This window comes from Quercus robur, chromosome 2 (genome assembly GCF_932294415.1).
Source record: "Quercus robur chromosome 2, dhQueRobu3.1, whole genome shotgun sequence".
In the NCBI taxonomy this organism is placed as follows: domain Eukaryota; kingdom Viridiplantae; phylum Streptophyta; class Magnoliopsida; order Fagales; family Fagaceae; genus Quercus; species Quercus robur.
This window is the reverse complement of record NC_065535.1, coordinates 80,570,376-80,642,464: the sequence shown is the minus strand read 5'-3', so window position 1 is coordinate 80,642,464 and position 72,089 is coordinate 80,570,376. Positions and strand designations below refer to the sequence as shown.

Here is a 72,089-nt window from a genome sequence, read left to right as displayed (position 1 = left end):
AGATTTGTGTAAGGCCCCATTCTTTTTTATTTATTTATTTTTTTATAATTTATAATTTATAATTTTTTATTTGGGGGGCGTTTGGGTTGGTTGGGTTTGCCTTTGTGTCTGTAAAAGACTAAAAGTGTAGAATATCACTAGAACAACTAGTAATATAACAGCAATGGAGGCTCTTTTGGGGTTGTACATAAGGACACGACACAGGTCACCCTGCCAAAAAGGATAATATGAAGAAAAATTCTGCAATATGTGATTAATAAGCATAGGGACAACATTTTTCACAATTTTTTTTTAATGATTACTAACATGGCTTGTTGTGATTGGTACATAATAATAGTGGTGATTAGCTATGAACCCAAGTGAAAGTGATGTTACTCCAATCACAATAGATAATGTCAACTCTCATCTAATTTCTAATCACAATATTCAACTAATCATCTAATCACAATGTCAACTCCAATCACAATATTCAACTAATCATTTAATTTCTAATATTTCATATGTGAAAACTCTATAACGGAGAAAGAAAGCAACATTTCATTAGTTAATCTAGAGAACTCCACTGATGAACTCAGTCTAAGTATCCGTTTGGATACAACGTCTGTGTCCACATTTTGCGTTTTGGTTTTTTTTTTTTTTTTTAAGAAACGTGTTTCTGTATTTTTCAGTGGGTCCGTGCATTGTTCACAGGACCCACAAACCTTTTTTTTTCCACCAAAACTTTCATTAAAAATGGGTCTCACGGCACTATTTACACATTTAAAAATTATTTTGTTACAGTGAAACAGTATCCAAACACACCCTAAATATGAAAATAGGATGATATGAGCACTGATACTTTTCAACAGCCAAATTGCTGAGTTCAAAATTTTGACCGTTGCATGATTGAATAAGCAAATGTATTGATGCTTCTGGATGCATGACCAATGACAATTTTCAACAGCCAAATTGCTAAGTTAATTTTTTTTTTTTTCAGATATTATTTAATTGAAATTTAGACTTTTTAACTATGCTAGATGATCTTTAGATGGCAAATCAATGAGAAATTCAAATGAAGAGGTCAGCACGTAACAAGCCAATGTGGAAGAAGCCCCAATAATTCAAGAAAATAACACAATTTGAATATATATTCTCCATACTGAAAATGAACTACACATCACAAGTGAACAGGCTCAAGTGAATAATAGACCTGTGAAGTGTGAACAGCAAAGTTGATAGAGAAACAAAAAGATTTTATATAGAGAAACACTTATCTGAAGATAAGTGTATGCCAGCCGGAAAAGGCTGGCTTCATGGGGCTAGTGATGTGGCATAGCACTGCCATCTCAGCCAAAGAAAAAATGGGGGAAAATAGAGACGTATCCATGTCATTCTATTGCCATATAAAATAGAATAATAGATTGTAGATGATCAGTATCTACAGGAAAGCATTATTGTCAATATTCAACCACCACCCAGGTTCCATCTCAGAAACAATAATTAGATTAAACACGCATGCCCTCTAGTTTCAAATTGAGAAGAGTCGCAAATCAAGGTCAAATTTTTTGTTCAAGGAAACATCATCTGTCTCTTTGTGAATATGACAAGGCTGGCTAGAAACCAAGATCAGGCATTTTCTAGTTAATTTCTGAAACCTGATATAGTTGGTTCAAGTCATTACTTATAGTTGGTTTAGCTCAAGGCATTTTCTAGGAACTCATGATATATAAATCTAGATGATGACAGCAAACAGGCAAACAGAAAGTGACTAAAAACTCAATACATGTTTTGGAGCCATCATGTCAACATCTTTGTTTTTTAAGGTTGAGTCCCTTATGACGAAGTAGAGGCATTCTGTTTGAAACAAGGACTGGATTAGCATTCTATATCATGAACCCAAGTTTTTATTTTATTTAATTTTTTATAAATAAAAGAATAATGGTAAGGCAAATGTAGGGCCAACACCTCGCTCTGGCTGCAAAGACTAGAGCAGCAGAGCAGCCATGGCATCCCCCAAAATTTTTGTTAATGTGCACCTATCGCACTATCGTGCACCACAGTTTTGTAATAGAAACCTCACTCGTGGAATACCATGCCACCCCTTCCTCAAGAGGGAAGTGCTCAGCCTTAGGCGCTTAAACCAAGATATTGTAATATTTATGTAAAGATTAACCGTAGTTCTTGTCATAGAGCTCAAATGAGTTGTGGGAAAGAATAACTAAGGTAACTCACTGTTCAAAACTTTTTCCAACAACAAAAAATATGTTAAAGTTATCAGGAAAAAGGTTTAATTTTGGCCCAATTTTCCTAGGGTAGGTATCTTTTAATTCTGTAATATCCTGGTAATAGGAAAGAAAAGCATATCAATTACTCGATGACAGATAGATATGCTAGCAATAAAATATCAGCAAAATGAACTTTTTGCAAAACCACAGCTTAACTACAACAATTGCATCTGTTTTCAGCTTGCAACACAAATCCCTGTAGCTCCAGTTAATTGTAATTTAAATATGGTAGATATCTATTGACAAAATTTGCCCCAACTACTTTATAATTCATTCATGGTTGTCGGCTGATGACAAAGGCCCCATTATAAGTCTCACAACTTCCTAAATAGACTGAACTAATTGGGAGCAGGAAATATGACCTAGTAACCATAAATTAGAACAAAGGTGGTATTCAAAACCCAGGTTATGGGAGGTACTAAGCAATTCTAGGATATGAAATGAGGTGTCCAAAACCTATGAGTTTATGCTTGATGAAGACCTCATACCCCCACCCTGACTTCACCAAGAAAAAAGAAAAAGAAAAAAACTAGATCATAAGGACCATGTATAATAGAAGCAGCAAAGAACAGAAATCTTCAATAATCCTGATGATATGGGGGAACCAAATAGGTATTATAGGGAAAAATAACTAATTAGCAGATATAGAATTTGGAACTTTACACTTTGTCTAAACCATTGCCTTTAAGTTGATGAAATTTTCTCATCATTCCTACCCTCACTCTTCTTCACCCTTGTTACTGTATAGAAGCACAACACTGTTTGTAGAATCAGCATCCTCCTCAATTGCCTCTACCTGCCTTCATTTTATCCATTCTCTTATACTTCCTGGATAATTTAAACACACTCCCCATAAAACATTTCTATGGGAGGAGAATTGATCCAAGTCAACATTAATACAGAAATGTAACCAAAAAACATTTTATATTAAAAAAATTTATTCCAGTAAGGATAAGATTTCCTAATGCACTTATAAAATTGAATTTGGGAGGCCATAGAGTCACCACAAGCAACTCAATTTGCATCTCCTGCAAGGGGCTCCATCTTGACAAGGATCAACCCCTATAATATCTGCTAAAAAAACTGAAGCTTCAATAAGCAACAGTGACATTAGGAGCTTTCATTAATTATCCAACACCTTCCCCACCCCCCCCCCCCCTCCCCCCCCCCAACCCAAAAAAAGAAGAAGAGAGGCACGGAAAAAAGAAAAAGAATTTAAATATCAAACTGCTGCTTCTAAGAACCATACATGCTAGTTTTGAAGTATCTATGGTTTTGTAACTTAAGGAAAACTATCGCTAAAATTTCAAATCTCTGAACATCCGCATTCATAGATGAGTGAATATTAAGAAATAACAATATTCAAAACATCATTTATCAATCTTAACGCAAAAAAAAAGTTAAACTCTTCATAAATGAGAAGTCGTGTAATTCTGAAAGTGGTAATGGGCTTCATGAAATTTCAAATGAAAAATATTAATCAAAGGGCGTTGAACTCATGTTACACGTATATAACTTTTTGAGATGTTAAACTACTTAATCATTTTCAATTAGATCAATATTTTACCAATTACCAAGTTTACCGTTGGATTATATATTTTTCATATGCTTATCATGCATATAAAGTTTCAAGTCATTCCGCTATCATTTACTGTCCAATTCAAAACTCACTTGTTCAGTAGATTTTATTTATTTATTTATTTATTTTTGTATTTATAGAAATCCACAATTTTAGGATCTTTTTTAGTTAATTAGCTTGATATTTGGCAAGATACATATGTGGAGGTTATTTAATCTAATTGTGGACTTGCTAAAATATTGATTCTATGAGAAATGATTAAATGGCATAATAATGTAAAAGAGTTACACTTAAGGAGGGAAAAATGGCTATTCACCCTTTATTTTTAAACTATTTAGCCAAACAACCATTTTTTTTTAAGTATCTAGCAAAATACCCTTGTTTTGGAACTCGATATTGCTGATGTCGAGTTTTGCCTGAAACTTGACATTAGCGATGTCGAATTCTGTGTATTTTTAAGTATAACTCGACATTAGCAATTTTGAGTTCTATGCAAAATTTTCAAAAAAAAGAAAAGAAAAGTGTAGGAGCCTTTTTTGTGTATTGTGCATTGGGCTGGGTTGCCTCCTGCGGTAATGGGCCCGAATGTTTCTGAGTAAGGGAGTTGAGACCGGTCCAACTGTAACTCAACTTGGGCCGGTTTGTGCACAAACTATGCCTCGTCTGCTAAGAGTAGGCTTACGGCAAGCAGAACTGTTGCAGATGAGTTACGGTAGACAGATATAATAATAATAACAAAACAGAGTACTCTGACTATTTAATAAAAATGACCAAGTAATCCCTACTTATAAAACATGATTACAGTCGTGATAATGTCATTTACAGAGAAAGTAAAGGAGAAAGAAAATAATATGAACTAATCTAGAACGGGCATAAAGTCAAATTTTAAGTTTGGTCCGCAGAAGCAAAACCAAAGAGGGGAAAACACCTCCTCTCAATGCAAATAATCTCCCAGGAAAAAATCCTGTCGTGGGGATTAATGGCTTCGAGGGAGTCGGACTTGAATGGTTAATGCCCAAAAGGAATCATTGTTATGTTTTGGAAGAGAGCAGGATTTGAAGGGGGAGAGAGGGAAATCGACCTACTGGTGCATGCCCATTGTGTTATCTCTCTATTTCCTCAAGTTCCTTTCTTCTTTCCTCTGTTTTCTCTCTTATCTTTTTCTTTTCTTTCTCTTGTTTTCTTTTACTCTGCTTTCTTTCACTCCGTGAATACCCTCTGTTTTTCGATCCTCTTTTCAGGGCACGGCAAGGGTCCTTTTATAGTGCTTGTCGTGGCCAGTTTTTTACCACTTTGCCCCTTAACCGCCTTTATCTGGTCTGGGCGTACTTGCCGACTACCAAAGAGTTCGTCTGTATGACATTCACCCTTGCCAGACAAAGGCAGGTTTGTTTCATTCGTCAGTCCACCGTAGCACTCTTTCTTGCCACGACATAAATGCTTTCTCTCTCTTTCCCTTAAGGCATGCACCTAACGGTTCCCCTTTCAATCTTGCCTCTTTTGGGTGGTCTGTCATCCCAGTAGGACGTACCTCCCAAAAGGGCTTGGGCAGAAGCCGCAAAATAGGTCTTTTCCCCTCTCCTCACCACCAAACCATACCCCTTTTACCTCTTACCTCTAGCCTATGACCCCACCACGTCCCATATTAGCTAGGTACAGGCTGATGGTGCCTGGGCCTCGCGCGTGCTTTCCTTTCAGATATGTCCAAAAATCTACCTGCTGCTTATGCGTTTGCCGTGATCTGAAGGCTCGCCGTCCGTGTTTTTTAACCTCTTATGTGGGCTTTTCTTTGTTTTCCTGCTTCATTCAAGAGCTGGACTTTGTCTAATGATGGGCCTTACATTTCTTTGGCCCACTCTTGGTTTTCTTTATTTCTTGCAATGTTGTATTATTATTCCTGCCGTAATAACTTAATCCTGCTGGGTCTCTTTTGGGCCAGCCGTTTATTCCTTCTCTCAGTGGCTTGACATGACCACTGTTTTGCTTTTACTTATGGGCTCCTATGTCCCATTGGGCTTTCCTTTGGGCATCCACGACTCGTTTGCTTTCTTTGGGCTTCCTCGGCTCATTTGCTAATTCCATACTCCCATGGGTTTTTTACTAACTTTATTGGGCTTCTCTGATCCAATAACCTTATTCTCATCCTTGGGGTTTATGGGCCTGCCATAAACCCCTTACTTTCTTAATTTACATTACACTGGGCCTGCGGCGGCCCTTTCTCACTTTTCTACCTCATACACTGCCCATGAGATGCTATTTCTTTCTTTTCGGGCTTCTTTGAGCCCACTTGCCTCTTCAAGACCCATTTGTTTATTTCTTGGGCCTGTGATTCATTATTCCTACCGCTTGGGCCTAATGGCTTTTTGCTATCTATTTTGTCAATTTCTTGTTGCCCTCATTATTGGGCTTTCTTTCTTTCTGCTTGGGCTCTCACAAATGGCCCTCAACAAAAAGAAAAATGGAAAAATATGCAAGGAATTCAACATTGCTAATGTCAAGTTCCACTTGGAACTCAATATCAGCAATTTCGAGTTCCAAAAACAGGGGTGTTTTGCTAGATACTTTGAAAAAAGAGCTGTTTGGCTGAATAGTTCAAAAATAAAGGGTAAATAGCCATTTTCTCCCACTTTAGGTAATTTGAACCAAACCTATAAAGATTTATGCATTTCCAATTGTCCACAAAGGATAGACAAACTAATGCAAGGAGCACCAAAAAGTATTGCAGAATTTATTGTTTTAGATTTCCTTTGAGATACTTGATTTAATTTTTGAATTAGTTTTCTTTTGAATTTTGAATTTAATGTTGCTAAGGGTTTTATGGGGTTTGATTATGGCCTGATTAGATATTTCCGAATTGATGTAATCCCTGTTAAAATAGTGGCTCTTGTAATTGTGAAGGACATTACAATTTGAACAAGAAATTTTGTGATTAAAGAATGTTTTCTCTTGTTTGGTGTTGATGCCAAAGACCCTTAGGTGGTGATGTCTAGGGTTTTCAAATAGATTTTAGATGGTGAGTCTTATGATTTGTTTGGTTTATCTTCTTTTCCTTTATCTCTATTTTCCTACCACTATCCTGCATCACAACACACACATTCTCAGATGAAAGTCCAACAAGGTTCACTTGAATATTATGAACAAACGGCTTAAAAGTTGAGGTCTTAATAAAGGAATAGTCATCACACACACACACAGCAAAATTGTTTCCATTGTTCAGTTTTTGTAGCATAATAATCATCAAAGTGGAGCCTTTTGCTCCCTTTGATGGTGCATAAACCTCTCTCTTCCACCAAGTAAAAGCTCCTATAAAACAAAAGTTTTCTTTATTGGGGGCAGAAACATAAGTTACAATAATTTGATATCATGAACAGTTGCATCTTATGTTAATATGTTACCTCTTGTTCTCACACAAGTTTTGCTAATGCAATCCTCTTCCTTCTCAACCTATAGAACTCAGTTTCTCCTGTACAAATATATCTATAGCTGATCCGTGAACCTATCTAAAGTTAAACCCCACCAAGATCACCTCAATTTCAACTTTCTTATATCAAATAAAATAAATATAAATTCACTGAAAAAAAAAATACTGCAAAAGAACAGTATGATACACACACACACACACAATCATTCATCCTAATCAATAGGCATATTTGCAATATGCACTTTGAACTACAAACTTTTGCAATTAACATCCTAATTCTATGTTAATTTGCAATGTCCACCTCAACATCTAAATTACCGTAAAACATTAATATATTAGTGGGCAATCATCCACCCTAAACTATGAGGGCATTGAGAATGTGCAACCTAAACAATCAGTGCATTTGCAATGTGAACCCTAAACTATAAGAGCATTTACAATTTGCTCCACTATTTGAACTCTAATTTGGATGGTGAGTGGATACTGCAAATTATTCTCAAATTATGGTGTTAATTGCAACAATTTGAAATTTAAAGGTGCACAATGCAAAAACCCTTATAGTTTAGGATGATATTTGCAATTAACCCTGTATGTGTGTGTAACACCAGCTATCATATTGTAGAATTCCCCTTTTTCTTTTATACACTTAGAGCCCGAGACCACAGTAACAGAGTGAAACAACAAAGCCATAACAAAATCGATGCGGCAATTTGTAAGTAATCAAACAACATTGACATCTGTTGTAATTGCTGGTTTCCAGCTTGTGGTTCAATAAAATTAGCTTGATTATCAAAAAAAAAAAAAAACATTGATACACTAGTACACCAGGAGACTCTCTCTCTAAGCTTGAAGTTGCTTACACAGTTGCATTTACTATCATAAATACTATTCTATGTGATACTGAAGTTTAAAACTCTAAATCAAATGTAACAAACAGTAACCAAAGAAACACAATAAGCAGACACTACAGCAAGGTATTTTGAATACTACAATGTAACATATACAAAGTCTATGAACAACAAGTCATGTCTTGGCAGAATATCAAAATCAAGATTGAACAGGGAAATTTGAATCAAGCAGGAGGTGGCAATAATAACATAGACTTCAACTTATTCAAGCCTGAGAGACTGAAAAGGCAACAGGAAAAAATAAAAGCTAATTAAATTTAAGAAGACAAAAACTGGTACCATTTTTTTTGGGTGTAAAGATTAGCGGGACTCCGATTTAAGAACCCGGTGCGGAGTGGGAAGGTCGAAATCGAAAAGGCAATTCGGGATTGTATAGAATTTAAAAAGAAAAACAGAAAAGAAAAAAGAAATAGAGAAAAAAGTTGTGGGAAAATAGAGAGAGTTTTGCGAGAGAGAGAGAGTGAGGTGAGCAACGAACAGTGAGAGAAGGGTGATCATGGGCTGGGCCGCTATCATCAGGTTAATGATGTTAAACATTCAGGCCCCAGCCCGACAGTGCCTCGAGTATTTAACTGGAGCCCAGCCCATAAGTAAGAATATTCCTGAACACGCTCAATTGACATTTTTTAGTATTTTTAGTTAAAACATTTAGGATTTCTCTCCCATTATAATAATATAAGCATTGAATTTATCTATATATAAAAAAAATCGCCATAAAGTTTGTGATAAATATAAGCATACAATACAATGAAATCCCTATTTGTCCTTAGTTATCTTATTTTTGTAGGATAGTTCTTCGTTAAGCGACAATGTTCCTAATTTATCTTTTGCTTGTTAGTGAAGTCAATATTGTGCTCTTGAGTTATGTGATTCCCCCGATTTACCAAAACTTGGGAATGTTTTTTTTTTATTATTTATTTTATTTTTATGGGAATACTATGTAATTTATATGGAACGAAATGCAATAATTATATCTTTGAAAAATAACTTGTTCTAAAAAATAAGTACTCTTATTCAAGAAATAAGAATTTTATTGTATTTGTTGTATTTACCATAAGCCTCAAGAGGAGATTGTCTTTTTATTAAACTTTAATAGTCACTAATGTTTGCTTATATCTTAAGAGAGATTGGTCTGATTAAAAAAAAAAAAAAACTATAACATAAATATACACACACATATTAACAAATATTAATCCAATAACTATTTGGGGCAATAAATTCTATGCCTTGATACGGACAATGGCATTTGAGATAACTGGCACATTCATTCCCAGAGGTGGGGAGAGTGAACTTGAACCTAAGGGCGAAAAAAAACTTTTCTAAGCCTTGCACCTTTGTTCTTACATTCCCGGCCAAATTAATCAATTGTACTATTCCATCCAGCAAATGTCATAAAAAATTATTATAGTTTTTTTTTTTTCTTCAACAGGTTTGGTTTTTTTTTTTTCAATAGCAGTTTAAGGCTCTACAGGAAATGATAGAAATTAGAAAGCTATACAATTTCTAGCCATAAGACTTGTAATCTACGATAAGCCTTTAATCAAGTGGGCTAGGTGGTGGTGGTGGTGACCATTCAGAGCCAATCCGTTGGACCTATTGGGCTTTGGGGAATGTTTTGCAACATATGAACCCATCATTATCAACGCTTGCTACTGCTGTTTCAAAACTATTCCAATCCTGCCAGGCCCATAATATAAAGTGGAAAAGATCTCTCAATTCTCAAATCCTGTCCAACAGATGGGAAGGGGTCTATTTGGTTAAAGATTTTTAGTATCGTTATTTAAGTGTTGTGAAAATACGCGTGAATTAAAAAGTGTTATAAAAATACATATTGTGGTGTTTAAATATTGAAAACTATTGTTTAAACACTCCTACCAAACACCTCCAAGACTTTCACAGTTAACGTTGCTCTCTGTCTTTGGCAAAACTTATGCTAGAGACTAGAGAGTTTTGTTAAAAAAAACAAGAAGCCATTTTATTCCTTGTCAAATCACAAATAAAGTTTATTTTCATTACTACAAGGGAAAAAAATTACGTTGGTTATACTCTTATTAATTATTAAGATATTTTATTTTAGATTAAACTCTATTAATCATAAGGGATTGACCTAGTATGAGATTTATGAGATCCTGAGTTTGAAATCTTCCAAAAGGATTTCTCTTTATAATTACTAAGTGTGTATAAGACAAGAAGACTACACACACTTGAGGAACTAGTCACATGACTTATTAATTGTTATTATCGTGTTTACTCCAGTACAACTCTATAAACTAACTCCCCTAAGTTTTTCTTCTAAAAAAAAAACTTACCTGAGTTTGAAGAAATTTAAAATCTACTCAAGTGAAATTTTATTAGGTTGTGTTTGGAAACTTGTATTTGGATTTGGATTTGGATTTGGATTTTAAATCAATAGATTTGAATTGCCTTGATTTCAAATCCATTGATTTTAGATATCATTTCAAATTCAAGGGTTTAAAATTTTTTGAGGATTTCGTCAAATAAAAAATTTTGATTTTTTAAAACTATCAAAACAAGATATTTGGATTTTAATTGCTCAAATCCAAATCCATATGCCCAAATCTTGCTATCCAAATGAACCATAAATGATTCACTAATTGTTAAGTTTTATTTTTATCTTCTTCTTCTTATTTATTTATTTATGGGACTAATTATTAAGTTTTAGGTGACACTACATCCAACAATTTACTCTATTAAAACTCTATTATCTAAGTTTTAAGAAATTTTAAATCTACTTCAATAAATGAAAGTTGAAACTTTAGGATTGAGATCCACTGGGTGTGAGAGAGAAGTTAAAAAATAAAGTGAAAAAGTAAAATGGTAAAAATTTTAAGGTTAATTTTTTATATATTCAAGGATTGAGAAATTAAAATCGACTTTTGAAACTTTTAATCCCAACTTTTGATTTGCTATTGCATGGTGCAATAGCCCTTTCTATTGCACCGGATCTCAATCCGAAGCTCTATTAAAGGTTTAAGTGACTCACTAATTATTGGGTTTTAAGTGACACTATATCCAAGTCCAAGATAATGGAAAGAGTTTGGCTTCAAACATCAATAAAAAGATGACATTTGGATTTGTTATGTGCATTTACTAATCAAATGAATTATGTACATTGCACAAAATAGAGTATATGTCATTTTTTATTGGTAGTTGGAGTTCAAAGCCCCAAACATATTTGGAGCTCAACCTTTCTCCTGAGATAAATTATAAGCTAATATTTTCTATATATTTATGTCTTCATGTCTTACTAACTTAGTAACTTCCCCCTCAAAAAAAAAAAAAAAACAACCCATAGTAACTTAAAAAAAAAAACTTTTTGTTAAGTAGAAATTTTACTAGTGTTTACATTTAATTATAGTTTTTTTTTTTTATAAGACATTTAATTATATAGTACATTCATCTATTGTTATTAAATTATGTCTAATAAAAATTTTGGCCTGCCCTTTTTTTTTTTTTTTTTTTTGGGAAGGGGAGGATATCCTTCCATTTAGGCATTTATCAATGTTATGTTAAAATCCCTATGACTATACTTCTTTATGATGAAACGCAAATACGGTTTGGCTTCTTCCCCTGTATCCAGAAATACCATAGTGCTTTGGTCATTCTTGAAATGGTCTATTTTACAGGCCATTCTCTGGTTTTAAGTCAAGGCTTATGCACCAAATTGATGTCCTTTATTCCTTTTCCTCTTATTAGGATATAGATTAGCTCTAGACTTTTTTCAGGCCCATGCATGTTAGTATATGAATTTTTAGCATAGCCATTAATATTACTTGCGTAGGTATTCTGATACAAACTTATAATGGATTTGCTTTATATCAGGCCAAAATTTCCCTATAATGATGATCACACAAACAATTATCTTTATCTACTATTTGTACTTGCATATTTTGGTGGGTTCTAGTTTTTTAATTCTGTCCTGTCATTTGAACTGAATCAACCACCAAAAATAACATTAACAACCTGTAAGGCATAATCTGTATCACACATTTTGGCTTTATTCAGCTAAGACGTAAAATTAAAGGAAATAACATTTGAATCTCCTTTCAATGCTTTCATTACTTCTTTGGTTGAATCAGGAAAAAACAACAATTTCTTATTAATCGAGCTTGAATCACATTACGGAAAACAACAAACTTATTCGTTGAATGTGAATGAATAATCACTAATACCACTTGCAATAATTTCACTACTGAACCTCTTTTGAGTGACGGAATTATATGCTTACCTAACAAATTGATTTGTAATCATATCATATGTATAATGTCCTTTGTTTCTATCGAGTGAACACGTTTCGAATAGCAGATGTTGGCCTGTTTGTTTGACTGCGAATGGTTTTCTCATCTAAAGCATTGCATCTCTTTGTCCAATAAATTGTGCTACATCAATTTCATAATTTACATCTTGATGATAAAAGGCCCCATTAGAAGAATATTTTCTATGATTTTCTATCTGAATAGATTTTCATACCGAGTGACACTTTGAGATAATTCAAACAAATAAAAAAATGTCATGCCTTCTAAATTTCTTTTGTAATTTAAAGTCTAGACATTTTGTGTCAATTTCACATATTCTACTTAGGGTAAATTGGCAGTGCACCTGGTCTTTTCCCTTTTGCATCCCATAATTAAATTGATCTGCGGACTTTCCAAGTTGTTGTCTCAATTATGCATGAACAGCCATACAAATGCCTTGATTGTCTTTGAAAAAATGTGCTTGAAACATATTCGCCAATTTTGCCCAATAGAATTAGAGGTAAGGCTGTACACCATGACAAGACTTGCCAGTTATTGAGTTTTGGAAAACACCTAAGTTATAACATCCATGGTTAGAGCATTTGTACGTACACATTTTTTTTTGTTTGTTTGTTTATTTTAGCATAAAACCCTATTTTTTTTTTCTATTTTATATACTCATTTTTCATAACAACCTATGTTAGATTATCTATTTTATACCTCATTTAATTAAAATGTCAATTTCTTTTAATTGTTCATATTTTTTCACACACAACAATCACTGTCTACTCTTTTCCTTCATCCTTAGATACGTAAAAAAAAAAAAAGAAAGTAAAATAAATGGTTTTAGTGTAAATTTACACGATTACTATAGTAGATTTGTAAATTTACATAATTATACACTGATTAATGTGAGTTATTTTTAGGCAAAATTATACACATTTTTCTATTGTATATCTATTAATGTGAGTACTCTTAAAAAATTAACACCCTGAGTGGTAAATTTACTTATATGCTCCGTAGTTGTGTCATCATCATCATTAGAAAAAAAAATTTACTTATATGCTCCATAGTTGTGTCATCATCATCACCAGAAAAGTGACAAAATTAAGTATTTTATAACATCTGGGGAAGGCCTTATTATTTATCAATACCTTCTGGATATAGTTTCCTATACATATGTCACATTGTCCCACATAATTTAGGACCATACATTTGCTGTACCACATCAATTAGCTAGTCCCATGGCTAAATCTCATTTTGAAATTGTTGTCCATTTGATCTTGCGCGTGTCCAAAAGGCAAATCCATCCCTGTTGGATAAAAGTCACACCTATTTTGATTGTGATGGTAAGGTGGTCTCAATTCAAAACTTTTTTTGATTGGTGTGGAAATAAATTAGGTTCAAGATCATTTTACCATACATTTACGAAAATTTGTGGCCCATACACTACTCCTTCAAAATGGAGGAAACTGTCTATCCTTGGGCACCTGCCTCTTATTAGTGAGGCATAACTGGTGGTTTGCCATAGATTGTGTTTGTCTTTCAACAAAATTATTCCATATTTCCATGCTCCTTCCTATTCGAGGAACCTCTAATCTTAATAGATTTTTTTTTTTTTTTTTTTATAAGATAGAATTTCTATTCTAGCATAATCTAAGTATATATGTGTATGAAACTCCCTCCTAAAAACTTAAATCCCAGCTCTTACCCTCTACACCTTACAAACACTTATACTTGTGAAGGGTGCGTGGTGGTAATCTTGATAGATTTATTGGTAAATCATTTGATTTATTTCAACACTAATATGGATTTTTTTAATTATTATTATTATTATTTTTATCACTTGTGTTGCATACAATTTGTGCTGAAGTGACCTTTCCTTTTAGTTTTACGCATAAAACAAGGCCAATAATTGTCATCCTTCTCTCTAATATCATACAGATGGGTTTTGGGCATATTTCATTTTATTTTTATTTCGCTTTTTTTGGGGGGACAAAAGGATTGGCCAGGCTAGACCTTTAAAACAGATGGCGATTAAGGTGAATTTGGACTTTATTTGGTGATTAAATAAAAAGTTTTGGAGGTTAAATGAATAAAAAGTATGAGAATGAGATGAGATCCCCTTTTCACCCAATTTGTTCAATGGACTTTTTAATATCTACGCTAGCCCAGACTTTTGGAGCCCAGAGCCAGAACAATTTCAGCATCTTGCAGTAAAATAAAATGATGGAAAAAAAAAAAATTGCCACATGCACAATGGAAATAGCTATATATAGACGAGTACTAAAATACACCTTGATAGTTTTATTAAAAGGAATAAAAAGAGAAGCCCCCGTGACAAAACTTTATGTAGTATTTTTTTACTAGTACATGATCCCCAAATTCTATGATACAACATTGAAGCCATTGCTATGTTTATGATAGAAGGAGAGGTTCCTTTCTTTTTTACAAATAACATGGCCCATACACATCACAATCCGAAACTACATACATTTACCTTAAACAACAAAAGATTGTAATGGGGCGTTATTATGTTGCTTCGAATTTTGAAGTGAAAATCGACATGCGTCGATTGCAGCATCTATAGACAAGAAGATGTTTTTCTTTCCAAAGGTGTCTACGAATTTTGATGTTATCATCTTCTCCATGACTTTAGTCCTCGGGTTTATTATTGCCATCTGGAAAACATGAAATAAGCATCCAATTTAGACAATAGTTCCTCGTTTTTTTTTTTTTTTTTTTTTTTTTGTGGGGGGTGGGGGGTTTATTTCATAATAATCATTTTACCTTAATATCTTTTGCTTCCAACGTTTTATGTACTTCGATTAAGGTCTCGATGCCGGTCATGTCGATGGAAGTCACTCCTATAGAAACAGATGAATTGTTTTGGTCAAGATTGATTGAATAATGGATATATGATTGTTTTTCTTCTTCTTCTTTTTAATTATAATTTTATAATTTTAAGTTCTTTCTAACTCAAAATTATATTGAGAACCTAAAATCATCCTTACCAGTCAAATCTAGAAACACATTCTCAAGGATATCTCCCTTAGACACGATATTAGCCTGCTCCTCCCGAATCCACCTTAAAATCCTATTCAAAGTACAAGTAAAACTGTTATGATATTAACTACAATATGGCCTCTTTTTTTTTCCCTTCTTTTTCTATTACTTTAGGGACTAATATAGAATTTAAAATAATATACAGTTACCTTTCTCTGATATAGGTGCAGTTGGCAAAGTAAATAGGGGAACCAAGTTGTAGAACAAGGATGCCCGGGACATTTGTTGAACCTGGGTACTGTTCAAAGTCACGGTACAAGATTGAGTTTGGTACTTTTCCAAGCTTGCAAGTAGCAGGCCTTGCCACATATAGGAGTGCTCTGATTATACCAAGTCCAACCTGAAGAGAAAATTCATACAAAAAGTCAAGTAAGAATTATAAAAAAAATAATTGATTAAATTATACTTTTATTTTTATTTTGGTTTCTGATACTTAATTTTTATTTTTTTATTTTCATCCTCAATGTTTATCATTATTTATCAATATATATAGTCATTCTATACATCTCCGTGAATGATGTGGTTATTAGGATTAGGTATCAATTAAATTAACTTCACTTTGAGAACTCTCCGTGAATGATGTGGTTATTAGGATTAGGTATCAATTAAATTAACTTGACTTTGAGAACTGTTGGACTAAAGTGACATAATTAATAGTTGAAGAATAAAATTAAACAGTTTGAAAATAAAATTAATAATTTAACCAAAATAATAAAAAAAATTACCGAAAGCATGAGGCCCACATCCATGCTCACAAATGAAACACCTAAGAAGGCAGCCATGCAAATGACAAAATCAAACTTGTCCACTTTGAGGAGGTGATAGGCTTCTTCGTACTTGATGAGTCCAAACATAGCCGACATGATAATGGCAGATAAAGCAACGAGAGGGGTATAACTAAAGAGAGGAGCCAAGAACAGTAGCGTGAGCCCCATGAAAATTGCCATTACTACATTTGACATGGCAGTCCTACATCCAGCATTGAAATTGACAGCAGTTTTTGAAAATGGTCCTGCATATATAATATATATATACAAAATAAATACCATTTAGTTATAAAATCACTGAATAAAATTTCAACATATTTGAAAACACAAAAATGATTGAGTGATTTATACCCGTTGTCAAGTAGCATGAAGTGACAGATCCAACAATATTCATGAAGCCAAAAGCTATCATCTCCTTATTCCCATCAATTTGTTCATTTTTCATTATGGCAAAGCTCCTTCCAATTGCTATCCCTTCCTGCATTAATTATTTTAGACAATGACTACTTCATTCATATATCTATATGTTATTACAGAAGAAGATTAAAGTACTTACAGCAAGAGCTATGAGGCCTGTTACAATCCCAGCTTTCGCCACTGTTGGCAGATATTTAGAATCAAAGTTTAACAAATGAATTGAAGAAGGATTTATTCCTTTCTTCAAGTGTCCCACCTAACATATAAAGGACAAAGGAAAAGGTAAAAAATTAAATATATTTAGAAGAAAATTATTATTATATAAAGATGGTCAATTCTTTAAGCATCATATATGATTAGGAGTTTAGGATAAAAACCCAAACTGAAAGTGTCATTTTAAAAGAGTCTCTTTGTGAAGGGTTTAAATACAACATGTTAGAGAAGCTGGATTGATATAAGGTGTAATATTATTTGGGGCATTCTTGATGCAATTGCTAAAAAAAATAAAATTGGTAAAAAATTATTGTGAGAGGGAGGGGGTTATTTGTACAATGATCTCAATCGAAGGAAGCTATCTTAATTCAAAAGTTTAAGTAAGTAAGTTAAAATGAACAAAATATTCTATTAATGGCCCACCTTTATCATTTAATCAACTTACTACTCACATGTGATGCAATTATGGGAGCCACCAACACACATGCACACTCCTCTTAACTAACATATTTAGTTTCTCAAAAAAAAAAACCAACATATTTAGATTTTGGGAAATGTTAACGAGTGCCCTTAGGGCACTAGTTAAAAATCCAGTTAAAGAAAATTTTTATGGGAAAAGAAAAAAAAAATGTTTTGACACTTTTTTTCATTTCTCATAAAAGTTATGTCAAAACTTTCCTAAAATGGATTGTTAATGAATGCCCTTAGGTCACTCGTTAGCATGACTATTAGATTTTAGATCCTTTACTTAAATATGTGTAGAGTTAATATGCTAGTCACCACCTCTGTCTGTTTAATCATGATATCATTTATTGGGGGTTTGGATTTGTGAGAATTGAAACTTTATTTTTTATTTTTTTGAGAGTGTGTGAGAATTGAAACTTAAAACCATAAGGAGTCCTTTTAACACGGGTTCAATACAATATGTTGGGATACAACTTTAACTTAAAAACTTAAGTTAGTGAGTTTTAGACTCAACTACATATATAATATTAAACACTCACGTCAAATGACTGTCTTATTACTTGAGTTAGTGAATTTTAGATTCAACGATATAATATTGAACACTCACGTCAAATGGATGACTTATTACTTAACCAACCATATTACTCACAATTTTTTTTGAGATAACTTGTGAGTTATGACTAATCTAAACATCAAGGAAAATGGTTAAATTTATTTTAAATATATCAATGATTTGTAAACATGTGTTCTCCTAACCAGATGTATATAAAATTTCTTAAAATGATCCACATATGCCTCACTGCAAAACTCATTATTGTCATCTAACAAAAGCATAAACAGCTTAAGAGGAAAATTAATAAAATAATAATAATTATTATTATAATTCACTTACAATTTGGATTCCATGATCTTCTGCGTGAGCAAAATAAGCAAAGAGACAACCTATAACTACGGTCACCAGTGGAGACATAGCTGACACCCAAAATAGCTTCGGCTTCTTTTTTGCCTAGAAATTTATGGTTGAACAATATTATGAGAGAGAGAGAGAGAGAGAGAGAGAGAGAGAGAGAGAGAGAGAGAGAGAGAGAGAGAGAGAGAGAGAGAGAGAGAGAGAGAGAGAGAGAGAGATTACCACATATCTAGTCAATTGGAGAAAAATAAGGAAAACTATACCAACAACTGCACTCTCCCATCTCCACTGTACAAAAGAAGATCAAATGTCATTATCATCGTTTGAGTATCAATGTTTATTTCTTGACCTCGATCGTTTTCTTTTTTTTAAAGGAAAATACTAAAATAATACTAATTTTATTATAAAAAATTCACAAAATGACATAACAATTGATGTTTCATTAATAGCATAATAAATACATTTAAATATTACTTTTTTTATTATATTTAAAAGTTGAAATATCAATTTATAAGACTTTAATGATAATTTTTTTTGAGAGCCAAAGCAATGAATTCATTAAGATGAACACCGATTCCTTTTGTATGATGACAGAGTTATAACATGGGATTTCCTCTAGCTATACACACTCAGCATAGAATCTATAATATTTGATATTTCTGATTATAGTTAATGGGATTACATTAATTTGCGATTCTAACAATTATAAGAAAATATTGTAATACATATTAAAGATTGTAAATAAGTATTTTTATAGAATTTTTTTTATAAAAAAACTAGAAGTGTAGTTTCTAAAATATCTTGATATATAAGAGAGTGTTCAAATATGACTTTTTATGAAATTTTATCTCCAAAAAAAAGTATTTTTCTTCTTCAAAAACAGTACCATTTGTTTTATGTGATTGTCATTTTCTGGTGACATTCATGAATCACCATATGATGTGAGTTCATTCGCATGATGGACTTAACCAAATTAATCCCGACCCTCAATCTCAGTTTGGATCAAGGAATTAAAAGCAAACAAAATTTATTTATTTATTTATTATAAGCTGGGGGTGTCTTCCAGAAATTACAAACCTCCTTTCTATTCTTGATGATTGCATGCATCACAGAAATGACGTCGGTTTTGGTGGTAAAATGGTTCATTCCGAAAAATCCCTTTAACTGTTGCAAGCAGATTATCGTAGCCGTCCCTCCCATAAAACCAGTTATCGTGGAATGCGACAAAAAGTCCACCAAAATTCCTAACCTGCACCAAAATCATCTTTCCTTTTATTAACAGCCGTCACACCAGAATACTAATCATATTGGCTTTTTTCTATTAACAAAAATAAACAACAACAACGTATACCAATAATATTTCTATCTTTTGCCGTCAACAATATCAATTTAGGAACAACTTCTATCTTTTGCCTTCAACATGATCAATTTAGATACAACTTCTTAGTGTGCATGTGCAGTACACTAATTTTTTTATTTTTTTTAAATTTTATATAGAATTGTATGCATTTATTAAAATATTATTTTAGAAAAGTTTTAATACAATTTTTATGAAAAAATTTTATATTTAAGAAAGATAATGTTGCGTATATTTTATTGATTAATATAATCATTGGGAGGATAATACTTTAATTAATTTTATCCTTTTTTGTTCCTTCCAAGAAAAAAAAAAAAAAAAAAAAACTCAATTTTTGCTATACCGGACACGAAAAACACATATCATTTGAAATAAATAATCACGAAATAAACTTTTAAATGAAAAAGGATTCTGTTCCAAAAAACAATCCATCTCTTTAATTTTCTCTCTATTATTAACTCACCTTAGAAAACCTAAAGCAGTTTGAAAGACTCCGGTGATGAACGTGGCAGTGAAAACCAACTGGAGATACAATGCCGGATTATCTGTTGATGATACCACATCATCAAGGGTTGACGATAAGAGCAATGATGCCGCTGCTACTGTTCCAACTGCAAGATGTTTCGAGCTTCCGAAAACAGCGTATAGAAGAGGTGGAACAAAGCTGGAATCTACAAAAAAAAAAAATGCCAAATCATTTATAACTTTTTACAATTTCATGAGATAAATCTTTATATATTATATATATCTTGAACGTTGTGTGTGCCAAAAAATTAAACATGGGTCTTACAGAGGCCAATGATTGGAGGAATTTCAGCAAGTTTTGCATAGCTAATTCCTTGAGGGATGGCAAGGCTTGTAATGGTGAGACCAGCCAGGATATCATATCTAAGTAAACGTAAATTGTACTTAGGAAGCCATTCAAGGATTGGGATAAAGTATTGTAGAGCTTTGGTGACACGGCGGGTTGGTTTATCGTCCTTGAATTGCCGGAAGGGATCGTCAGGGAAGAAAGTTTCTTTCAGATCCGATTTCAACGTGGTGGCAAAGTCTCTAGGGGGAGCAAAGTTTACCTGGGGTTCAGAATTGATGGAATTATCCATACCACCACAAAAGTAAGAGAGTGGGTGGGAAAGTAGAGAATGTAGGGGGGGGGCGCTTAATTAGTGTGGATAAAATGTGGAGTTTGCATACATATTTATAGGCACAAATTAATGGAAAGTGATACACGGGTGACAAAGCCTGGATAAGGAGGAGTTTGACATGCTTGAGTAACGCAGATAAAATTTTGTGCTTTGGTTTGACTTATACAATTTTTCAAACTTTTTTTTTCAAAGATAACACTTATTGAAATTATAAATTGTTAACGATAAATAATTACTTTTATATAAATCTACTATTAATACTACTTTTAATTTTTATTACTCACAACCTACAAAGTTAGTAAGCTGCGGAAAAAACCATAGTTGAGGACCTGAGGTAAGCTTTTGCCAAGTCATGCAATATTTCTTGAGAAGGAAATGAAAATCTCTTATGTTAAATGTATTAATTAATTTTCATGTACTCGTGTTGATAGGTTAAATTATACTATTCCATTTATTATATTAATTATTTATATATGATGCACTAATTATTTATATAACATAAATTTATTTATTTTTTTCTACAAAATTTATATAAGAAAAAAAAATTATTTGAAATGCTAATTGTAAATTAAAAAAAAAAAAAAATCATTGACATGGAATTTGACACTCTTCCAACAGTGTAATAGCCTAAGTTCGTGCTACGTATGTAACTTTTTTTTTAGAATATTAAGTATTTTTAACACACACACAGATGAGATAAAGTTTTAAAGAAACAGTAATGTATATCTAAAAGGACTTAACTCGTGCTACATAACTAAACATAGTAATTGTACTTTTTTTTTTCTTGAATTAATCATTTATAGTTGATGAACTAAATATTTATATAAAAAACTTATTATTATTTTTCTAAGATTTATATTAAAAAAATAGTTTCTTGTTCAAATTGAGTTGCTTTGACAGCAATTGAAATAAAGCCTAGCAAAGGGTAAAAGAAAACTATATAACACGCTGCATAGATAAAAAAAAAAAATTATTCTTAAATTAGTGAAAATAATTTTATCAATTTATTCAAGCAGTTGTTTCATATTTTAAATGATATTATTTTAATAAACTGCGCTTCCTTTTTTAATGATATACAATATAATTTAATTGATTCCCAAATATTATAACACATAATAATAATATTATAGGCATTGGATCTAAGATAAGGTTTTACAAAATGTTTAAAATATACTGCACATCTTGTAAGATATCAATTAGTTATTTTTAACTGTAATTGTAAAATGTTCAGCAGAAATGAAAAGTCCAATATATTAAAAACGCTTCACAGATCCAATACCATTCTCTAAACGTTCAATATGGCTGAAAAAGATAGCAAGCAAATATGTATCTCAAGATCACAAGAAAGAACAAAAATGGTAGTGAATTTAAAAAATGCTAGAATATTTTAAACAATGGTAGTGAATAATTGTATGCTTAAAATAATTAAACCTAGCAAGTAATTAATGCATATTCTTAATTAAATTCTAGCAATTTATGCTTCCCCACTTTTGCAAAAATAATAATAATTACACACATATATGAGTTCAAATCTATATATCTATATATATAATAATATGTGAAATTGATAGAAACTTAAATTAGAATTCCAAATTAGAGTTATTAATTTTGTGCCATGTGTTTAGATTTATGTGGGGACCACACTTAATTAATTATCCACTTAAGTTTGTATCAGATGCCTACTTAAGTTTTTTTAATTTTTGTACCAAGTGAGTTAATAAGTGCAAATTACTAAGAATCTAGTATTAATAAACTATAAATTAAAAAAAAAAAAAAAAACTAATCACATATACTCAATAAAAATCATTACACATTCTATCTTATTAAAAATTAGAAAAAAGAAGAAGATCATAATAAGTAGTATTAAATTATAATATGTGACAATTACGTTGACTTTAAATATATATATAATGACTAATTATTTATATTTTTATGATAAAAATTGTATTTAATTTAAGTGTATCCATACATATACATGTGTTACATGCTATTTTTTAAAAATGATTTGACTAATTATTTATATTTTTATAATAAAAATTGTATCTAAATTTATGTGGGAACTATATTATAATTATTCACTTAAGTTTGTGTCATGTGTCCATCTAAGTTTTTTAATCTTTATATCAAGTGAGTTAATGAGTGTAAAATATTAAGAATCTAATACTCACGAGCTATGAAATAAAAAAAGAAAAAAGAATCACATATACTAAAAAAAAATCACCAAATAACAAAAATTATCACACGTTCTATCTTACTAAAAAATTAGAAAAAAAATAATCATAAGTAGTATTAAATTTAGGTAAGAACTTTAATACGTGACTAATGACGTATGTTTACTTTTAAAAAAATAATTTGACTAAGTATCTATATTTTTATGATAAAAATTATGTTTAATCTTAAATGTAACTATATGTATGCATTAATGGATGTGTTACATGCTATTTTTTTTAAAAATAATTTGAGTAATTATTTATATTTTATAATAAAAATTATGTTTAATTTTAAATATATCCTTGCATTTGCATGGGTTACATGCTAGTTATACCTAATATACGAGTTATAACTTATAGCTTTTTTAAACCATACAATTTTAAAATATTTAATAGTTTCTCATATATATATATATATATTAAAATCTAATTAGAATTTGACTCTTCAATTTTTACACTCAATAATTTATTTGCCACAAAAATTAAAAAATTAGATGGAACACGTGGCAAAAAATTGAACTACAATTGAAATCTGATAGTTCCTTGAATATCAGTAGGTTGGTAAGTCTCGAACGCTGATGATCTTAGGGCTGGATCCTAAAAACAAACACTAAATCAGAGGAGACCGGTGGGGACCGGCCAAAAGTCCTCCAATGGTGAAGTTAGTGAACTTGGAATTCTCTGTAAGAAGGGAGTGATTTCTCAAATAAAAATGTCTGAATGCCTTACCTTCTCATCAAAAAATCCTTATATAGCATATGTGGAATGGTTATCTGTTTAATAACTGTTCCTAATGTCAAGGAGTCCGGAGAATTTGAAGGTAACTTCCATAATCACCATGGAAGTTACCTCAGTTGGACTTGCGTTCCATAGCGGTTAATGGAGAATTTGGCACTTAGTAGTTCAATCTAATGAACTCATCCATCCTTCATCAAGGACAGACGAGACTATCAAGGACATCTCGTCCTTGTCCAAATGATTCTAAGGATGGACAAGCTTCCCATGGGATCTCGTCTGTCCAAAGACGGATGAGGTCAACATGGACGCTTGGGATGATCACCTTGTTTGCCTGGTTCGCCTTAACTGGTCTTTTATTGGACGAGCCATATGGACGAGTTCAGGAGTTGATGTTTTTTGTGACAAAATCCAATTTAGAATTTAATTAGATTTAGACTCTTTGATATTTGCACCTAATAATTCACTTAATTAGCACAAAATTTTAAAAATTAGATGGGACATGTGAAGCCAAATTTGACTCAAATTTAGAATTTAATTGGATTTTCTCTTAGTTTTAGCTTTAATTTTATACATATAGATTTATACTTTCCTACTTTCTAACAATTTAAGTTCTTGTGAGGTGGGAGGGACAAGGCTGAGGTTCAAATTTTTGGGGGGAATTTTCACACATATATACAGTTAGATTAGACTAAAGTATAATTAATTTCTATCTAAAAAATATATATTTATATATATAATTGAAGTTAATTCTCCAAATATTATAACATATACGAAGTATTTTATATTTATAGGATGTAAAATAATTTTGCAAAATTTTTTAATACGTAGCACACATCTTATGAGATCCACCCGTACGTTATTATTAACAGTAATGGTAAAACAACATGTTTAAGTGAAATGAAAAATCCAATATATTAAAATTTTTTCATAGCTCCACTACTCTCGAAACGTTCAATATATATGATTCAAAAAGATTGCAAGCCAATATGTATCTCAAGAGCTCACAGGAATGAATTAATCAAAGTGAAAATTGAATTTATTTTATTTTATTTTAATTGCTTACATAATCGTTTGTCCTTTGTACTGGCGACTTTTCCTTTCTTCTAAAATAAGGAAAAACCATATATCCAAGAATTATAATATAATAAAAAGTCACATGATAGAAATTGAAGACAATATAGTATCCAAGGATTATAATATTAAACTTCTGCAAGTCCTTATATCGTGTTCCGAATATATAATACCGACACTTTTGAGTAAAAAGAATGAAAATGTGATGATGTTGTGATCTACTATTTATATTAATAACGTTTTGTAATTTTAGCAAATTTGTAATTAGTATATGAAATTCAACTCACAATTGAGGAATAATTCTCTCTTGTATAAGTTTCTAAAAAAAATCTCATGTAGATGCCAGACACATAAGATATTTTCTCTACAATTAATATATTAATAAATAAATAGATCATAAGTTAAAAACTTGTCAACACACTTTTTTTTTTTTTTTTTTTTTTTTTTGTGCTTTATTTGGCCAATGTTAATGTTAGAATATATTATATATTAGCATTATAAATATGTAGCCTATAAAATATATCAGGATATTGTCATAAATATATGTGAATCATGATTTAAAGAATAACATGGATTGTTGTGATTTTAAAATACCATGAGCTATCGTGTGATTTTAGAGTTACTACTTACCATATTAAATCTAATGTATTTATATATATATATATATATATATACTATATTAAATTTATTGTCTAATTAATACATATTTTTGTATAACAAAATGTAATCATTTGATTTTTCTCAACCCAAAAAAAAAAAAAAAATGTAATGATTTGAGACTTTCTAATAATTCTATTGTAAATGTACGCCCTCAAGCTAAACTACGTTAATTCTATTCCTTTCTCTTTTTTTTCTCCGTTTGCATGCATGTTAAATCCATTATTCCTCTCTCTTTTTCTCCATTTGCATATTGTTTTTTCTTATTATATTTTAAGAGTCAGCATCTAGCCTACAGTTGAGGGTTAGCTTTGTCTAGCTATCCTTGTAAGAACAAAGTTTCTGTCCATGGTTTATTGGTTGCTACTTGCTTTGCGGATGGTTTATGACATTTGATACTTTTTAAGACCAGAACAGAGTACAAACGACAAGATAATAAAAAACATAGGTGAATAGGGCTGTATTCATAATATTGGGAGAATCTTGGCTATTGCATTCATTCAGACATCCTTATTGTTTTATTTAAATCATCTCATATTTACTTATTTAGCAAATAATAATAATAAAGGAACAGTTTGTTAAGAGCATTAGCATTGGGGAATGCTAATACCAAATCTAAGGGAAATTTAGCATTTTAACCCCCAAAACCTCTTGCATCAGGGAATTGTAAACAGCAATATTGCAAATTTTTTTGCAATACTGCTACAGTACAATTCTAAACATAGAATTGTACTGTTCACAGTATTGCAAAAAAAAAAAAATATTTTACTCCTTTTTCCCCCGAAATTTCTCTCTCATCCCTCTCATTTGTTCTGTTCTGTTCTCTCTCTTCCTTCTCTGTTTCTCCATTTGCTCTCTCATTTCTGAAGCTTCATCGCTGAAATTTCTCACCCATCTCACACGGCCTGTCTCATCTCTCATCGCACTGTAGCTTAACCGATTCACCCTCACCCATCTCCATCACTGAAGCTTCACACGGCCTCTTTCTCATCTCTCATCGCACAGGTTCTCTCTCATCTCTCATCACACGACCTCTCTCTCATTGCACCGGTGCTAGGTTTTGGATTTTTGAGGTTGGAGGTTGGATCAGCGTGGATCAGCGAGTTGGGTTTGGATCGTTGGGTTGGGATCGGTTGATGGTGGGTCACCGCATGGTAGGCTGGTTCTTTTGGGTTTCCGATGGGTTTTTTTTTTTTTTTTTTTTTTTTTTTTTTTTTTTTTTTTTTTTTCTGGTGGGATTTTGGTGAGCAATGGGTAGTGGTGGCTTGGGTTTTTTTGGGTTTTTGTTCCGCTGGGTTTTTCTGGGTTGATCATCGGCATTTTCTGGTATTTTTGACGGCTGGGTTTTTTTTGGGTTTATCATTGGCTCCAACTGGTTTGATGGATTGTGTGTGTGTGGCTCTGTTTAAGGTTTGATGGTTTGTGTTTGTGTGTGTGTGTGTGTGTGTGTGTGTGTGTGTGTGTGTGTGTGTGTGTGTGGTGATGGGTTTGGATATGTTGATCGGTGTATAATGGGTCAATGTGTGTGTGGCTTTGTGTGTTGAACCGGTGCCAGAGGTTGAGGGAGAGAGAGGAAAAAAAAAAGACTGTTGGAAAGCCCAGGAAAACCAAAAGTTACGGTTAGAAAAAAATAATAAAGAAAGATTAAAAAATAATATTTTAATAAAAATAGAGTTTTGGAATGTTGGAAGTATTGTAAAATGGGATGGTATAATGATAAAGTAGCCTTTTAAAATGGTAAAATAGAGTAGAATTGGAATTCTCTGATGCTAATGCTCTAACAACTCGTATTTAGAGTCATAATATATAGTCCCCATTTTTCATTATTAGTTAATATAAAAATGTTATGTTTACAATATTTTCACAATAAATTTTAAGTGATAAGTCGTTAATAACTGTTATTGGTAGGCAAAAAAGTAATTTCAGCGATTTGTTCAAATTAGTACCAATAATAATTTACTATCTATGATTTTTTTTTGTAAAAATATTGTGAACGTAGTACTTCCTTTAATCAATACTACTTGGTAAATTGAATTTTGTTACCTCATCAATTATTAAATATAAATATACATATATTTAATCTATTTCATAATTAATATTACATATCACAAATATAAAGGTATATTTAGTAACTACTGTTATGTCATTTAAAATTTTCAATAGCATTTCAATCATGTACACCGTTAGATTCAGGAAATAGAGAATTTTAACCTTGAGATTGACTTTTTCTATTCAATTGAAATGGAGAGGGACTTATTTAGTGTATTTTTAGTTCCCAAATTATTTTAAATTGAGAATCTTGATTGTGAGATTAACTCTTTCTATTCAAGTGAAATGGAGAGAGACTTATTCAGTGTAGAATCAGAATCCAAATTATTATAAATTTGAATTTATTTATGATACATTAATATCTTTGGATGAAAGAAAAATTATAGTTTCTTACTTAAAAAAAATAAAAAGAATAAACTTGAATTTATTTAATAATAATTGTAGTATTAATGTATTATATGCATCTGGGACTGGGAACAAGAATTTATCCCATAAGTTTATTTGTTTAAAGCACTCATTTAATGACAGTTACAATAATCACAGTTTCCAAATTAGAGTGCAAGTCAAAAATAAAAAATAAAAAATATAGTACAAGATAAATTCCATTTTTTTTTTTTTTTGATAGTGATAAATTCCAATCAGTCTTCGTCCAGTTGTACCATGTTTGACTCCCCTCAATCATAGTCTATAAGTGAACAGTAATGAATAATTATATATATAATAAACAACAAGGCTTAACTGGGGAAAGGTCGGATCGTTTTTGTTTTTTGAGAATCAACTGGGGAAAGGATCTTCTAAATAAAAAACTGGGACAAGGAAAAAAAATACTTTATTTTGTGGTTTACGCGGTGTGAATTAAACAACCCATCTAACAAGATGACAAGATCCAGCAGACCAAAAAAGAAGATTGATTGATCCTTTTGCAAAATGATGAATGTAACCTTAATCTCATTTAAGTATGGTAACACGGTTCTCTCAAGTCCCAATCAATAAAAATAAAATAAGCTATTTCTTATTTAGTGATAATTCCAAGGAGTTCATAGAATTATTGAAATCTAAAATCATTTGATTGTACCTGATTCTCCTCTGGTTGTTCTGAAAATTTTCTTGGTAGTGGGCTGAACTGCTGAACCAAGTAAATAACTGTTTATAATAAAAATTGTTCTATGTGTAGTGACACAAAACTAAAAAAGAAGATAAAAAAAAAAAAATGTAAAATCACTATTGTCTTATATGTTAATCACGTTGATTTGTAATGGTCATATGACCAGTTGGTATTTTTGCCCTCTTCTGTGAGATTATGATCCGATAATCAAATACTCCACTTGCCCTTAGGGGGAAAAAAGAACAAAAAAAGAAACTTTTGTTGACTTAAACAACTTATTGAGAGGGACGGGAGTGAATCAGATAGAATTTCACATCCTTCTTTTGTCTTCATCAATTGCGAACTGCGTCAATCAGCTGTTCATTATAGTTATCAAAATATGATGTTACTGCCTAAGCCGCAAGCATGTAGCTTCATATTTTGATCAGAAAATAGTTTATAGCTTCAGAAAAGAACACACAAATCACTATTTAAGGATACATCTAGATTTTGTAGTGGGTGCCATCACATTGCTTGTAAAATAGGAAGTCTTTGAGAGACTCCCTATGATTTGTACAGGGTGCATATATGAATTATTATTATTTTCTTTTTTTGGGGCGTGAAAGTATATCCATTATTCCGCCGCCGGAAAGAGACCAACTAGGCAATTCGCAAGGTTATGAATCTTCTGAGGACCAACTTCTCTTTGATTCCACATGCGTCACGAATTAATGCGCCACTCGATTGGCCAATGCCACGGGTGACCTACCGACATGGATCATTTGATCCCATAGGTCGTTCGACATCGACCTTTAGGATGACCACAATTTCAATGAAAACACACTCATGGAGACTTCGAGGCTTCAGGTGCGAGATATCCGCCCACCATACCACACTCCCAAATCTTGGGTGTTGATTACCATACCACATTCCCAAATCTTGGGTGTTGACCTCGAGAATTTTGCTACCACTAACTCCATCACACTCCTATTAAGGAAAGAAGTGAAGATCATGTTTGATATACATGCATGAGTAAAGTCTCACATTGAATATGAATGATAAAAGAGAGTAGTTAATATATTATAGTTGAACCCAAATTTATAGGCTTAAGCCTTTTCAGTCATATTATGTCCCTATATGTTATATTAATTACTCAATTAAAGTCTTCCCAATGTGTTCTCTCCCTAACAAATGTTACAAGAGCTTATGGTGGTGTGTGGCAAGGTGCAGGAGTGGAGACATGGTGCATGTACTTGGAGCCCTCACAATTATAGTTCGCACAAGGTAAGCTCATAAATCCCACACAGACGGTTCTAAAAAATAAAAATCCCAACAAATGAACATTGCCAATGGTGCTAGAATATGGTGTGGTGCTAGGTTCCCATGGGCATGAAAGCTTGGTCTGAGTTCCATGGATAAGTGTGCAGGATTGATACCTAGTTCCCATGAATAGCGTACGAGGGTTTCATTGATGACATGTTAGTAAAAAAAAAAAAAAAACTCATAGGCAAGGGGGAACTAATAGGACTTTGTCAAAACCCACAAAAATGTAGAAACTCATACATGAGGGGGAGATTATTTGGTATATATATGCAAGTGAAATCCCACATTGGATAAGAATGACAAGAGTGAGTGGTTAAGTTGAGTTTATTGGTGATGGGTACAGCCGGATCACAAAAATAAAGTGCAATGGAAAATAAATGTGACACAACGATGTGATTAGGATGGGGAAAACCTTGACATAAAAAACTCCATTGAGTGATATATAGGTCACCACTCTTTGAAGAATCCACTAACAAAGATTGATGTTACAAATTACAAGTACAAAGGATATACCCAATCTTGAAGTACCTACTTATAGTAGAACCTATGATCTACTTGAACTCAGCTCCAAATCAGTTGGACAACTACTCTTTTTAGAGACCTCCTTCAATGTCCATGGATCTCCAATCTACGTGACTTCACCGTTGTAACAACTAATTGCAATACATTAACTTTGTAGTATAGCTTCACTTGAAACACCTCAATGATCTTCAATATGATGCCAAACACGATGCTTGGTATAGAACCCTTGGTGCACAAAATTTCTAGCAAAATCTCCTCCTTCTCTTTTTGAACTCACAGGTTTAACATGTGGAGGCTAGGATTCTCCTTTTGGAAGCCTTAGGATTTCTGCCTTTACAACCTTATTTAAAGTGGGGCTTGATGGACCTTTTTATAGGTATTGGGTTAAAGATTGACCCTGAATAAATTAACCAATTATCCAAGTTGATTAACTAGTTCAAATTACATGCAAGTTTAATTAAGGTACAATCAAATCACCAAACTAAATAAAGTGCAGCAAAAAATAAGTTTCACATGACAATTTGATCATGATGAGAAAAACCCTTGCAATAAATACCTTATTGGGTGAGCTTCTAGTCACCATTCTTGAAGAATATATTAATAAGGATAGAGTTTACAAGTGCAAAGAATTTTACCCTATCCTGAAGTACCTACATACAGTAGAACTTATTGATTTATAAATAAGCTTAGCTCCAATTCTCCAATTGGACTACTTCTTGCAAAAGACTTATTCTTTGCACAATCCTACAATTTGTGACTAACAATACAACAATTGTTTGATTGATTTAGCTTTTTGCAATATTCTTCAAATCACGCTTTGTTGAACTAGTAGCAGCTTGGCATAAAACCCTAGGCACATAGAATGTCATAATAGTTCCAAGTGTGAGTGAGTCTCTTTGTGTATATAATGATGGCCATAATTATAGCCGACTCAAATAAAACGTTTCAACATAACACTATTGTCGCGAATCTTGATCAGTTGGCTGGTGCTTAGTTTATGTGAGGATCAATTGATTGCGTGCAATTGAAACTAGAGCCCAGGTAGTAGATTTAGCAATATTTTAGCAGTCTCATGTGTTTTCAAACATAATCTTCAAATATACTCCTACACACTAAAAACTTACAACTCAAAATATAATTGAACAAAGTTTTGGATACGGGTTGCCAACACTTAATAATTTTGGACCTAATAGTTAATATAGCATAGTTGGTCTTAAACTCATAAACTTAAGATTTTTGGGTCAAGTGGTGTTCCTATATGTTATATTAACTACTTAATTATAGTCATTATAAGGTGTTTTCTTCCCAACAGATCATGGAAGTTAGTCAGCCCAAGGTCCCTATATAAACACTAGACCCCTTCCATTCTAAGGTATGAGTGAAAACCCTAACTCTACTACCATTTGAGTCTATTTTGGGTGAGTTCCTAACTGAAGCATCAAAGAAACTTAAGTCTACGCCACACCAGTGCCCTCCAACAATGTGTTTTCTTCTTGCAGGTTTTCCAGGGCTCTCGTTTATACAAATGGCTCACTAATTTTCCTTGTATCATCGTTAATAAAATCTAAATCTTTGAAAGACAAATACTAAAGGTAGATCTTCATATACTTTTAATAAGATTGCAATTTCTTTAGGTAAAAAAATAAAATAAAAGAGTACATGTTGATTAATATCTATTAATATTTTTGAAACCATATCAAATTTTTACACGAATATTAATGAACAAACCAATCTAATATGGTTTCAAAAATAGATATAGTAATTTTTTTTTGGAAGACAGATATAGTAAAAATTAGACCATAGAATCGACCCAAACCAAATCGAATATGATTTAGTTTGGGTCGAACCTCTTGAATAATGAAAAAGTATATAGGAATATTATGAATGCGAATATAAATCTTGTGAGGGTCCTTCTTGGACAGTACCCAGGCTTAAGTAGAAACAAGGATCTTAGGTCCTTTAACAAGGATCCTGGGCCTTTTACTTGTTGTTTGGTGGACTGAGCTTCGTTCACTGCAGTTAAATGGGGGCTGATTACGAACCAAGTTGTGCGCAAATCACATAAAGCTCCTCAAGGCAAAATGCGATTCCTTCTAAGTAATAAAGTACCATTATAAGTGTTTTAGTGTCATAAAATGACCCTTTACTTTTACGAAACAAGTAAAATAATTATTTATAATATTCACAATGAGAAAGATATTGAAATAGAGTATTTGAGGCTTATCTTTTATTGTGTAAACATTTAAAAAGTTTCTTCACTTGGTACCCCGGGCGTACTGTCGTGGTTCCTAGGGGTATAAGGCCTATAAGAACCCAGAATTGCTGATTCTCTGAACTATACAATCTTTCTCCATGCTTATTATGCAATGGAGTTTTGTCCTTTCCCTTACCTCTATGGGTCCTACATAAGAACAAACTATATAATACACATATGTTCAAATAATTGTTAGTTTCTTAGATTAGAATATACTTTTAATACATATACATATATGTAAATGAATTTCATGAGAATGATTTAGTCACGAGGATCCTAGCCTTAATTCTCACAGACTTAGTGCTTTTGCACAAGATTTGTGGGATTTGGAACTCAAGTCCAAGTGGCTTTGCTTGGGCATTGCCTTCCAAGATAGTTAGGTGAGAACGATTTTTGTGGGAGGGAGTGATATCTGATGTGTGTATGTTTTGGCATATGTTTCGTTGGAGGCTAAGTGTGTCCCAAGTCGAAGTGAGGACCCCGATAAAAAGACTCAGCTTTTGGCTGAGTAAAAGGAAAACTAGCAAGCAAGAATATATATATTGAGCAGCAAGAAACAATAAAGGAAGGCAATGTAATAAATAAATACGCGAAATAATTGTTAGAAATCATCAAATCAATATGAGATATTTCATTATTTTTCTTCATTGTGAATTACAATGAGATGTGTTACAAGGCCCAAATAAGCTCAAAAATTACAAACTTAGGTGGCTATCTAAGCCTCTGAGACTTACAAAGTTTGAATCCCTTTGAATCTAAGTACGTTCTATAGTGGCTGTTCTGGGATACCAGGCACTGTTTTCTACTTTCTTTGAGTTTTTGACAAAGTTTTCTCAATGATTCTTGTTCTGATTCCCTCTTGCTGAATCCCCTTTCAATGTTGGCTGCCTCCCCCTTTTATAGTGTCATTTTAGGGTTCAGGGTACCACTGATTCCCCTCCTTTGGCTCCCCGGGTACTAGAGCCCCTGTTATGCCAGCCATTCTGACAGCTGATTCTTTCTCTGTTTCTCATAATTTTCCTCTTTTAGTCTTGTTTTCCTAAAAGCCACTTGTTGAATTTCCATTCCGGGGTGTCCTTGGAGAGCTAACCTTCACCCTTACTTCTTTTAAGGCTTTTTACCTTTTATACTCAGCTTTTTGGCTGTCCTTCTTGCTATCATTTTTCCCAAGTGAGCGGAATCCTTTCCTGTTGGGTTGAAGGTTTTCCCAGCCACTTCGCCTTATAGCTCTTCATTCTGGGTTTCCCGAGGTACCAGCCTTTTGTTCATGAATTGTCACTCTCTAAGTTTTATGGTTCTTTGCTGCACCACTGGGTGCTTCAGAAGGACATATATGTTCTTTGTTTCTTATATTTCGTGGTACCCCTTTTGAGTTGTCTCAATCCCACTTTAGCTGTGCTACATATCCCGAGGATCCCAAGCCTCTGGTAGCCTCTGAGTATCCTAACCCAGTTCTTTTACTAGATTTTGCTGGATTTTTAATGGCCTTTTTTGTTGGAAATCTGAACATACATAGGGCCTTGATGTTGATTCTTCTTGCTGCATGAATTAGGCCTTCTTTTGTTAAGACCCATGGTCTTTCTTTACCTTTCATGGAATGAGCTTTCTTGTGAAACTTTGGTCCTCAACACATCTTGACGAGGATAAAAGGAGAGAGCCTCAGACTAACGGTGCTACGCTGCCTTCCATACATAAATAGACGGATCGATGACTGACGGATGTAGCGACGGACCCCCCAATGATTGACGGTTTCACCAAGTGACGCCCAAAAAGCTGAAGGAGATACATTGAGGCTGACGGACCAGTCATAAAAGTCAAAAGTTGACTTGTTACCCACGCTAGAGAATATTCAAAAGGACTCCTATAAGGAAAGGATCCCGGAAAATACGCCCAAAAGGACTCCTATAAGGAAAAGACTTCTACTCCAAGGAAAAGAAGGATGACCCTTACTACTATAAAAACCTTAACACCCTCGTGATCCAAGGTACGCGTAATTTTACCCTCTCTAGCACTCTAGAGCAGTGAGAATAGTTCTAACTTGACCTTCGGAGGGTATTCGGCCGGTACCACACCGGTGCTCTCTGCTAGGTTATTTCTTTTCGTTGTGCAGGTGCCATTTGCGATCGAGTGAGGAGCGTGCGACTCATTGGTGGTATTGTTTCCAGTATCATCAGTTGGCGCCGTCTGTGGGGAACGCTTTAGCACGTTCTCGCTTTCAAGACAAGAGAGTTACATGGTACTCACTCGCTCAATGGCGACCAACAACGACATTCAAGAGGAAGAAACTCCTACAACCGCGCTTGAAAGACAGGTGAGGACGCTCGCCGCCGCCGTGGAGCGCCTCACGAAGCAAAATCACGACCTAGAAGAGCAATTGAGACAGAAGAATGCAGCTCCCAACAACCAAGGAGCAGAACAGGAAGGAACCAGCGCTGACAGGAGAAACCAGGAAGGACCCCAGGCCAGCAACGCCCCGAGCAAACCTGAACGGCAGAACACGAGCATCCCCTCCCTCGCGGAAACCACTCCGCCCCTCGTTCTCGCGGAGATGCAAGCCATGAAGGAACAAATGGAGGTTATGATGAATGCTCTCAAGGGACGAGTATCGAGTGACCTGGACGACCTTGTCAACCGAACGGACTCACCGTTCACCACTACCGTCAACTCCTACCCGTTGCCAAGTAAGTTCCGCATGCCGCAGATAGACAGTTATGACGAGGTCAAGGACCCACTGGACCACCTGGAGACCTTCAAAACCCTAATGCACCTTCAAGGAGTAGCGGACGCCATCATGTGCAGGGCCTTCCCTACAACGCTAAAGGGCGCAGCAAGGATTTGGTTCAGTCGACTGGCCCCAAACTCCATCAGCACCTTCAAAGAACTCAGCGCTCAGTTTACCGCACACTTTATTGGAGGCCATCGGTACAAGAAATCTACGGCTTGCTTGATGAGTATGAAGCAGCGGGAAGACGAAACTCTAAGAGCCTACATCTCCCGCTTTAACAAAGAGGCGCTCTCGATCGACGAAGCTGACGACAAGATACTTGTCGCGGCATTTACAAATGGTTTAAAGAAGGGCAAGTTTTTGTTCTCCATATACAAAAACGACCCAAAAACCATGTCGGAAGTGCTTTATCGTGCCACAAAGTATATGAACGCTGAAGATGCACTCTTAGCTCGGGAAGAGAGGCCTAGAAAAAGAGAACGGCAGGAAGACGGTCGGCAGGACCAAAACCGAAAGAAGGCAAGAACCACGGACCGAAGGGACGAAAGACGCCCTAAGCCCCCGGGGGGAAGGTTCACAAGCTTCACTCCGCTAACAGCCCCGATAGATCAAGTCCTTATGCAGATCAAGGACGAGGAATCGCTGACGTTCCCAGGAAAGCTGAAGAGCGACCCCAACAAACGTTCCCGAGATAAGTACTGTCGATTTCACCGCGACCACGGCCACGACACAGTAGATTGTTATGACCTCAAGCAGCAAATTGAAGCCCTTATTAGACAAGGAAAGCTGCAGAGATTCGTTAGCAAGGAGAGGGATGATCCCCCCGCACAAGACCAGCACCCCCGACGGGACAACGAGCGACCAAGACCCCCAATTGGGGATATAAGGATGATCGTAGGAGGGATGACCGCTGCCGGGTCATCCAAAAAGGCCCGTAAGACCTATCTCCGGATGATACAGAATGTTCAACTGACGGGAGCCGTGCCAAAGATAGCAAGAAGAGAAGGTCCCATAATCGGATTCTCAGAAGAAGACGCACGACGCCTTCACCATCCACATGACGATGCACTCGTCGTCAGCTTGCGTGTAGGAGATTACAATATGCACCGGGTGCTCGTCGACAATGGCAGTTCAGCGGATATCTTATACTACACCGCGTTCCAGCAGATGAGGATCGACAGGGGGCGACTGATCCCAACAAATGCCCCGCTTGTCGGCTTCGGCGGGAGCCGAGTATTCCCACTGGGCGCGGTCACCTTATCCGTAGTTGTGGGTGATTACCCCCAACAGATAGCCAGGGACGTGACGTTCTTGGTTGTTGATTGCTCATCAGCTTACAACGCTATCCTCGGGCGACCCACGCTCAACTCATGGAAGGCAGTAACCTCCACCTACCACCTGATGATTAAGTTCCCAACTGACTACGGAGTAGGGGAATTGCGCGGGAGTCAGATGGCCGCGCGCGAATGTTACATAGCCATGGTGGAAATGGAGGATCAGGTTCAGACTTTAAGTATAGAAGAACACCGGACGGTGACGGAGCCGGTTGAGAAGCTAGAAGAAATACCTCTTGACAGTTCCGATCCTGGCCGAACGACCAAAATTGGAACACTCGCTAGCCTCACGACCCGACAAGAGCTCATAACATTCCTTAGGCAAAATCAAGACGTATTCGCATGGGGTCATGAAGATATGCCAGGAATAGATCCTTCAATCATGGTGCATAAGCTGAATGTGTCGCCCGCCTTTTCACCCATCAGACAAAAGAAGAGGGTGTTTGCCCCGGAGCGAAACCGAGCCATAGCAGAGGAAGTCAGAAAGTTACGGGAAGCAAGCTTCATCAGGGAAGTGTACTATCCCGACTGGTTAGCAAATGTAGTAATGGTGAAGAAAGCGAGCGGGAAATGGCGGATGTGTGTGGACTTCACCGACCTTAACAAAGCTTGCCCCAAGGATAGCTACCCCCTACCCAGGGTCGATGTCCTAGTTGATTCCACGGCACGACACCAGTTGCTGAGCTTCATGGACGCTTTTTCGGGATACAACCAAATCCGAATGCACGAAGCCGACCAGGAGAAAACATCGTTCGTAACCAGCCAAGGCCTATTCTGTTACAAGGTCATGCCCTTCGGCCTAAAGAACGCAGGCGCAACGTACCAAAGGCTCATGAACAAAATGTTCGCACAACAGATTGGAAGGAATGTCCAGGTCTACGTGGACGATATGCTAGTTAAGAGCCGGAGGGAGGAAGATCATCTAGGAGATCTCAAAGAAACATTTGATACACTCCGCTACTATAATATGAAGCTCAACCCAGGGAAATGCGCCTTTGGAATAACGGCAGGAAAATTCTTGGGATTCATGGTGTCTCAAAGGGGAATCGAGGCGAACCCGGATAAGATCCGAGCCATTATAGAAATGACACCACCAAGAAGTATAAAGGAGGTACAGAGCCTAAATGGAAAAATAGCGGCACTCAACAGGTTCGTGTCGAGAGCAACGGACAAGTGTTTGCCCTTCTTCCGGACATTGAAAAAATCCTTTGAATGGACCAACGAATGCCAGCAAGCGTTCGAAGAATTGAAGATTTACCTCTCCTCTCCACCGTTGTTGAGCCCGTCGCAGCCGGGAGAAGAGCTTTTTCTCTATCTGGCTGTCTCCCCCGCAGCTGTTAGCGCAGCCCTGATGAGAGAAGAAGAAAGAGTGCAAAAACCCGTATACTACGCAAGCCGAGCGCTTCGCGGTGCCGAGGAAAGATACCCGCCGATGGAAAAACTTGCCTTCACATTGGTTACAGCAGCCCGAAAGCTCAAACCGTACTTCCAAGCTCACATGGTAAATGTCCTGACGGACAAGCCTTTACGGCGAGCAATGAGCAGCCCCGAGGCCGCGGGCCGACTGGCATTATGGGCAATCGAGCTGAGCGAATTTGACATTCAGTATCGACCGCGGACCGCCATTAAGGGACAGGCTGTCGCCGACTTTATAGCTGAGTTCACCCATGACGAGGACCAGGGGGCAGCAGAGTCCCCTCAATGGAGCATACATACGGACGGATCATCCAACAGGCAAGCCGCAGGGGCCGGCATTGTGTTACTATCACCTGAAGGAGACACCATTGAATGTATGGTCCGTCTAAACTTTCCCGCCACCAATAATGAATCAGAATATGAGGCACTAATAGTAGGACTCGACCTCGCCAAAGCAGCAGGAGCCGCAAGGGTAGTCGTCTACTGCGATTCACAGGTCATCACCAACCAGATAAATGGAGACTACGAGTGCAAGAGCGAAAAGATGAAGAAGTACTTTGACGAAGTAAGGACAAGAGTGGGCGACCTAGAAGCCAAAATCATCCAGATTCCCAGAGAGGAAAACGAGCGAGCGGATCGTCTCGCGAAGGCCGCCTCAGCAGAACGAATGATCGTCCCTGGTAATGTACTCTCCTTTGTACAGCTTTCCCCGCTAATAGATCTCAGCAATATGCAGGAAATATGCTCCGACAGCGGCTGGGCAGCGCCGTTGGTTTCGTACCTAAAAAACGGGGTCTTACCGGACGAGAAGGAAGCCGCAAGGAAACTTAAAGTCCGGGCGGCAAGGTTCGTCCTGATAAAAGACGTCCTATACAAGAGAGGTTTCTCCCGACCGTATCTGAGATGCTTGGGTGCGGAAGAGGCGGACTACGTCATGAGAGAAGTACATGAAGGAATCTGCGGAAACCACTCAGGGTCCAGATCATTGGTACACAAGCTTGTACGAGCAGGGTATTATTGGCCCACCATGCAGAAGGACGCCGAAGCCTATGTCAGGGCCTGCGACAAATGCCAACGGTTCAACAATATCATTAGACAACCAACCGAAGAGCTGACCCCAATGACAGCCCCATGGCCGTTCGCACAATGGGGATTAGACATTATGGGACCATTCCCTACAGCTATGCGGCAGCTGAAATTCCTGGTAGTAGGCATCGACTATTTCACGAAATGGGTGGAAGCTGAAGCATTAGCCACGATTACGGAGAAAAACGTTCGGAGCTTCGTCTGGAGATGCATCGTATGCAGGTTTGGCATTCCTAGAGTCTTTGTCTCGGATAACGGGAGACAGTTCGACAACGACCAGTTCCGGGATTTTTGCTCACAGTTGGGAATAAGGAACCATTACTCCTCCCCCGCCCACCCTCAAGCTAATGGCCAAGTCGAAGTCACAAACCGATCCTTGCTCAAGATCATCAAGACTCGGCTCGAGGGGGCAAAGGGTATATGGCCCGAAGAATTGCCAAGTGTACTATGGGCATACAGGACGACGGCAAGAACACCAACAGGAGAGACACCGTTCCGCCTGACGTACGGAAGCGAAGCAGTCATCCCGGCAGAAGTCGGACTCGCAAGCTATAGGGTACACAACCATGATGAGGACAAAAACGATGAAGCTATGCGACTACAGCTCGACCTAGTGGATGAGATCAGGGCAGCAGCAGAACAAAGGCTCGCTAGGTACCAGGATCGCATGGCCAAATACTACAACTCTCGGGTCCGACACAGAGACTTCCAAGTCGGAGACCTTGTTCTTAGGAAGGTCATGGGCGCCGCTAGAGACCCTACCCAAGGGAAACTCGGCCCCAATTGGGAAGGTCCTTACCGAATCTCGTCGTGGCAGAGAAAAGGTACTTACCACCTTGAAACATTGGAGGGACAGAAGCTACCACATCCATGGAACACCGAGCACCTACGGAAGTACTACCAATAGAAGCAGCGGCATGAAGACCAATTTCTTTTACTTTTTAGCAAATTATAGTTTAACTCCTCAGATTTATCGTTTGCTTTAGTTTTTTCGACAATACTTTTTTTTTAGCCCAAGGGTCAGGGTTTGGTTTTAATTACTTTTATTTAAATGCATGGCAATAAGAGGAGTTTTATTCAGAAATCATTGAAGTATATTTTTCCTCCGACGGTCCACTAAGTTTACGACCCAAGAACGACTAAGTCCATAACTCACGGACTAAGGAAAATCCTGACGGACTAATGAAAGATGTTAAGGCATCGAGGCTAAAAAGCCAAAGAAAACAATGGTCCGAGAAGGCTAAAGCTAAAAGCTGACGGTCCAATAGATAGAGTTATCATATGGATCGAGCCTTCAAAACCGACGGACCAACGGAGATGTCAAAAGACATCAAGGCTAATGGCCATAAAGATAACGGTCCGAAAAGGCTAAAGTTAAAAGCTGACGGACCAACAAATAGAGCTCATATGGATCGAGCCTTCAAAACTGACGGTCCAACAGAGATGTCAAAAGGCATCGAGGCTAACGGCCATCAAAACAACGGACCGAAAAAGCTAAAGCTAAAAGCTAACGGTCCAATAAATAGAGTTCTCATATGGATCGAGCCTTCAAAACTAACGGTCCAATGGATGAAAAATTTATATGGTAGACGGTCAACTTATTGACGGTCTTACCAAAAAATGAGACTACTTACAAATAAGTTTCTCCAACCAACAAGCCTGTAAAGATAACGAGCTAATCAAAAAGGCTAAATACAAAAAATAATGGGCGATCTCATTAAAATTAATCAAATAAAAAGTCAAGTTTATATGTTCAAATTGACGGACAACAAGGGATAGATTGAATTACAAACAAAAAAGCCCAACAAACATACGGGCACTTGAAGACATTGTTTAAAAATTACAACTAATAAAGGGTTAAGTGGCAGGAGCGTCCTTGGAGACCCCGTCAGCTTTATCCTTCACAATCTGATCTGAAGGCCCAGCAGGGGTAGCGACAGCAGGCTGGGCCAAAACAACACCAGCATCATTAAGCAAAGAATCCAAGCTGAGGGGTTCGTCATCTCTGTCAGCAGCAGGAGTCATTGGAACGGAAGTATCCATGGTGATTCCAGACAGATCCAGCTCCGGATGAGCTAACGACACTTGCTTCAGACAATCATCAAAACCTGCGCCATAGTAATCAGCACAAGAGTCGATGAAGGACTGAGTTGTCTTAAACTTTTCAACTGCGTCAGTCCCAGCCGTCACCACCTGCGCACGCAAAGACGAAACCTCCTCCTCAAGTTTCTTCTGCTCACCCTCTGCTTCTCCCAGCTTCTCCTTCACGTCCTTCAGATCTGTGTTCAAGAGACGGACGGCCTCCTTGTATTGCGCCTGCTGATCCATCAGGGTGGAATTGTGCCTCCTCACCCGAGAGACGACGCCTTCTTTGGCCGTGCAACGGTCTTGAAGTGCTTTAACACGAACCAAGGCCTGAAGGAAGCACAACCGTCAGCTATTAAGCAAGGAAAAATATCGGGTTAACCAAAGTAGGAAACACACCCGTGCAATATCAAAGAAGGCTGACGCCCCCAGGTCATCCGTCCCAAGCTGAGCACAAGGATCCAGATCCGTCTGTTTGATAAGAGACTCCAGACTCTCGACAGCGTGATCCTTGTGAGTCAGCAAGCAACGGGGCCCCTCAATGACGGGACCAGAGGAAGTCATCACTCCTTTCCCAGCACCGTGACTAAGCTTGGGAGGTGACTTCTGGGAGGGCACGTCCGTAGGGGTGACGGCCACCTTCTTAGAAGGAGGATCATCCTTTCCGTCAGATTTTCTCTTGATGGAGCCCTTCAAGGAGGAATGAGGAGTTGACGCTCCATCCTTCCCCTTCGCTTTTTCTTCTTCCTTCTTACGAGCAGCAGCGGCCCTCACCCTCTGCTTCGCAGCCTCCATCTCTGCACAAAGAAAGCTAACGGATAAGTAATCTGACGGATGAATAGTAGCAGACGGATTAAATAACGCATTTTCTTACGTTTTCTTGAAAATTCTTCCAACTTCCGTGCTTCGACCGTCGGCTCAGGACCACCACAATACAAATGTAGAGTATCTAGGGTTATCAAATCCCTACACCTACGTTGCTCAAGTGAAATGGTGAGTATCCGACGGATGAAATCCCTCTGTTCGTCAGACACCTCCGGACGAGTGATGGCTGAAACAAAAGGAAAGTGTTAAAAAGAGACGGTGAAAATGAAAAGCGACGGTAAAAAGAAAGAGACGGGGGCAACCTGACTCCCTAATATGAGCCCAAGTGTTATCAAAATAACCCCCGGGCAACTTATCCCATTCATCCGGACGACACACCCAGTCCGTCCCCTTAACAAAGAAAAATCTATTTTTCCAATTCCTATTTGAATCCGGCATATCAAACACCAATCTTAAGTTCTTTTCACGAGGTGCAAAGTGATATGTCCCCTTGGCGGATACTTTATGCTGGGGTCTGTAGCAGTAAAAGAACTCGTCTAGCGAAAGTTGACGGTTCCCCCCACTCAAGCGACCCCAAAGAACCTCAGCTCCAATAAAGATCCTCCAGGCATTCGGAGAGATCTGGCTGACGGACAATCCTAAGAAATCCGCCAGCTGACGGTGTAAAGCCGTCAGTGGGAGCCTAAGGCCAGCTGCGAACATGGCGTCATACATCCCCACATCAGCCGTTCTCCCTGTATAACACTTCTCATTCTTTTTAGGGAGACGGAGGGGAATATGATCTGGGATCTGAAAACGGGTACGCAACTCAGAAAAAACTCTGTTGCTCATCTTTGGGAGAAATTTATTGACGGCCCACTCCTCTGGAAGGATGAAGGGACGGTTACCTCCAGAACTCCCTGAAGTTCCCTCACTGGACTCTTCGTCATCCTCATCCTCATTACCGTCACTACTAACCTTGCTACCGTCACCCCTATCTTCGTCACTATCTACCTCTACGACACCTTCCTCCCAGTTCCCGTCGTCAACAACTTCCTTGTCGATCCTCTCGACCTCAACCTCACTTAACACCTCTTCCCTGACTCCCTCAACACGGTCCTCTACATCAATACTAAGGGATTGGGCGGACGTTTCTCTTCCTGACGACTCCAAAAAGCCGTCGGACTCTTGACCTGAGCCAAAGACTTCGTCGTAGCCCGCTCCATCGCGGACTGACGACTGATCACTCGACGCGTCACTTGACATCTGACTACCTACAAGTGACGGATACACCCTAAGTTCCTAGACTGACGTTCTCGATGAAAGAAAATAAAAATTCAAAAGGAAAGAAAAGAGGAAGAGGAACTTACAGGTGAAATAGATCTTGAATAAATGGAACAAAGTATGACGGCACTGGTAAGAACTGACGGAGCAAAACGTAAGAGTGACGGTTTCTCTATTAAAAAGATCTGCGAAGTTAAAATGACAAAATGAAGCAAAGCATGATATTTATATAGGGGGAAAACGCACGAAACGCGAGGCGACGCCTGTGCCCAGAAACGAGACCAACTACCGCGCGCCACGTGGGCTTGCATTAAATAGCTCGCGGCCCGAGGAATCATTCGTAAATCTTTTTTTTAGTAACTCCACATGCTGACGGTTTAAAACGTCAGGCATATAGAGTAGGGAGCAACTGACGAGGATAAAAGGAGAGAGCCTCAGACTAACGGTGCTACGCTGCCTTCCATACATAAATAGACGGATCGATGACTGACGGATGTAGCGACGGACCCCCAATGATTGACGGTTTCACCAAGTGACGCCCAAAAAGCTGAAGGAGATACATTGAGGCTGACGGACCAGTCATAAAAGTCAAAAGTTGACTTGTTACCCACGCTAGAGAATATTCAAAAGGACTCCTATAAGGAAAGGATCCCGGAAAATACGCCCAAAAGGACTCTTATAAGGAAAAGACTTCTACTCCAAGGAAAAGAAGGATGACCCTTACTACTATAAAAACCTTAACACCCTCGTGATCCAAGGTACGCGTAATTTTACCCTCTCTAGCACTCTAGAGCAGTGAGAATAGTTCTAACTTGACCTTCGGAGGGTATTCGGCCGGTACCACACCGGTGCTCTCTGCTAGGTTATTTCTTTTCGTTGTGCAGGTGCCATTTGCGATCGAGTGAGGAGCGTGCGACTCATTGGTGGTATTGTTTCCAGTATCATCACATCTTATAAATTTTTAACATACATTTTTAAGACAAATAACAATAGAAATAAATCTAAAAAATTATTATATGTTCACTGTATTGTTCATTTTACAGCAATATATTTTATTCACTATCTTGGAGTCAAAGAACATATTGTATGTTCACTCTAAAATAACAACAATAAAAGTATCAAAGAAACTTATAGAATTCTTGTGCGATGCACAAATTAATTAGAAATTATATATAAAATAAATAAATTTTTTTATTAATATTATCAAAGCCATTTAAATAATTAGTGAGCCACTTGAATAAAGTAGTTATCTTAATAATCAATTAGTCACATGAATGTTTTAGTGATTGTAAAGTGGTGGGCTATGCTAGTAATGTTAGGCTGCTTCCTGCTGTATTAGACTTAAGTTTTCTAGATAAGGGAGTTGTGATCGGTCTAATTGCAACTCAATTTGGTCCGGTTTGTGTGCAAACTATGCCTGATTTGCCAGGAACGTACTTGCGACAGGTAGAGCAGTTTCAGATAAGTTGTGGCAGACAGACATAATAACAAAAAATAAAATAATATCTGGCTACTTAATAGGAAATGACCAAATGATCCCCAAACACAATTACAGTAATAATAATCACTTTTACAAAAAAAGAAAAGAACAAAAGGGAGTAAATAGTAATATGTATGGGTTAATTAGAAGATGAAGAAATCAGCTTAAATCTGGTCCGCAGGAGTAAAACTAAAGAGGAAAGAACATTCCTTCTCAACGCAATTAATCTCTCAAGAAAATCCTACAGTGGAGATTAACTATCCTGAGGGAAATGGACCTGAATGGTTGATACACAAGGGCTCCTTTTGGTTTTGACAGAAAGCAAGATTTCGTGAGGGAGAGAGGGAATCAATCTACCAGTGCATGCCTGCCGTTCTAATTCTCCCTCTATTTTTCTTTCTAGTTGTTTTCTTTCTTTTCCTCCCACTCATTTCTTTTCTATTTTTTTTTTGGGATCTCTTTTTTTGAATTCCTATTTCTTAGTTATGGTTCCCGTTGTTGCTTTGTTTTTTTTTTCACGGTAAGGTTCGCTCTTTATAGTGCCTGTCGTGACCGGATTTTACTATTTTAGCCCTTAAGCTCCTTTGTCTGGTCTAGGTATACTGGCCGACCACCACTGTTTCGTCTGTGTACCACCCCCATCACCAGACAAAGAAGGGTATTTTGTTTGTTTGTTTGCCGTGGCACCCTTTCCTGCTACGGTCTGGGTTCTTTCTCTCTCCCTATCCCTCATGGCATGCACCTAGTGGTTCCAACTCAGCTTGCTTCTTTTGGGTAGTAAGTCATCTCAGCAGGACACTTCCCCGAAAGAACTTGAGCCGAAACCTCAAAAATAGATTTTTTCCCCTTTCCCCACCACCAAACCATGCCCTCTGAATCTCTGACCCACGACCTCACCATGCCTTGTATTGGCTGGGTATAGGCTGGTGGTGCCTGGGCCTTACGCGTGCCACCCTTCCATGTGTGTCCAAAATCTGTCTGCTGGTCATTCGCTTGCCGTGGTTTGGAGCCTTGCCTGCATAGTCTGCCGTCTGTTCCTTTTGATCTTTTATGTGAGCTGCTTTTCGATTTCCCACTCTCCTGAGGAGCTGGGCTTTATTTGATATTGGGTCTTACATTTCTTTTGGCCCATTTCTTGATTACCCTCATTTCCTGTCATATTACTCTGTCACTCTTGCTGTAATGACTCAATTCTGTTGGGACTCTTTAGGCCAGTCGTTTACTCTTTCCCCCAGTGGCTTGGTATGGCCATTGGTTTTCCTACTTATGGGCTCCTGTGTCCCTTTTGTCTTCCTCTTGGGCATCCTTGGCCTACTTGCTTTCTTTGGGCTTCCTTGGCCCTTTTACTAACTCCGCATTCCCATGGGTTTTTATTAACTTCATTGGGCTTCCCTAGCCCAATTTCCTTATTCTCATTCTTGGGGTTCATGGGCCTGCCATTGACCCCTTACTTTCTTCGTTTGCATTATTTTGGGCCTGTAGTGGCCCTTTCTCACTTTTCTATATCATATACTGCCCATGGGTATGCTATTTCTCTCTTTCCAGGCTTCTTTAAACCCATTTGCCTCTTCAAGGCCCATCTGTTTATTTCATGAGCCTGTGATCCATTATTCCTACCGCTTGGGCCTAATGGTTTTTGCCATCTGTTTGCCAATTCTTTGCTGCCCTTGTCGTTGGGCTTTCTTCTTTCTACTTTCTACTTGGATTCTCACAAATGACCCTTAACAATGATAAACTAAACAATCTTAATAATTAATGAGAATGTTAACCACTTGTCATAAAGTGAAGATAGTCACTTGGCAAAAACTCTACAACCCAACTTTTATTATATAGTACTAGTAGTATGCTCATGTGATGCAAAAATTAATTAAAAATTCTTCAAAAAATACTATGAAAACTTTAGTGAGCCATTTGAAACTTTATTGGACTTTTATCTAATTAAATAATCGAAATGTAAACATTCATTGAGCTACTTGACGTAAGGATGGTATGTAATGTGTAAATTGATTATATTAAAATACAAATTTATGATAGATGATCAAAATAATTGTAATAAATTTTAAATTTTATTTTAAAATTCTTGAAAATTTTTGAAATATAATTTTAACTAGAATAAAATTTTAAATTCCTCAAAACATAGCTAATTGAGTTTCATTCACCTAAACTAAACTATAGTTGCAGTAGAATTTTGAATTCCTTGAAACTTATGTAATACCTAAACTAAACTATCATAATTAATAAGATAGAATTTAACCATTTATCGTAGAAAGAAGATAGTCACTATGCATAGCCACGACTTCAAAACCTAAATTTTATTATATAGTATAATATATAATTTTCTTAATAATTAGGATCTCAAGCTACTTATTAAAGACTATGTTGCATATTACGATAGTTGTTAGTATCGTACGATACGCGATACGTATCGTACGATACATATCGTATCGTGTGTAAAACGTTCTGTATCATATCGATGTATTGTAAGTACTCATGAATCGTACAATATAGTGTGCGTATCGTATGAATCGTATCATATCGTAAAATCTTACGTATCGTACGATACATGGACAAATGCTTTAAAATGAGATTTTTTGTTAAAATTTGTACATTTATTTGAATCTAACAAGTTGTTAGACTTGTTTTTAACAAAAAATTATTAGTTTGCTTAGTTTATCCTACTAAAATAACATATTCATAAGTTTTTTTTGTTCTCTCTCCTACAATTAGACTACATAGTACACACTTACCTTTCACTTTAATATTTACAAATTTATTTTATATACTATGAATAAAATATTAATTGACAATATAAATTTTTTATTTTTATCATTATTGTTATAAGTCCAAGAAACTAGAATGCCAAAATTTTTTTTATAAAAATATTATTAAAATAAAAAGAACAAGAAGAGATTGTAAATGGTAATGACAAATGACGATGAAGAAAATTTTAATGAAGAAATAAGTTTGCAAAATTATAAACATGATGATAGCATTGACTTAGATGTGGTTGATTAGGCAATATGATGAAAATAAATTATTATTTTTGGGTCATTTGTAATATATTATCACTTTTGAATTTAGGAAAGTTGAATGCGTATGTTATAAACATATGCTAGTTTGATTTATTTAGTTAGCTGGTTAAATATTATTACATAAGTGATGAATAAATTAGTCATTAGTTGAATATATTCAAAATTTATAATGAATATACCCTTTATATATGTATATTTATAATTTTTTATAAATTTTATTTAGTGTTCGTGTATCTTACGATACACGATACAGAAAAATTAAAAATCAATTCACGATACGATTCACATTTTGACAACTATGCATATTACATTTTAATAAATTCATTTTTGAAGCATTTATTTTTTACCATATCGTCAACAATTAAAAAATGGTAAAAAATAGGTATAGTATATTAGGCTTCTCAATTAAATTCAAACATCCAATTGCATTGGTCAATATAACACAAACAGTGTTATCTTTTCCACAAAATAATTAAATTCAATACATTTATATGTTTGAGTTTAATTGAGTAACTCAATATACTATACCTAAAGTATTGTACTCAAGTTTTACTCTCAAAGAAAGAAAAAATTAATAACCACCATTTTAGTATTTATTTATATTATTATGAGCACTAGCATTTTTTTGGGGGGGGGGGGGGGGGGGGTGTGTAAAAACCCCCCAAGGTGGGCATGTAAAAATTTATACCAACTTGCTATAGTAGCCATTTATACACTTTCTCATCCGTTTGTTTTAGTTTCCAAACGTGTTGATTTATGGCCACATCAATGTACTGGATGTGACTTTGATTTCATGGTTTTGGAATGATTTAGACATAGACTCATACTTGTTAGTTGTTGATTAGTTCTCTGATAAAAATGATAGACAAAAATAATCTTTAATTTTAGTTTTAGGCTTTTTGTTGACGAGTATGCTGAATATACAAATTTAACTATTTAAGGCACACTAGATAAATGATTTTTAATTCATTTCAAAAAATAAAGTTTAATTGTATATAAATAATGGTAAAGAGTTACAAATAATATAAATAAATAAATATATATATATATATATATTTATATATCTTTTTTTGGGACAAAATTTATATATATATATATATATATATTTATATATCTTTTTTTGGGACAAAATTATTAACATGTGTTATTAGAACATTCGTTAACACTTTATGGTAGATCCTTATGTCAAGATCCATTAATTTTAGTTTTTTTAAGTCAACTTCCAACTTTTCGTTTTTCTAGATTGTGTTTAATACTACATTATTGGAGCTCCAAAGTCATTAATGGTGTTTGAGTGGAATATTAGAGAAATGTGTGAAGAGGAAACTCAAATATAATATTTAGTAGTGGATGATATGATGCACATCTTGTGATTTGTTAAAAAGGTAAAAAGATTTATTCGTTGGTTTCAATTAGTTCAACTAGTAGTGGATGATATGACGCACATCTTGTGATTTGTTAAAAAGGTAAAAAGATTTATTCGTTGGTTTCAATTAGTTCAACTAATAAAGTTTTTTGTCCTTAAATAAGAGACTTAGATTCAAATCCTTCATATACTAAAAATTAATTATTTTAGCTTGATGATAAATAAAAAATCATTATGAAACTGTCCAATTTGGTTGCAATTTATTAGCTATTATTTTAGGTTCTCTAATTAAATTCAACCATTTAGTTGCATTGATCAGTAGTGCACAAAATGTGTTCTCTCCCTCTAAGTCTAAGGACAATTAAATTCAATTATGTGGTTCGTTAGACAATATAATCATATATATTAAAGTTGAAGTATAATCAAAATCCACATTGAATCCAAAATAACATCTAGTTGTAGTTTAATTTTGCGTTAAATGTCTATATTAGTTTTCTTAATTTTGATGTCAAATGACCCATTTATAATATTAAACATGAAAGTCGAGATGACTATCTCACTCACAACCATCTCATCATTAGTCATCATTATTATTGAATGTTTATGTACGTAAACACAAATTACAACGTAGTTAAATTTAATTAAGAAACCCAATATATAAGGGTGTGTTTGTTTGGAGGTAAAATAGGGTAGATGGAAAATTTTAGAGAGAAAATGAGAAAAAAACTTTTTTGGAGTGTGTTTGATTGGATAGGGAGAAAGGAAAATAAATGATAGGGCCTAGGTGTTTTCTCCTCGGGTCTACCAAAAAGTTTTCTTCCCAATATGGGGAGAAAACTAAAGGTCAGTTTAGTTGGGAGGATGGAAAAGTGGAAAGATAGAAAATGGAGAGAGGGTGAAAAAGTGGGAGGATAGAAAAGATTTTAGTTTCCCTCATTTGTGTTTGGTTGGGAGGGTGGAAAAGTGGGAGAAATTATAGAGTCCTCTGGTGAACTACGTCACTTATCCACCATTCTACTAAAAAACTTCCACGTTTAAAATTGTTGAGTTAGTAATTAATTTTTGTTTAAAAAAATTTTCTAACTAACAATTTTAAACAAGTGACAGTTTTTTAGTGGAATGGTGGACCACATTACTTGTCCACCATGTGGATCTTATAATTTCTCGAAAAGTGGAGGGATATAAAACTTTTTTGTTTAGTTGAAAATAGAGTTTGTATAAATTTACCATTATGTCCCTATTAAATAAAACAAAAAGTAACACATTATACTTTTAAAAAATTGTGTATAGATGGACACTTCAGTAAAAAAAATATAAAAAAAGTATAATAAATTAACCCAAAACTGTTTTCTTAAAAAAAAAAAAAAAAGAACAAAAACAAAAACCAACCAAAATTAATGGAAAAATAAACATATGAGCACTAAAAAAAAAAAAAAAAAAAAAAAAAAAAGAAGAAAGCTACACGTCCAGAAAAAAAAAATCATAAAAAAAAAAAGAAGAAAAGAAGCCAACACGTCCAGACAAAAGCAAGCAAACCATAAAAAAAAAAAAAAAAAAAAAAAAAAAAAAAAAGAAAAGAAAAGAAAAGAAAAGAAAGAAAGAAAGAAAAGAAAAAGAAAAAAGAAAAAAGAAAAAGAAAAAGGAAAAGGAAAAGGAAAAGGAAAAGGAAAAGGAAAAGGAAGGAAGCCAACACACGCTAGTAACATAAAAATAAAAAAAGAAAAAGAAAAAGAAGTTAACAAGTTGTAAACTTGGAGTTGAATTTTAAGGGTATTTTTTGGAAGTTTATTTTATGAGCTTTTTTTTCTTAGTTTTCTTTCCATTCATGAGAGATACTTTTTGGTGGGTTCGAAGAGAAAATACTTAGGTTTTATCATTTATTTTCTTTCCTCTCCACTCAATCAAACACACTCTAAAAAGTTTTTTTTTCCCATTTTCTCTCTAAAATTTTTATATCCACCATATTTTATCTCCAAACAAACCCACCTAGGAGGAGGAAGCTCATAAAATTAGCTTTCAAAAATACCCCACGTTGGATTTCACCTCCAACGTGTTGGCTTTTTTTTTTTTCTTTGACTTTTTCTTTCTGTGTTAACGTGTTGGCTCTTTTTTTCCTTCGATTTTTTCTTTCTCCGTTAATGTGTTGACTTCTTTTTTCTTTGATTTTTTCTTTTCTGTTATCGTGTTGGCTTCCTTTTTTTTTTTTTTTTTTTTTTTTTTTTTTGTGTGTGTTGGCTTCTTTTCTTTTTTATTTTAGAAAACACTTTTGGGTTAATTTTTATTTATTTATTTATTTACTTTAATGAAGTGTCCATCTATACACATTTTTTTTTATAAAAAAAAGTATTATGTGTTACTTTTTGTTTTATTTAATAGGAACATGATGATAAATTTATACAAACTTTATTTTCAATTAAACAAAATTTTTTTTCATCCCTCTACTTTTCCATCATTCCAACCAAACACAAATGAGAAAAACTAAAAACTTTACTATCCTTCCACTTTTCTATCTTCTCTTTATTTTCTATTCTCCAACTTTTTCATCCTCCTAACCAAACCGACCTCTAAAGATGAGGATATTGCTTGTGCTAAGTGTCCTTTTACAATTGGCTTTGGCTATAATTAATTTGATGGTTGAATACAAGAGCTGTCTACCCTGTTTTGTTTATGGATTTTAGTTTGTAGAGTCTAGAACTAGAGGACAGAACTAGAGGACTGCTATCCAACAAAACATGGAATTGACTGATCGCAACTTCGGTTATCATGATAGTGAAAAATTAGTGTTGAATAAATTAAAAAGGCAGAATCAATAGAAAATGAAATGTAACAAACATGCATGAATTTGGTGCCCACTTCCCAGAAAACAAGTCTAAAGGATGTCACTTCCGGGAAAGCCTCCAAAAATAAAAGAGATCAAATTGTACTGTGTTTACATTATCAAATAAACCTCCCTCAGTTAGCCATGAAGAGGAAGAGGGGCATTATATAAGTACCGACTTCGAATGTGATAGTGTGCTGTGTGGTGTGCAACAAATCAAAAGATAAATCTACTCAAATTTGAAACGTAACTGGTGTAGTTAATTTGGTGGTTAATCAAGCACCCAACTTTTCAATCAATTCAATGGCCATCATCATTGTTTGGTTTGCTCCCTAATCAATTCAAATGTGGAGAGAAATTTGAGGAATGAAAATAGAAAATGGAAAAGACATTTCATTAATACTTGTGGATGACAGACCAGCCTTGTCCAAGTCCAAGAGAGGTTGTGGACTGTGGAGAAATCTAGGAATATGAGAATGGTGGATATCAACAAGCTAGCAATAATGATAAATAAATAAATTCAAATTAGGATGAAGCATAGGTGAGATTTCACAGTGAAGTACGTAGTTGAAAGACATGTAGAGCCCAAAGTACATTGCTTGCCCAAACGTGATTTATAAGGAAACGTGTTGTCATTTGTGTGATGTGTTGTGTGAAATGTGAATGCAAAGAAAAATCTTTTCCTCTATGATCAGGTCGAAGCGAAGTTGTTCATCTGTTGCAAGTTTTAAGTTTTTTGACAGTTCAAAAGTTACAATAGGGAATAAGGAGTTGTCAATTAATTGAATTATAAAGTTCATAGTTATAACATTTTGTTAATTTAATTTTATTAATTTTTATTTTTTTACTCCCATCCCCTATATGACATATATGATTAATTGTTGCATGGTATGAAAATAAAATGTTTCAAGTTTAACATAGTTGCTAAGAGTTTTGTAATTCAATTGATATTTTCTGATATTTTCAATTTCCTTCACCCCAATTATTGAATTATAGAGAAAACTTAAATTTTTTTTACATAGTCAGAAGACAATAAATGGGATTTCTAAATCGCTTTAAGGAATTATATAAGATAGCTTCTTATAAAAAGAAATAAAGACTTATCATTTAGAATTAAGAATGGCAGTGGGATCGGACAGGAATGAATCATGGGTACCCTCATCCTCGTCTTCATCTTATCCCTTTTTTGGGGTACGAATTCAACAAGTTGAGTAGGGCATCTAAAACATTTTGAAAATATTTTGTCATCCCAATAAAATAGTTTCAACACTACTCAATAAGATATGAGAAAAAAGAAAAGGGATGGCCGTAAAGAGTACGAAGATAGAGGTTGCTTTGAGAATGTAAATAGAATATATTTAAAAAGTTTAAGTTATAAATAAAATATACATATATTATATATAAAAAATATTAATTATATATGTAAATAATTTAAATATATATTTACGTATTCCAACTAAGATTTAGCAAGAAAAGACAAGACAAGTAAGCTGACTTCGCGTGCTATGTTATCTTCAAAGTTGAGAAAATCCACAAAAAATTAAACAAGGCAGAATAGGTGGGCAAGAAATCTAGAAAAGCTTCAATGATACTTACTAATCTCTCTTTTTTGTATAAAATTTGTGGTGTATTTTTGTGTTAGAATCTCGTTCTCTCTCTCTTATGTGTATGTTTGTATCTTAAAAAAATAATAATAATTATTGATCAAATTCATTAGACACATCTAGACAAGGCTCTTGGGTCTCAGCTGATTAAAAGTCTTTTATTTATTTACTTATTTTAAGGTTGAGTTTGGATTGCACTCATGAAAAGAAAAAAAATTTTCCATTTGGCGTTTTTTCTGTGGGTCCCATGCACTATTTACGGAACCTGCAAGTATAGAAAAACACAAATGTTAAGTTAAAATTGAGTCCTACAGCACTATTCATATATATAAAAATTAGAGAGATGCTATGTCTACAATATTTTTACAACAAATCACAGGTGGTTAATTGTTATTGGTTTAAATTTGAAACTAACACTAAGATTACTTTTTTGTCCTAACAATAACAACCAGTTTCAACCTACCACTTAGGATTTGTTATAAAAATATTGTAGACATATCATTTCTCTAAAAATTATTTTGCTATAATATTTTCAATTTTCAATTTTCAACACTAAACGGTATCTAAATAGACTTTAAAAAGAAAGTACTTTTAGCTTTGTTAAGTCATATAAGAATACAAAATAGAGAGGAGGTCTGGTGGTAGATTCTCTATCCAACAATGCAATCATGAACTTGGTTTATTAAAGTCGCTTTGAATCAAAGTGTTAAACAATGATTCTCCAATTCTCTTGTTTTTGATAAGTTAATTCTCCAATTCTCATCCACATACTTTTTTTTTCTCAAGGCCATTTTTTTCCGACATATTGTTGCTGCATAAATTACTTATAAGAGATGGAAGTCAAGCCCAAGGAAGATAACAATTCCACCTTATACTTTAATCATTCATGTTAGTCCGTAAATGGGAATACACGTGGCGTCCATTACCTGTGTTAAATACAGAGATATACTGATGAATGTGGAAGATCCAGCCATTATTGCCACGATTAATCGATTATATCTACCGACTGTCCAGAAAAGTTGCATTCCAACAGGGCTTACGAAAAAGCTGAAGAAAATGCCCTACACTACTGGTGGTATAGAAGGGATTATCTGGGGAAAAATGCAAACACATAAAAAAGAGAAAAAGAAAATGACATTTGAAGCTAATGGTGGTACTGTTGGTAAAGGCTAGGGCACTAAAGAATGAACAAAATCATTAATGTTATTTTCACATATTACCTTCATAAATTATTCACAAATTTAAATACTCTCAGACTTAAATTTGAAATTTAATAATTATGAAGTAGAAGTTTTTGAATATTTAATGAAAACAGATTTGTGAAAAGTAGCTTTATGAAAGAAGATACACTAAGCAAGAAAATGAATAGGTCGGCGGCAATGTACATACATGGAATAATAACACCACTTGAGGCGTGGCTGAGTGGTTAGAAACCCTCGAAAGTCGAAACTCGTTATATTTGTGAGTTTGAATAATAACAAACTCTATTATTGCACACACAGGTACTATTTCTTTTTTATAAAGGACAAAAAAAGGAATCGTCTAGACTCATTCTACTGCTACTTTTTAGTTGCTCCAAAACTTGACCTTTGCTTTGTACATCTCTGACCTTTTGTTATTTTATTCTGACCTGGACCTACGGTGGTTTGGAAAGTCCCGGAAGTGTGCCTAAAAAATGTGTATTTAGTGTTGATTTGGGATCTACTTATTTTGTTGAAATTGAAAATTTTTTGCTAAAATTATTGTAAATAAAAGTAAAAATTAGTTGAAATAGTACAGTAAAACTCATAAATAACACTAAAAAATGCAATGGATCCATGAATAGTATCAAAATAAACTGAATACTCCAATAAAATAAGTTGACAAAAATAATATATGTCAAACACACCCTTAGTTATATATATTTCCCAGTCTGCCTAAGAAACGAGGTATGTATGATGTTGAGCATGCGCTATATTGCTTGTTAAAGTAAAACGTGTTTTTATAAAAGCTAATCATTTTTCCCCTGACTGAGGTACATATGCTTGACCTTTTCTTGTGGGATTCTATATAATATATATATATATATATATATATATATATTGGTCAAGAGAATCCAATAACTAATTAAAATAAAATCTATAGTAAAGTAAGGCAATTTTTCAGCTCTTGCTGAGGAGGAAAATAAACTCCATTAAGAGAGAGTAATCCACACCTCACCTTATCTCTTGTGGAAATTCTATATTGATACAACCATTGTGGAGGTTATCGTTGTGGTTTTCACCTTCAACTTGCAATCAAACTTCAATCCAAACAGGTATAAAGGAGATACTAATTGTCATTTTATTTCTTTCTTTAATGACCATTTAAATCCAAGGACAAGACAATTATATAGTTGGAAAAGAATAACACTAAACCTTGTACCATCTAAGTTGTGGGCTTTAATAAACGGACTATTTACGTGCATACGGTTACAGTGACAATCTGTTGAAATAGAGCTTGATACAAAAATGGTGGTTATTTTGATGACTAATTCAGTCGTCAAATTTGGCCACGTACGTGCAGCTTATCCACAATGATCTATAGGTTTATTTTTAAAAATTTGAAGATCTAAATTTTCAATTTGAAATCATGAGTAGAGTTTACGTGTTTCCAACTTAAGGACATTGGATGATGGATCTCGTGTAAAGTGTAGAGAACAATACAAGTTCAACGCTTTTCCGTTCAAAGTTCAAACCGTGACACAGCAAGAATTGCTCAGAAAAGCGTCGTCTAATCAAAAAAAAAAAAAAAACAGAGGCGGAGAAAGAAGCAAAATAAAAGTAAGATTATGCTTACGACGATTAGAATTGAATGCAAATAGTAATACACTCCAAGATTTCAAAGCAGGACGTCCTTGAAGTCATATTTCTTGGTTGTGAATGTTACCTAATTGTTTGACTCGCAACGTTCATCACAACAAACGTGGAAAATTCACCTGGAGCCGTGTAATATGACCAAAAAAAGTAACCAAAATAGTTTATGCCACTCAGTAATAATCCTTTCTTTCGATTATTTACATGCCGACTTGCATTGCTTGCGTTCAACGCATGACATCGGAAGCCAAGCTCATCGTCATTTGTGCATGGCAGTCTTTAGTGGAGGTAAGATAATGCATCATCGAACTCAAAGAGCAGGGAAGCTCTACTCTTTTAATTAGACCTATTATCGGATGAGTAATGATTATTACACGTTCACTATTGCAGATTCCATTCACACTCAATTTGAAATCGTGTTTTGAAGATACAACAATTTCAATTAAAATAATTGTGAAATCAAATTAGTTCGGTTATGACTTATGAATTATTTACATGAGATGGAAACTGCCGCTTGTCTGTCAATTCTTAAGTCTAGCATGGCACAGTGTCAAAAGCCCGAACTTTAAAAATTCAGGAAGGTCATTAATAATCTGGGCCCAACTTTGACTAGGCCCAAACAATCCTGGCCTTATTATTTTGCGGATTAATTCTTGCCTAAAAAGACTGTTAAATAACCCAGTTTTGGGCCAAAACTTACCAAGAAACAGATAGGAGCGCAAATAATCTAGACAGGTGTTGAATGGGCCATTGGGCTTCTCATGCAACCTGATTTTATTGCTGCCTTTAAGCTTAGGCTTGGGTAGAACTAGAAGATTATCAGTAAACGAGCGGGAAGATGGTGTTTCCATCGAAGATACCAGTAAATTAGATGATGAGAAGCATCCATAGTTCAATCAGACAAGTAAATGATATGTGTGTACATGTAGGGGATACGAAATAAAACGTTTTGGCCTATTTAAGCACCCAAAAATAAAAATAAAAAGCCTGAAACTTTCCATTATTTGTGTCTTTTACATTGGCAGTTTTCAAAACTCTAAATAGACAGGTTGCTGGAACTGCCCGTAGAAGAAGAATATTGTTTGAAAAGCTCTTAGTCTCTAACACAGATTTTGTGACTATAGTTGCATTATTATAGTTTTTTATTTTTAATTTTCTTTTTTATAGATACTTCGTTCGGATTTGAAGAGTATATATAATATAATATAAGAAAAAATATTCTTTCGTACTCGTTTAGAGGTTTACTTCCATTATTTCACATCATTATCCACAATTGAAGAAGAAATGTCATAATTTTAAAACATAAAAGTAGATATTGAAAAAAAAAAACACGAATGTAAGAATATAAAAGCTCTATATATAATTTTGTAGTTGCATCATTATTAAAATTTAAAGAAAAAGGAGAAAAAAGAATTAAAGATAATGGCTGTAGTTATCTAGCTATTAAACGATAACGCAGTGTTTCGAGTGAATTTCACAGACAGGGTAGCAGCAATTCTATGCTTATCATCTTTGAAGTCTTAGCCATAAATTTACAATAGAATGATGTAGATCATTGCATATATACAAGGATGCAACGTCATATTATCTTATTAACAATAGAATTATAATAGCTAGTTACTCATATATAAAAAAGAAAAAAGAATTATAATAGTTACGGATTAGTATGCAATGAGCAAGCGTCATCATAAGAATATATTTTTTTGGAGTCATTTTATTTGTGTATACTAAGGACGAACGAGCTTACATATTTTATTAAACCATTTTTAAAACGTTCTATCCAAAAAAAAAAAAAAAAACTATTTTTAAAACGTTGTACAATAAATTGATGATCTTGTTTGAGTTGTGGGATAAAGCTTTTTGTTGTTCATTGGTAGAGCTAATAGACAATAACATATTAAAGAAGTTAAACGATAGGTTAATTTTTAATTACTTAGAACAATATCTATAATTACATAGATATTTATTCTGAAAATAGCACTAACAAGAAGCTGTAGAGAAAACACAAGCAATGCATGTAGTATGTAGAGGTGAATCAAAGGCTTCCACCATTATTGGTTAAATTCAATTCCACTTCAAGGTTTTTTTGCCCCGACCGGTTCCAAAGAGCCATTAACCTTGCTGCCAGTGCCACCACCGCCACCAACTCCTCCTCCACCACCTCCACTAATCTCTTCTCCACCACCAGTGCCTTCACCAACACCAGCACCTCCTCCAAAACCTCCTCCTATTCCCTTGCCAATGCCTCCTCCTCCACCACCGCCCCCACCACCACCACCACCACCACCTTTGCCTATTCCTCCCCCAAACCCACTACCAGCACCACCACCAAATCCTTTGCCAAACCCTCCTCCAATTCCACCACCACCACCACCTCCTCCTCCTCCTCCTCCACCACCACCACCTCCTTTGCCAATACCTCCTCCAAATCCCCCACCAGAACCACCACCAATCCCCCCACCTTCGCCACCACCTCCACCTGTTCCTCCTTTAATGCCTCCTCCTGTACCACCTCCTCCAGCGATTCCTTTTCCAATGCCACCCCCAGCACCACCACCTATTCCTCCTTCACTACCTCCACCACCAATTCCTCCCCCAACACCACCTCCACCACCTCCTCCAATTCCACCACCAACTTGATGATGATTTCTCTTAGGATACTTTCCACCAATGCCACCACCACCACCAGCTCCACCCCCACCGCCAAACCCACCACCACCTCCAATACCGCCACCACCAATTCCGCCGCCACGACCTTTTTCAATACAATCAGGCTTTGCAAAACCAATGCTAGGCCTTCCTGAACCAAAGCCGAAACCATATCCCTTGCCAAAACTAAAAGAATGCCTGAAACCGAATCCTTTTCCTCCGTGACTAAAACCACCCCCAAAACCACCACCACCACCACCATTACCATCTCCTCCTCCACCACCACCACCACCACCACCAATCCACCCTGGATTATCGAAGAACCTCTCTGGCTTCTTCACTTCTCCTTCTCCACCCTTCTTCTCTAGTTTCCTGTTTTCCACACACTCACAGCTCACCACCAAAGCAACACACAAAACCACCCAAACAAACTTCCTCGCCATTACACTCCCCATCGATACAGTTCACTGCTTGTGAGATGAGATTCTTTGATGGGGCATGACTATATATATAGCAGAGTTGCACCAAGAACTAGTTTATCAGTTCTGGATATGTTATCAGTAAAAAAAGTAGTTTAAAATTGAAATATGGTTGGAGCCAACAAGCAACTTGCTTTCCCGCTAGCTTTAGCTTTACAACAGTCATCCAGCTTGATCACATGACCATCTATGTGATTTGCTCGTTGGCATTAATGGCACCGTGATTCATACTGGTGGGCGCAGAGCACAATAACATGTTCTGCATGCAGAAGTGGAAAAAGGGCATCACGTTGCATGGGGTAAAGGAAAATACCCATGAGTTGGCCAACTGGTGCTCAACAATTATTACAGAGGAACCAAGTGTGCTTATACCGAAAGCGACGTTGTTCCTTGACGAGGCTAATTAGATGGAACGGAGGTGGTTGTACTTGTACATGTGTGTAGTTAAGACGCTGCACTCATGCTCTCTAATTAATTCTTTCACATGCATATATGCGTATGCCCTTCATGAAATATAACACTTGCTCTCTCTGGTCTCTACAAAATTTACAATCCATGCATGTATGAGTTCTGAAATCTCGCTATATTTTCCTAAATTCTCTTTATCCACTAACTTCTGGAAATCTTTTCGGCCTTTTCAACTATCCAAATCATGGTCTTATCTCTTATGTTTTGGATAAGAATTAAACATAAGATGGAGTATATCGTAAGCCGGATTATATATGCAATATATACTAGTATATCAAAAAGACACAAACCGGATTATGCCCCATACTAATGTGATGAGATCAGTTACCTTAATTAATTAGGTGGGTGCCACTGCCACCGGGACATGTTTTTTTTTTTTTTTGATGGGAAATACTAAAGACTTTATTAAACCAAAGAAGAAAAGGTTACATCTTGAATCAGAGCTTGATTAAGGAAACACGGTTCCTCCTCTAACCAAACTGAAAAATCATCTATACCAGAGGCATATTTAGCTAATAAATGGGCTGGTCTATTGCCTTGCCTACGGATATGTGAAAAAACAACCTGTCTAAACTCTTGAGAAACAGACAAAGAGCTAGAAATAATAGCAGCCACAGATGATGGTGGCGGAGAGAGATCCTTCAGAGCATTGATTACCAAAAGGGAGTCGCCTTCAAGAATAAAATCTTGTACACAAAGATCTTTAGCAAATTGCAAACCCACCTCCACTGCTTTCGCCTCAATCTCAACTGCTTTTAGGGGGGCTGAAATCTTCTTGCTAAGGGCTCCAATAACATTACCTTCCTCATCCCGAATCAGAGCACCCACACCTGCAGCTCTCTGATCAGCAAAAACAGCCCCATCAACATTAAGCTTGAACAAACCTCTCGATGGTGGTTTCCAAACCTCAGGCTGAACGTCCCTTCGCTGCTTCAGCACCGCTACGCTTTCCTGGTATTCAGCCAAATATTCCAATGCATCAGATCGTAATCTCGTAGCAGATTTCATCACTCCCCCATTCCTTCGTTCATTCCTATTCGACCAGATAGCCCACGCAAGCATAACTACTTTTTCAATCAATGTTGAGTCCCACTCTGCTACAACTGTTCCGAACCATGAGCAACTCCACCGAGACATGTTTTGGTTAATGAATTTGGAACCTTGAAAAAGGTTATCAATACTTTAGAGTGTGTTTGGGTATAATTTATAAGTTAATTTTTTGTTTTTTTAACATAAAGTTAAATAAGTTGTTTCCAAATGGATGCTTATTCCCAAGTAAAAATTGTAATCCACAATTTCAAGAGAAGAAATCTTATGATTTTTTTTTTAAGGAAAGAAATCTTATGATTAAGGTCTATATATTATATTTAATTAATATATGATTTTCAGATAATTCTATAATACTTTACTTATAAATAAAATAATAAAAAAAGATAATTCTATAGTACTTGTATGATTTTCGGTGGTACTGGTACCTCCAATGATCCTAGCCATTCATTTTACTGTTATAATGTTTACCATTTATTTATGATGGCATATTGGTTATCATAATGGATGGTTAGGAATACGCGGATATGAATCATATGATCCCCAAGGAGATTAGAAGTACAATAGAAAGACCAAAGATCAGTTGTTTTCATTGTTTCAAAAAAAAGACCAGTTGTTTTCATAGGAATTAGGAAATAAAAAGCATTTATCTTAAAAAATTTACATTTGCCTTTGTAGCTTCCTCCATGCCATTTTGGTCTCACGGAATGGCCACTTCAAGAAAATGAGGACTTAAAAATTTTATAAGTAATATAAAATCGAAACTTTTGATTTTTTTTATTATTAACAAAAATTTTGCCACAAATTTTAGAGGTGTCACAATTTTCCAAATCATCAATTTATTTATCTATTGTTTATTATATTTTTCACTAAACTCTCTCCGAAACACCCTATGTGGCTATGCCATCCGCAAGTCTCCCCAAAGACACAGCAAAGAGACAAAACTTTCTCCACAATTTCCTTCTCTCCAACTCTCCCACCCATGACCGAGTTTGGGATTTTTTAGCGATTTTCTGGATTTTGCATGTTGTATGCTATTCTCAAATTTTTATGTGAGAATTTGTTTGGGTGCTGAGTAAACAAGTCACAATCAGTTGTGAAGGTTTTATTTTTTTATAATTATATAATTACGTTTGTGAATTTTGGATTGTTATCTTGCCAATTGTGGAGTAGTACTTTGTAGGTTCTAGACCTTCTGGTAGAGATTTTTATTATTATTTATTATTATTACATTTGTGAGTTTTGCATAGTTATTTTGCCAATTGGAGTACTTTGTAGGTTTTGGTAGAAGTGTGTGTGTGTGTGTGTTTTTTTTTTTTTTCTTTTTTGCAGAACCAAAGATAATAGGTGTGGAGGCTATTGTTTGTGACAAAAGGGTAGGGTTATGGCAGCTCTATCATGGGATAAAGAACACATAACTAGTCAAGGCTTTGGCAAGGAGGCATGCAATCCAATTTGCCATGGAAGTTGGGTTTTGGAGCATTATCTTTGAAGGTGATTCACTCGCGATGATGAAAGCTCTAAATGATAGTGTAAAAAAAAATCTTCAGTAAGATCTGCTATTGAGGACGCAAAAGCACTAGTAACTCACTTACGGTCAGTGGCGGAGCCAAGGTTTTAGTTTAGGGGGGCAAAATTGAAAGACTAGATTGAAAGTAAAATTAATCTAAATATTACTAATAAATATAAATAACAAAATAGATAAACAATTATATACTAATGTAATTGTCATACAAGATCAAATATAATATAAACTTTAATTTATATTTGCATACCTAGTTTAATTTACTCAATTGGAAGATTTGCAAAATATACCTTGATACAAGTTTGTTTAAAATTTGATTTGAAAATCATTATTTTGATTAGGCTTCATCATAATCTCAATTGCTTACAAGTACACATTTTATATAATTAAAATAAATAAAATCACTTCATAGTTAATAACAATCAATTTAAGAGAGTAATTTAAAGACATAGAAGTTAAACATGTGATTTGATTCCTCAAAATAAATCAATGTAAAAGTGTTAAGGATATAAAAATATACCTGCAAAGTTGTACTTTCTTGGCCTTGAATACTCTTAAAAAGTTATGTAAAATTCAATATTTCTTTCTCTATTCTTTTAAGTGGTAAGAACTAAGAAGTTAAAATTTTGGTCTATGGCAAAAATAAAGTGTTTGAAACTGTGAAAAAGTTAAGATAGAAGAGAAAACAATTAGGAGGCTAGGGTTTTAGTTTGATATAAAAGGTCTTAAATATTATTTTTTATTATTATTATGATGACGTGGATACCCTAATTCAAAGGAAATAATTGTGTGACAAAGGCACCAGGGGGAAAAAAATTGCAGTTGCTTAAGAACATGCGGCAGGGAAAAAAAAAGAATATGGTTTTTAAGTGGGACCCAAAAAACATAGTTTTGTTTAAAAAGACAAATAAACCTATGGCACGTTTGTGTTATTTCTTATGGAACCTATACATGGAAAAAGACAAAATAGTGTTATTTGTCCTCTGAGCATGGAACACTTGAGGTCAAAATGGCAGGTTTGTAAATTGCAATACTATATAGGATATTTTTTGGGGAGGTCAAAGGGGGCAACTGCCCCCCTCGACCCCCCCTGCCTCCGCCCCTGCTTACGGTAATGGGAATTTGTGCATACCAGGAGAGACTCAAATCAGGTTGCACATATTCTCTTTCACTATGCACATTCTGTAAATGATGAGTTAGTGTGGATAGAAGAGAGCTTATGCAAGCTCTAAACAATGTCTTGATGAAATAGTCTTTTGGTTTGGCTGTTTTCAATTAAAGTATTAATTTCTCTCATAAAAAAATTTAAAAAAAAAAGAAGAAAAAAAGACAGGGCTTTCAAGATTCTTTTCAAGTTGTGCTATTATGACTTGTAGTGAAGCATTGTTTAAATATGGCACCAAGACCATATTTTAAATAATCTGTGTGCATTTTTGTCTATACTTAAATCCTAATATTAGTTGATGCTTTCTTTTTTTGGCTACAGAATTTTGCATAATCATTTAGGTATATACTTGCTGTTTTTCTTTCTTCTTCTTCTTCTTTTTTATTATTTTACTTCTTTAATTTTCGTTTGTCTCTCTGTGTGAGTGTGTTTTTTCTTTTCATATGTATTTAGCTATAGATGATGAAGCTGGGTTACAAAATGTACTACGTACGCATGTTGTATGCTAGCTGGAGAAGTTAAATATTAAGTCATTTCCTTTGTCTGATCTCTTCCAACGTTCTTGCTAGACTAAAGTATAAAATTTTGGGATTCATATCAGCATCTAATTAATAAGATGTTGCCTGTTTTTAGATCCTGATCTATAATTCTAAGTCTAGATTTTTTATGAAGATAAATAAGTTCCCATGCAACCCCAATAACAATGTTGAAGCTCTTCTTCCAAGGCAGTAATTTTCTTTGGGTTTAATCTGAAAGTATAATTATTTCTTAAGAAATTCAGTCTATTTTCTAATATAAAGATTAAGTGTTCAATATCTTATAAAGTCAAGGTAAAAATAAAAATCACATATATTGATTAAAAAATTCAGATATATTATACTAAGTTGAGATAGCCAATTTTAATAGGAAGCTGCCCAAGCTTTTATTTGGCAAGTAATCATAAATTAGCATATTTTCTTCTCATCACAAGAGCCTTACGAGGCTTCAGTGTTGAAGGTTTGCAATCAGTTTAACTTCGTTCTTAAATTCATGTACAACACTATAAAGAAAAGGGGTTGTTACAATGAAATTTTTTGTTGTAATAAAGTCAAAATTGTTCTAATAAATGTAATAAAATATGAGGTAATAGGTTTATGCAACAATTTTTTTTTTTTTTTTTTTTTTTGCAATAAACTCCAAGTATTTTAATGATAACTTTAATGCAAATATATATGTTGCAAAAAACAATATATTGCGACAAATATCTTGTGGTAATAGGCTATTGTTTCACGGTTATTATTGCAATATATTGCAAATAGTTAACAAAAATAATTCAAGCCAAATTATTGCAATTATTTTTTCATTTTAAGTTACTGCAAAAAAGTTTCCTAACGAACTAAGATATTAAGGCAAGTATTGCAATAAAAAATTATAAGTTGTTACAACTAATTATTGTTGATGCAATAATTTACTATTTTTAAGTGTAAATGCGATATTGTGTCTACATCACTATGCTTAGCATTTGAAGTAATAAACTTATTTTTGGTGTTATAATTAAATTACTGAAATTGAAAAAGTATCATACAATGAGTTCTTTCAAACTTGCATTTTTTTTTTTTTTTTTTTGGAATATAAGAAAGTTGTGTGTGTGTGTGTGGATATAAGGAAGTTGTGGCCTAGCCTTTGGCTAGATTATTCCACTTTTCTTAAGGATTGATAATGTGGTAAATTGAACTGAAGACCTCCGAACTCTGGGTCATGTCATGTCCCAGACTAATGAGTAGAGGTGAGCAAAGAACGGGTTGGGTCAAATTTAGAGTCACCCGCAACCTGATCCAATAAAAACTGAACCCGTCAAAAGTTTGATTGACCCGCCTAAATGATTTATGAGGTTTTCGGGTCTTGGGTCAGGTTTGAATTTCTCTCTCTCTCTCTCTTCTTCTTCTTCTTCTTTTTTTCATTTGATCTTTTTCTTTTTTGGGGTTTTTTTCTATAATATTGGAATTGATGACCAAACCTCTTTCCAATTGGAGACTTGACCAAATCTCAATATTTATGACTCTATTATCATTTGCCAAATTTCATTCAAGTTCAAATTTAACTTTTAAAAGAAAATATTTTGGCATTAAATTCATTAATGATAATGACCCAACTCATTTAAGGAAATACAATATGAATTTATTCCACCCGCTTGATTTATTTCCTTCCAAATGAAAGTTTAAATTCAAAATAGAATTCAAATTTTGAATCAAACTCTAATGGAGGAAGGCTAATTATGGAAACTTCAATTTTGGCTAGCCATTGTTTCCTCCTTATTTCTTATTTTGAGAACACAAACATATCAATGTCCTTTTTGAAAGATATTTTACATCATACTAATCTCAAAGTCACAAAGATACTTATCTTAAAGGTTTGACTATACTCATCTTATAGCACTAGCAGGACACAGTTCCACATAGAAGTTTTTGTATACCTCAAAATCATTTTCATTCCAATAAATGTAACTAATAAGCTCCTAGTAGAAACCAAGCCAAAAAGAGAAATAGTAATAAACATAAAATGAGGGAGAGATAGATAGAGTAGTTCTAAACAAGAAAAAATAAGCCAAACAAGCAATAAATACAAACAATAACATATGCAAAACAAACTTAAAATGTAGCGGCCAAGTTCAGAGCAGAGTTCCTATAGAGACATTATCTAAGCAACCATATGCATTCTCTCCTACAACCGCAGCTACTCAAATCTTCAGTACACATCATAGTTCTTGAGACAATATTGCAAAGTTTTCTGCAAAATAATGTCAACTTTATCAACCATATATAAAGGCATAAAACTACGTAAATGAACTCATTTTCAATCATTCATAGGGTGAATACTTTATCCATTGACCATTTAGTCAAACAAATTCAGGGTATAATAATAGACCAAACTGGTCCAAAATGGATAGCAGTAATTGTCAAGTAGAATACCAAAAATTGATGATTTGTTACAGTTATGTCATGTTTGTAAATGAAGTTGATGAAAGTGCTGGAGCCTAAGACACCAAAGATATTGGATAAATAATAGAGGGGACTGGCCTACTGGGTACATATCAATGGTTCAAACTTTAAATGCAACTAGTTAAGATCATATGTGATTATGTTCTAGGGTGACATCATTCAAGAATGAGATTCTAGAAATTTCCAACATTTCTATGGTTCTCTGATGAAATGAAAATACAAAAACGATCTCAATCACTACTTCCTTTTAATATCACTTGATCAAGACAGCAAGGTCACCAAACAAAAAGGGTATTGACTCCAAGTGTCACACACAAAAAGGAAAGAAAGAAAAAAAAAGAAAAAAAGAAAAAGGAATGTAACACAAAACAATAAATAAATAAAACAATTCACATTCTTCCCATCAAACAGAACTAGAGCACCTCCAACACTGCAAGACCTAAGTTCTCAATTTTCAACCATTCAATTCTCCTTTAAATGGTAGTGTCAAAGTATGGCAGAATAGACTACCATGCTTAGGTCTAAATCCCACAAATAACATGCTCATTTAATGGTTAATTACAAGGGAATGAATCAACAAACAAACTTAGGATGCTGGAACAGCCTACTCCTACTACAAGGTGACATGCTAGCTAAATTCATCAATTGTGTTTTGGAGACAAATATCAGAATAGCAAATAATAAAAACAAATAACTCACCAATGAATGTGGGCATATTAATCAAGATTAGTAACAATGCATGAGGGAGAAGGTGACATTGCTGAAGGTGCAGCTAACTTCGCATCAAAAAATGGATCTATAAAATAGTTCTAGTGTATGTTCTCCTATACTAAATGGATCTAGTATATGTTCCGATACCTCTAAAGCTTGAAGCCAATTTTGAGCACATATGAGAAATTGTACCATATCAGAGGCAAGTGAACTACAAAATATATGTTCTCCTATACTAAATGCCTACTAAGAAGCCATTGTAGAAATTGGTGCAACCAATACATCCTGTGCCAACCGAGATAATATACTATACTTACTAGTATTAGACTTCCACCAATCCAATATATTGAAAATTTTCTCATTCACACCTTCACAATCCTCCATCAAGTATTTGTCAACCTCTTTCTTACACTCAACAAACTTTGTCACTTGCTTAAAGGCCTTGTATTGAGAGACTAGAAATTTTTGTGGATCGTCATCATCATCAACTTCCATTCTTGATGTCTCGCCCTCACTTAACATAGACGTAGATGAGGAATTAATTGAATAATAATGATCAGACAAGCATGTTAATATGGTGTTCATATGATTGATCATAGACTCAACAACAACTTTCCCATAAAAAGTTTTTAAAAAATGATAAAGTTTAGCTACAAAATTAGTTGTATCCTTAGACTACAAACTTACTTAATATCTTTTTATTGAAGGTGAATCTTTACAAATCTACAATTGGATTACATCTTCTCCTTATATCCTCTATGCTTGCAAAATTTCAAGAAAATTAAAAACAATAGTTATGTCATCAATAAATTTTTTAAATTGCAAGTTTTTATAATTTAAAATTATGCACAAAATATAAACTTATAGATCATATAGTAAGTAATATATGAATGACACAAAATTTAACATGTGTATTAAAAGCGTAAAGAACATGCAATTCAATAGTTGGATTTTCAAAATATTTTGTAATGTTTATTTTATTGAATGAGTTTGTAACTTTAAATTACAACCAATTTTGTAGCTAAACTTTATCCTTTAAAAAATAACACAAATACCTTAACTTTTTCAAAGATCAAGTACCACAATAACATATAAGATGAAACATTCTTTCTTGGATAAATTCTCTTCGGTCCCCCAATACTTGTCAAACTTCCCCTTCATTTCTTTTGCTATTAAGCTAAAAGAAAAATCGCCACTCTTAGTGTCTGTCTGGCTAGCTTATTTTTTGCTAACTTATTTTACTATTCAACTTATTTTTGCTACTATTCATGGGTCTTACTGCACTTTTTGGTACTATTCATGAGTCTTACTGCACTTTTATCTATAGTACTTTCAACAAAATGTTTTTAGTTTCAGCAAAATAAGTAAATCCCAAACAGACCCTTAGACAATTTATTTATCTTGCTTTGAATCATATACATCTCATCAAATAAATCATTTGATGTCACATACAAGGAACCTGAAAACCTCTTTATGGCATTTTTAAAAAGTCTCCAAAATCTTTTCTCAATCTTCTTCATTATGAGGTTTCCTACTTGATTTAGCATCGTGAAAGTGGGACTTATAACCAGGATCATGAATTTCCATCTACTTGAATGCCTCTTCAAAATTTTCAGCATTTTCCAACATATTATAGGTGGAGTTTCACCTAGTAGCCACATCGAAACATAAAATAGACTTTAACTCTATTTTCACTTTCTCCACACACTTTTGAAGGTTTTTAACCTATTTGGAAAAGCTTTCACATATCTAATTGCATCACGCACCCTATCAATTGACTTATTATGTTGTTTTAATCCTATAAGGTTGAGGATGTGAGCACAACACCTCACGTGTAAAAATTCATTTCCCAAAACAGTACTTTTCCACATTTTAGTAGCTTCTTTCAAGTAGTCAATGATTATATCATTTGAACTAGCATTATTCACCGTCAAGGTGAAAATGTCCTCAATATTCCAATCTTCTAAACAAGATTCGACCATTTTACCAATGGTCTTCCCCTTATGGTTATCAAGAATACAAAATTTCAAAATCCTTTTATGTAGCTTCCAATTATCATCTACAAAATGACAAGACACATGTAATTAAAATTTTGAATTGAAGTCCATGTGTAAGTAGTAAGACAAAGCTTACGACCTCTTAAGGCATTTTTCAACTTATTCTTCTCTATAAAGTAGATCGTACTCGCATCTATAGCTACTGTAAAGCAAGATGAGGTATTAAAATTAAGTTATAGGATCTTACAAGACCTTTTGAATCCTAAACCCTCTACAAACCTAAAGGAAAGCTCATCCAATATTATCATTTCAATAAGAGCTTTTCTACCTGCAGCATTTGAAAAGTTCCTAGGTACTAGATTTCCCTCCTCTCCATTCTTGGACAATGGGTGTTCTCCTTCAGGCAACTCTTGATAAGGATACTCGAGACAAGTGGGTACATGAGATTTTACATTAGATGTCCCATAAATTCTACTGTCAGCCATGTACTCTTTTGTAAGATATTTACATTTTGCCTTGGTTTGACCATCTTCATCTACAAATTTATCAAAGTGTTCCCAAGCCCATAATCGTTCTCATATTAGGATTAGAAGAAGAAGCTTTCACCTTGGCTAAACATGGAGGTTTCCTAGCAAGTCTTGCAATGGCAGCAGGTCTTACAATGACAGTATTATGTTGTGAAGGCTCATTTGAATCAGGTTGAGCAACAAAAATAAATCAACTAATAAAAAAAAAAAAGATTACATAAACTTTTTTTTTTTGATAAATATAAAAAAAAACTATGTAAAAAAATGCAGTAGAAACAAGTAAAATATATGTTAATAACATTTTCACAATAACAATGTACCAGTAGAAGCATATCATCATCAAACAAAGTACAAAAATGATAGTTTACATCAAATACTACCTAAAAAATACGACATACTATGAACTCAAAAAAAAAAAAAAAAAAAGAATTGCAAGTTTTCAAAAAAATGAGGTAACCAATCAATGCTTGGTTGACTCACTGCTAAGTGCTAATAAGAAATCGAATAAGCAAACCATATAATTCTCATAAGTAGAATCAAACATGCCCTAGAACCCAAATTCAAACAGTTGTAACAAAACTAAAACGATGAAGTAAGCTTAAATAAAACTAATAAATTTAAGTAAAGCATTCTATATATTTATCAATCTAAGTCGCCAATAGTCACAATTAACCAAAAGCATACCATTACCTAGAAGCCAAATTAGCAAAATTACTCAAAAACTAAAATAATCCATTAAATAAACGCATGAATTTAAGCAAAAGCATTTCTTATATTTATCAATCTAAATGACCAAAAGTTTCATTTAAATGAAAACATACTTATACCTAGATGCCTAAATTCCCAAATTACTCCAAAACTAAAACAACATTAACATCACAGTCTTGAAAATTGAAATACCCAAAAAACCACAAAATATCAAAAACCCGTGAGGCAAATCCCTCAAAGAAACCCAATTAAACCCCAGCTTTACAAATACTCAAAACTGAAACCCTAAACCAAAAATCAAAACAATCTTTTTTTTTAAACTTACCGTTAGAGAGATTGTGAGAAAAGATTGAGAAAGTTTCATTGAGATTTAGTGAGAGTTTGAGAGTGAGGACTGAGGAGAGGTGAGAAATTTGAGAGAGAGAGAGAGAGCCAAAATCCAAATCGAGTTCTTAAGAAAAAAACAGGTGAATTATTGATCCGCAACCCAACCCGAAGCTGATGACAACCTGATTATGTGAGTCGACAACAGACCCAAGTAGACTCAGACTCTCCCAAAATATGTCAAGTCGAGTCAGGCAAGCCCTTGCTCACCTCTGTAATGAGCCCATCACCCATGTACTCCTGGTTTATAGTTTTTCCTTAGTAATATATATATATATATATATATATATTAATAAGTAAAACTGGAAGAAAATTCAATTAGATTTCAAATTGGAATTCAATTAAAATTTAATTTTGCGCCACATGTCTCATCTAATTTAAGTTTTTAAATTTTTGTGCCAAGTTAATTAATTCAGTGTCAAAATTGGAATTCAATTAGAGTTAATTTTGTGTCACATGTCTCATCTAATGTAAGTTCTTTAATTTTTATGCCAAGTGAGTTAATTCAATGTAGAAAATGAGGAGCTCAATATAAATAAACCATAAAAAACCTAATTTTATATATATATATATATATATATATATATTCAAAATTGAATTTTGCTTTTATTAGCTTTCCATACAAATTAAATTGTTTAGATTTTTGCTGTTATTTTTTATCTAAACTAATAAGCATATTTTTTATACTGTTTCTATTTAGATATTTTGTATGCCAAGATCTTGAACGTAACAAATTGTAATCAAGTTGAACGATTCTATGCACCTATTCCCATTCTAGGGCTGTCCAGCGGGTAAAAGACCCGACCAAACCGACTGGGTCCGACCGACTTGAGGCCCAGCGGGTGGACCCAAAGCCCTTGGTGGGTCGGATTTGAGTCCCTCTCTCATTAAACCTAAATAGTCAATT

At 34.7% G+C, this 72,089-nt stretch overlaps 3 protein-coding genes across 3 annotated transcripts; all 3 read right to left on the bottom strand.

Annotated features, from left to right (window-relative positions):
* Window positions 1-14,712: 14,712 nt before the first annotated feature.
* LOC126715259 (probable sulfate transporter 3.5) lies at window positions 14,713-20,799 on the bottom strand. Its single transcript, XM_050415770.1, has 12 exons — window positions 20,414-20,799; window positions 20,087-20,294; window positions 19,344-19,515; window positions 18,489-18,554; window positions 18,249-18,362; window positions 16,818-16,934; window positions 16,613-16,739; window positions 16,220-16,506; window positions 15,644-15,834; window positions 15,443-15,525; window positions 15,219-15,295; window positions 14,713-15,109 (listed from the first exon to the last, which is right to left on the bottom strand). The coding sequence occupies exons 1-12, from the start codon at window positions 20,724-20,726 to the stop codon at window positions 14,930-14,932; spliced, it is 1,935 nt and encodes a 644-aa protein (XP_050271727.1). The 5' UTR covers window positions 20,727-20,799; the 3' UTR covers window positions 14,713-14,929.
* Window positions 20,800-41,094: 20,295 nt separating this feature from the next.
* On the bottom strand, window positions 41,095-44,330 carry LOC126704055 (uncharacterized). The gene is made up of 2 exons (XM_050403097.1): window positions 41,722-44,330; window positions 41,095-41,652 (listed from the first exon to the last, which is right to left on the bottom strand). Exons 1-2 carry the CDS (start codon window positions 42,115-42,117, stop codon window positions 41,095-41,097), a joined length of 954 nt encoding a protein of 317 aa, XP_050259054.1. The 5' UTR covers window positions 42,118-44,330.
* Window positions 44,331-60,545: 16,215 nt separating this feature from the next.
* LOC126704047 (uncharacterized) lies at window positions 60,546-61,277 on the bottom strand. The gene has a single exon (XM_050403089.1). The coding sequence runs from the start codon at window positions 61,275-61,277 to the stop codon at window positions 60,546-60,548; it is 732 nt and encodes a 243-aa protein (XP_050259046.1).
* Window positions 61,278-72,089: the final 10,812 nt, after the last annotated feature.

What these genes read in the sequence shown, in the direction of transcription:
- LOC126715259 (XM_050415770.1), bottom strand. Translation starts at nt 20,726, where the DNA reads ATGGATAATTCCATCAATTCTGAACCCCAGGTAAACTTTGCTCCCCCT. An exon ending in TCCAATTGACTAGATATGTG is followed by an intron (nt 18,363 to 18,488) that starts GTAATCTCTCTC and finishes ATAAATTTCTAG; the next exon opens with GCAAAAAAGAAGCCGAAGCT. An exon ending in TGTGTTTCTAGATTTGACTG is followed by an intron (nt 15,296 to 15,442) that starts GTAAGGATGATT and finishes CTGTTTCTATAG; the next exon opens with GAGTGACTTCCATCGACATG.
- LOC126704055 (XM_050403097.1), bottom strand. Translation starts at nt 42,117, where the DNA reads ATGGAGGCTGCGAAGCAGAGGGTGAGGGCCGCTGCTGCTCGTAAGAAG. An exon ending in CCTTCTTTGATATTGCACGG is followed by an intron (nt 41,653 to 41,721) that starts GTGTGTTTCCTA and finishes TGCTTCCTTCAG; the next exon opens with GCCTTGGTTCGTGTTAAAGC.
- LOC126704047 (XM_050403089.1), bottom strand. Translation starts at nt 61,277, where the DNA reads ATGTCTCGGTGGAGTTGCTCATGGTTCGGAACAGTTGTAGCAGAGTGG.